This window comes from Mchenga conophoros, linkage group LG19 (assembly GCF_057382185.1).
Source record: "Mchenga conophoros isolate Kocher_MC1m ecotype Shallow Benthic linkage group LG19, M_conophoros_male_GT1.1, whole genome shotgun sequence".
Lineage (NCBI taxonomy): Eukaryota > Metazoa > Chordata > Actinopteri > Cichliformes > Cichlidae > Mchenga > Mchenga conophoros.
In genome coordinates this window covers 27495579-27567667 of record NC_140544.1, presented here as the reverse complement: position 1 = coordinate 27567667, position 72089 = coordinate 27495579, and the positions used below count along the sequence as shown (strand labels likewise).

The window sequence follows — 72089 nt, the reverse complement described above, 5'->3', positions numbered from 1 at the left end:
CAGGCATTGATATTTAGTAAATGTAGAATCAAGGGACTGAAGATGCTACACACAGAGGAGTATATTTTATATATGTACAGTGTGCACTGTGATTTGGCCAGTGCAGCGACATATTTAGTGTTTCTGAACTTTCAGCTGTTTTTCAGACATACCAACAGCTGTTGTTTATGCTGATATATTTATATATATTTTTTTTATTTTGAATAATAATGTTTTGTACATTATAGGTCTACGTAGATAGCAATGAATCACTTTATTACACACTTCACTGGGCAGGCATACTGAATTTTACTCTGTAACATCTTGTATTTATAGGTGCTTTTGGTCACGTGGTAGTTTTAAATCAGAATCAGAATCGTGTTTATTGGCCAAGTATATGTGCAGACACATACAGGGAATTAGGTTCCGGTAGATGGTGGCTCTCAAGCACAGCAATGTAAATCACACACACACACACACACACACACACACGTGTCTATATATACACATTACACATACATACACAAAGCTGTGTAAACCAACTATAAATAACGAATCTAAACTTATATACATAAAATACAGAAATGAATGAGGTGGAATGAATACTACAAAATGTACATAAGGTGCAGCTGCAGTGTGGCAGTGGGAGCAGTGTGACAGGTCAACTGTTAAGAAGGGAGATGGCGAGGGGAAAGAAACTGTTCCTGTGTCGGGTGGTCCTGGTCTGCAGGCTTCTGTACCGTCTGCCAGAGGGCAGCAGATCAAAAAGTCTGTGTCCAGGGTGTGAGGGGTCTGTGATGATTTTCCCTGCCCGTTTCCTGGTTCTTGAGAGGTACAGATCCTGGATGGAGGGCAGGGGGGTGCCGATGACCCTTTCTGCTGCCCGTGCAGTCCGCTGCAGTCTGTTCCTGTCCTGTTTAGTGGCTGCTCCATACCAGACTGTGATGGAGGACCACAGGACAGACTCAATGACCGCAGTGTAGAACTGGATCAGCAGCTCCTGTGGGAGACTGTACTTCCCCAGTTGTCTCAGGAAGTACATCCTCTGCTGGGTCTTTTTGAGGATGGAGTTGATGTTGGTCTCCCACTTCAGGTCCTGGGAGATGGTGGTACCCAGGAACTTGAAGGTCTTCACAGTTGACACAGGGCTGTCTGATATGGTGAGGGGGAGCAGAGTTGAGGGATGTCTCCTGAAGTCCACTGTCATCTCTACAGTCTTAAGAGTGTTCAGCTCCAGATTGTGCTGACTGCACCAGATTCCAAATGCCACAGTTAGACGAAAGTCTGTCAGTCAATGTTACAGATCAAAAACCATAACAGGCTTGGTGGGTAAAGCACTTATCATATATAACACAGCAGCTGTGTCCATGCACTGTGCCATGATAGAAACGAGAAACTGGTAAGGTGGGACATGAAGCATGGACAGTAACCATTTGAATAAAATGGCAAAATAAAGGCTTTCTTAGAATGAACATTTGGGTAATTCAGAAAGCATTTTTTACTGCGCTGTAACATCTGTACTAGGGCTGCCACGATTTGTCGACTAGTCACGATTACGTCGACTATCAAAATCGTCGACGACTGATTTAATAGTCGACGCGTCGTTTGAAGCTTTGTAAGATCGCAAAAGACGCAGGAATAATAGCAGGATTTAAGAGTGTAATAACGGACTGAAACAGAAGATGGCAGCACAGCATGTACAAGGATGCCAGCTGCCGTTAAACCCCGAAGAAGAAGAAGCAGCTGTGTCCCAGAATTCATAGCGCGGCCCAGCTTAGTTTCCAACAATGGCGGTAGTTAGTTAGTTTTAATATTACTCTTATTATTCTTTCTGGGTCACAAAATAAACGTTTAACATATTTTCAGGCGAGAATGTAGCTGTGTAAACCTCAAATATCTGCTCAGTTTATCAGGACACCACATATTTTCAAAAGCGCTCCGACGTTTTCGGAGACGTCTGTTACCCACTAGCTCGATAGCTAGCCGGGGGCTAGGTCACTAGCGCCGTGAGAACACCGGACTCCCGGCAAATTGTTTTCAAACCCACCGCCGTCTTTCGCGACTCAGGTTAAATATATATGAGTCACTTAGATAAATTAAAAATGTTATTGTTTGGCTTTTTTTTAGTATTTTATTTGTTCCTGAGTAAATCGGTTTGGCTGAGATTAAAGTTATAGTTTTTACACAGCTGAATAAACGTCAAGCAGACAGCTGATTATCAGAAGTGTGAGATGCTGGAGAATATACTCCGGTGTCCTGTTATATTTTAGATAGCAAGGAGTTTATTAAACTTTACCGAAACAATCTGCAAATTTCATTAAAATTGAATAAACTATCATCTTGTCTTTATTTTTAGTTAGCACCTTAAAAGCTTAAAGCTGTAAGCTAATGATAGTTATATAAGAGCAGATGCTGCTGGTGCAATAAGCTGTAGTTTTACGTCCAGTGGATGATGATCTGATTAGTCGACTAATCGCATAAATAATCGGTGACTAGTCGACTATCAAAATAATCGTTTGTGGCAGCCCTAATCTGTACTAAATCCTTTTGTCAGGATTTGGATCATCCCTGCTGTCATATGACTCAGACGCATACAATTAAAATCATGGGAAAGTCAGGACTTGCTCATATATTGTGTCCTTGCAGCTTTGCCACACAGTGACACCACGTCCCCGTTTACTGAGTGACATCTGTCACTCATTTAAAAAAAATCTTCACTCTTTCAGAAAGAATGACGTTTTTAAATATATGCATTGCTTTGATTTGAGAACGCCTTGTCACACGAAAGGGTTCAGAAAATATTACAACTCTGCAAAGCCGAAAGTTTTTTGCCAAACTTTCTTGCACCTCTGTGGATCGTGTAGCGTCTGGGTGTGAGGGGAGCCCTTAGTAATGAGCAGACAACAGAACATGGTGAGGTATGGAGCAGTGCAGGTGAGGAGAGGGGAGGTAAAAAGCTGACAACGTTAATATGGAACGAAAAGGAGAGTGCAACCTGGCAGTCACTCAAATCCTGCACCTGCACCTTTATAAAACAAGCTCTCCGGTGTGTCTCTCTGGCTCCCTCTCTCTGTTTTTGTTTCCCTCATTTCTCTCTTTCTCCCTCCCTCTCTCTCTCCCTTTCCTTTCCATGTGCTGTGGCTTGGGGCGTTGTCATTTTCGGCATGTTTTCTCTACACTGTGCACTCTGTGTGTGTGTTAATTGCAGCCATCCTTGGGGAAAGGGGGAACGATGAGTAGGACCTGTTTGAGAACTGCCGTGCCAGGTTCTGTGGTACGACTCAGCGTGGAGCTGTAGACACCTGGTCTGCCTGAAGGGCACGAGGAAGGCACGCTTGCTCTCTCTCTCTTCTCCCTCCTTCTGCCCTCCCTTCACTTTCTATTCGACCTCTCTCTCTTTCTTTCCTCTCTCTCACTTTCGCACATACTCTCTCTGTCTTCGCTCTCCTCGAACTCAGAGAAAACAGCTGCTCTACAGCCTGCACACAGGCATCCCCCCTTACCAGCCCAATCTATCCCATCAATCATGGCACACTGCTTACCCCTGCTTGTATGAATGCAAGTGTGCTAGAAAGGGAGAAACTTGGAACTTTGTGGGTCAATAACTCTGAAAGAACTTATCCAGGAGGCCTAAGGCCGCTGTTCCAGCTTTAAATGTTTCAGAAATCACGACAATACTTCCCTGACCATCCTCAGCATCTCTTGGTTGAAGCGAACTACTCAAATAAGGCACAGTGATTATTAATAATTATACATATATTAATATGAACAAGATCATGAAGGTTTATAACAAGATGTGGTTTACTTTGACAATTTAGGCCATTGTTTCTTTTAGTAATGAACAAAATGTAGTTACTAAAGTAACTGCAGAGATCTGAAAACATGCCTGCTCCCATTCCTGAACCAAAGTTACTGACAACAGTGGTGAGCTGATCAAGCAGCATTTCAACTGCATTTCTTAAAATGTTGGGATTTCAGGTCCCAACAAGTTCTGTCATGGGACTTTGTGCAGACCTCAAGTTAAAGTACACCTCATGATTCAATAGGTTGTTGAAGCATCTTTAATAGCAGTAACTTGAAGTAATAAGTTTTTTGCCAGATTTTATTAGTCTCTCACATCATTGTGTAGATATTTAGGAACGCTCTTCATTACCACATTGCTTTAGTTCATTGAGGTTTGCAGGCATTTGTTCATATTTATGGTCTCATTACAGCATTTCAACCAGTTAAGGTCTGAAAACCTTGATTCTTTTCTTTTTCAGACTTTCAGCCGTAGAGATGTTGCAGTGCTTGGGATCATTGTCCTGTTGCATGGCACAGTTTCAGTCAAGTTTTAGCTGTCACACAGCTGGCCTCACATCTGACTCTAGAATACTTTGGTATATAGATCCTGGTCCTCTGGCTGCAAAACAAGCCCAAATCATCATCCCTCTACCACCTTGCTCGACAGTTGGTATGAGGTGTTGTGTTTGGGTTTCTTTTAGACGTGGCACTGTGCAGTATGTCTGTCACATTCTTCATAGAGAAAAGAAGCATTTTCCTGGCATCCCTTGCAAACAAGCCACACTTGTTCAGCCTTCTTCTAAGTGCACTGTCAGGAATTTTAACATTTAATATGATAACTGAATCTGAGAGGGGTTAGACATTGGAGTGAAATAGCTGGGACATCAACTCCTGGAAATATTGCGGCATTGTGTGTGGCACCTGAACGTTCCAGAGCAACAAACTGCCAAAGAAATCTATTTTTATAGAGGTGCTCACACTTCCTAATGAGCAGTTGATCAATGCTTTTGATTAGCAGCACCTGGCTGCAACGTACCCTTTCAATTCCTATGGAAACAGTAAGATTGTACTTCTGTGAAAACTATTTTTCACATATGGCTGCAGTGTTACAGTTTGAGCTAAAACACATCATTTAGGTCAACTCGCCTCAGGTGAGTTAACCTGAAAAATGAGTTTTTAAATGGGGAAAATGCATTGTTGCTTCCATAGAACTCAGTAATTTAAGGATTAGTTCTTTGCTTTGTTACAGAGAGTTACAAGTTCATATACATACACACTTCTCATATGAAGCAGCTTGTACTTGTTACTTGTACTTGCAATACCCACTGGCAGATTTTTTGCCGTCATTACATCTGTGAATTGATCTCCTTTAACATTAGACTGATTATTGGAGTGGCCAAACCTAGACTGTGATCTGTGTCTATCACCAGAGTACAGCATGTATTTATAGTCTGTGGTGCTTTGTCACTGGTCCTTGGCCTTTCCGCTCAACTTTGACATTCACCATTAGCGTTGTGGCCTTATGTGCACATGGTGGGTGAGTGATGAAAAAGTTGCCCATTTTCATATTCAAGTCTGACATATTGAGCAATGGAAAGATGCTCGTGGAGTGCTTGTGGGCAAAGACAGTGACATACGGACTCTCTCTCACTCTCTCTGATACACATGCGCACACAACTCTTGGTCAGCAGCACAGATGAGTTCTGGGAAAACAAGCAGCTGCAGGAGGAGGAAAGGACCATAAGGCTGGACTGCTTGCCAAATTTCATCATCTATTATGGATTGCCTGAGATGCACACTCTACTGCAACCAGGGGCATGTCTCAGATTCACGTGCACTAACAAATTTCTGTGCACACTCATGCACACTCACATGTGCAACTTGAGATCCGCTTTGGTGGTGCATGTCAAACCTCTAAAGTCTATCTAAACAGAACCTAAAAGGTTAAACTGCACCTTCAGTACTACCTATGATACAGGACGCCACATCATTGATAAAAATCTACTTCTGTTACCAAAACAATTGGCATTCGTGTTTTCTTTATTGCGTACATGTACAGTATGTGGCTTGAATATTAATCCTTAACTTATCATGAGTAAGATGTGCCAACGTCAGAAAGTTTCAACTTCCAGACAGAACCTTAAGGTGAAATGAATTGTTGCATTTTTCAACACAGAAATGTGTCCACGCAAACAATGATTCTTTAAGTGCAACTAAACAGCTGAAAGAACCACTTCACATATAAAAACCAGAAAAAAAACCACCCACATTAGCATTCGTGCCAGATGTTAGGCAATCAAGACAATTTAACTGTAAGTGGGCGACTGCTGGATTAACTTGGTGTATTAGTATTGTGACAGCGAGCCATGAAGACATAAATAAAAATGTATATAGGTGTGACTTCTTGATTCACAAAGGATTAGAGTCTAGAAAATATATTGTCCTTGTTGATAGGCTGCTGAAAAATCTCAGAAGTTATCTCTAAGGGTGCAAAGTTTTGCTGATTTGCACCTCAATTCAGGTAAATATGTGAAGGCTTTATGTCATAATTAGTTAAATGTATCAAGCTGCTATCTTCTTATTTAAGCTCCTGCAGCTCAGATTCATGTTTTTAGTTAATCCATCCCAATTCCCTAGATCTTAGATTCCCTGCCATGGTTACTGCTGCTTTTTTGCCAAACGGCAGAACAATTGCTACAGTCAGCCGTTACTTAGAAAATGATAGATGCTATATTCCCTTCATACTTTATGTTAATAATGCACGATACAAGCTTACTCCATGTAAAAAAATAAAAATAAAAAAAGCCCTGACAAAAGCCAAAAATTGTCTTAAGGTATTGGGTCACTATGTTCTGCCAGAAAACTTTCAATATCACGCTTTCTGCAAGTCTTTTGAGTTGTTTTAAAGGGATGGACCACCATTCTTCTAAAATATGTTTCCGCATTTGAACATCTGAAATATTCAAGTTCTGGGTTGTGATCTTGAAAACGTTGAAGGCCACAGTATCGTCTTTTTTTATAATTGTCAAACCAAGGCCTTCTCAGACCGTTTTATCATTTATTCACTCGTAATAACTCTCAGAGAACAAATGGGCCCAAACCATGCCTGCACAATGCATAAAAGAGAACTCAGTATCATGGGTTCAGATTTTTCCTTTTTAAATATGTCCTGTTCAAGAACATTCCATATCTTTGCCTTGAGAAACTCTTGGGTTGCTGTTGCAGTATACTTTGGGTTATTTTCCATCTGCACTGTGAAATGCTGTCTGATCAGTTTCACAGCATTAGCCCAGTACACTTCATAATTCATCCTGCTACTTTTATCAGCAGTCACATCATCAATAAACACCAGTGGTCCTCTAACAGACTGACGGCCATGCATGCCCATGCCATAACAATGCTGCCACCATGCTTGAAAGATGAGCTTGAGATCATAAGCTGTTTCATTCCTTCTCCATTCTTTTCAATTCTCATCATTATGACACAAGTTGATCTTGCTTTCATCATCCAAATAATTTATTATTCTAGAAATGGGCAAGCCTTTTTGTTTTTAGATACTTTGTGTCAAAGTGTAATGGGGTTTCATATTCTTGAGTGTAACTAGTGGCTTGCACCTTGTTGTAAACCAATAGTATCCAACTCCAGGTCTCAAGGGCCGGTGTCCTGGAGGTTTTAGATATCACCCTGGGTTAACACACCTGAATCAAATGATTAGTTCATTACCAGGCCAACTTCAAGACATGTTGAGGAGGTAATTTAGCCATTTAAATCAACTGTGTTGGATCAAACACATCTAAAACCTGCAGGACACCCTCCCTTGAGGCCTGGAGTTGGACACCCTTGTTGTAAACCCTGTATTTCCATTCAAGGCGTCTCTTGATTATGGACTTTGACAATGATGTGCCGACATCCTTGAAAGTGTCCTTGACTTTGGTTAGATGTTGTGAAGTTGTTTTTCATCACCACAGGAAGAATTTTGAAATCTTTATGGTCTTTTAGTGTTGATGAGCTGGTCGGTGCATTGAGTCTTTTTAATACTTAATCACATTCTTTGCCTGCTCCTGAAGTGTTTTTGTTCTCTGATAGATTTATTTACATTTTTAATATCTTTGGACCTCATATTAAGAGTCCAAGTGAAAAGCTCCCAAAGATGAGTTCAGACCTTGAAATCAACACAAAATATTTTTTCTGCTTAGTCATGGAAGAAAAAGGGGACGGGGCTCATTTGTCCATGAATATCCTTTTAAGTCAGTTATTACTTTTAGCCTAGAAAATGGGAGACTACGTATAACAATGACTGTAATACCTAAAAAGTTGATTTCTTTCTTTCATTAAACCCTTTAAATTAAAGCTGAAACCCTGCAGATTGTTTGATTTAAAATCCACAGTGGCTGTGGATTAGGGCAAAATTTTAAAATGTGTCACTGTCCAAAACAATTATGGACATAAATACACTATATGCAGTTTATAGAAAAAAAAAAAGGATCAAATTAAACTTATTTTTACTTTGCTTCATGCAATCTTTTGCTACTTGCAAGTAGGTCTTCCTAAGCATCAAACTTACCCAACCCACCAACCTGCAGGCTTCATCTGTACATCTCTGACATTTGTGTATACTAGGAATTCCCTCCACCCAGACTGTTCACATACTGGAATTACTTACACTCACTTTTTGCTGTTATTTTCCAGGTGAGTAGAGCTTAAAAGCAAGGTTTAGGTTCTAGGTTTTGTGTTTATAACTAAATGCCAAATAAATGCCTTCATTAAGACACTCTCTGAAAATGGTGCAGTTGTCCGCTCTCTGCGATGGGACACTGCTCACCCCAACTGTGATTGCAGCCGTGTGAAGCTGCTATAAAACAGGTTGGCCCTCTAATGTGGTCTAAGTTCATTACCCTCCTCCTCAAATCCTGATCTTTGTGTTTGCTGGTGCTGATTGGCAAGTCTTGACACCGAAGACACGATGTTACTTCTTTTTTTGTTTAGTGCAGCTTTTTAGCAAATTTATCACTTACCTTTTTGTCTTACTGACACTTAGGACACTCATCCAGATTTTTTCCCCCTAAAATAAACAAATCCATAACCCTAAAATGAAGTTTAGTAATTTAGTATTGGACTCCTCGGCGAGGGGAGCGTTGAAATGTGTTGCGCAGTACATGCCTTGTGGCCCTCGACAACACGCACGTTCTTCCTGTGGTTACATTTTACAGAGTGGTCTTGGCATTCTTGGTCCCATCTTCAGGCAAGGAAATGGGATAACTTGTTGTTGTGCATGTTTGTGTATCTTTTCAGAGGGAACACTTTGGCAGGCACCATTACAGCCCAGCAGTAAATTGCCTTGTAAATTACAGTGCCGGGGTAATAAAGCCAGATTTGTATATCACCGGGAGTGGAGACTGTGTCTGTCTTGTAAATTTAATTAAACAGCAGGTGCAAAATCAGGTCATATGGCTTTGATGTGCCCCATGTGAGAATGACAACCAGACAAAGATTCTAATACGAGCGGCATTTACATATTTTTGCATGTGGCGTGCGGCTTGTACGGAGGTAGGGGGAGCCTCGCCTATCACCTTGTAGTGTATTAAATTTCCCCCAAATTAAAGAGGATTTTAAATTAGCTGTCACCTTCAATTTTAATAGATCTACAACTAAATAAATGCTTAATCTCTTTAAAGAAAAACATCCCCTTGTTTGTTTAGTGTGCATATAAATGCTGCTATTACCTATAGCTAGTGAAGACTGAAACACTTTTGGACTAATTGGCTCTTATTGCCTGTCTCCTGTACATTGCACCTCATCACTAACCTATTAGAGTGCAATTAAAGAACTTCTAAAACTTCTCAACTTAAGTTAAAAAAAAACAAAAAACAATGCATGCTGGATGATATTGAGAAAAACTGCAGTTTTTCTGGCCAACTGGAGTTGTGTTTTAATATAGATCTCCTTCAGGCTGATGTGCACTGAAGCCAAAAATCATCCTCTTATGGCTATGCTTGACCTCTGACACTGTCAACGCGCTGTCTGGGCTCCAGAAGGCCCTTTCCTGTACATGTCTTTGAGCTCTCTGCCAGAGAGCCTACAAATGTGTCAGCGGCATCAGTTGACCTGTCTGCAACACCTTCGCTTGTTTCTTCTACATTTTTTTTCTCTTCTTCTTTTTTTTTTCTTGTTGGGAGGAAGTGGTTGATAATTACCACCTAGGATGTAGCCATCTGTGCCGCCCTTTCACGGCCTGTTAAGCTCGCTTTTCAGAAAGTTTACTGTTGACAGAGGGCACGTGAGAGGAGTGAACACCGGGGCATGCTAAAAAGATTGCACACTCAAGCAGTATTAGAAGCAGCGCTAAGGAGCTGATTTACAGGCTGAGGAGGAGGAGGCGGCAAAGGAGTAGGTGCTAAAGAAGGGTTGGGTATGCTCATTAATGTGCTTGCATCCAGAATAGTAATACTGGAAATTTACATCTAGTCAACATCAAACCATTTAATCTGATCATTACTACTAAGCGAGTTTAAAAGTGACCACAGAAGTTCACCATCTCCAGCTTGTTTTCATCCCAGCGCGCACGCTCTGCTCGTGTTCCGGCTCTGTAACTTTTCATCAAACCTGCCCATCACTCAGAGCTGCCTATTGTCGTCAGACGTGAGGGACACCTGTGTTTCTGCAATAAAGCACCAGTTATCGTCAAGCTGTCGGATATCTGTCACTATGGCAGGCTCGATGTGGAAGCCTTCACTGTCAAAACCTGTCACTTCACTGAGTCTTTAATGAGAAAAAGCCAAGTTGGAACCACAGGCACAGACGTGTGCGTCTGAGTGAGTGAGAGATGGAGCAGGCTGAGGGAACAGGTGCATGGCTGGAAGCTGTGGTGGTGGTCGGAGCAGTAGGGGCTCGGTAGAGTACGTCATTCCTGATAGCTGATGATTCCAGTCCCACTAATCAAACGCACATCAACTGCCAGTGACTAAAAGACACATGACTGACATTTCATAAAGAGCAGCGGGATGGAAATCGATCCAGCTCCGTTTTACAAACTTCCTCTTAAACTCGCAAAGGAAAATATTTTTTCCCCCACTCTAGCCTCGGGTATTATAAAAAAAATCAATTTGTGAGCTTCAGATAATTTTCTTCCTAAACCAAATATAAACTGAACTGGAGCATCCTTCCATGATTGATTTCCCTGCAGTTCATTTTCCACCTGGCAATATCCTCATTAACTTGAGTGCGTTTGTATTTGCCTTTGCGTTCATGGCAAACCCGACTCCGTAAGATCCTCACCAGTGCGTCATCTTGACAGAAAACAGAATTTGTTAAGATTTCTTCCGGCAACCGGCAACTGTTATCCTCACCAGGCAGGCCTGCTGTCCCGGCAGGCTTTTCAGAGGCCAGGTGAGGAGGCTCAGGTGAATGCCCCAAGGCAAACTTCTCGCAGATAAAAATCGAGAGAAAGGAGGGATGTTGGGGAATGAGACAGGAGGCAAGTGGAGTTGGAAAAAACAGGAATAGTTTAGAGAAAGAAATGGGTTTAGGCGATGAGGCAATGAGGTGCAATCGCAGGAGGCTAAGTCAAACAAAACTCGGTGCAAAGGGAGAGGATGCCGATGACACATGAAATCAACAAAAATGCGGAATACACATTTTTTTTCATCATGGATTAGTCCAGGAAAATACATATTCTTATTTTAACTTCACATAAAAGTGATTTTTCTTCACCAAACTCTGCTGTGTTTGAATGAATTCCAGTACTTTTATTCACTTTCTTGTCCAATTTGAATGGGAATACTCATCTGAGTGTTTAACTAATCTAAAAAACAGCTATGCAGTTGGAATAAATGTGAAACTACAGTCAGCAGCTTAGCTTAGCATAAAGAATGGAAGCTAGGGAAAACAGCTGTCCTGGATCTGTCCAGAGGAGAGAAGCAAGTGAACCCTGTGAGGGGAACAAGTTTTTAAAAAGAAACTACAGACTATTTTTTGCACATAACTGTGATGTCCTGAAGTTTCTTCTATGCCAAAACCTTGTAGTTTTCTGCAGGCTAAGAAAAACATGTTGGTCGGTAAGATGTTCAGCAGTATCAGTCTTCTTATCCAACTTTCAGCATTGATATTTTGCGACATCCACTTAAAAAAATTATTTTAAGACTATCCATTCTTTTTTTGAGCCCATCTTGCTGAACCACAGGAATCTAATGAGAGCTAATAGGTGTCACAGCCTTGAGGGACAATGAGCAGTACAGCTCCACGCTGGGATAAAATAGATCAGAGGCGGAACCCTGTCACCGTATGTCAATCACCAGCTGATGTACAATGGCCCCTGGTCACAATTAGAGCCCTCTGTGCAAGTATGAGCAAATACACATGCCTAATATTAAACCTTAACCTCCATTGGGAGCTAGCAGGGAGCTCTTAGCTCATAATGTCAATGTGTGTTTACGGCATTCTTTCCTTAGTGGAAGTCTCCATCAGAGTGACACGTGAGAGTGAAAGAAAGGAAAGTCAGAATGGGTGTGAAAGCTCAGTGGGACAGAAAATACTGAACGGTTGTATTGTTGTATTCTGCACCTACCAGTGTTTCCTAAGTGACACATGTGCAAACAAATAGGTGAACAGAATGAATGTGTGGTTTATTTATCCCCAGCTAATTTGAAAAAATGTGTTGCAGGATCGAAAAATAGGTGGAAAAAGAAAAAAAAACATCTTAACCATTCTGCACTGAACACATCACTTAATATTTGATATATTTAAAGCCACTGTGTGCCACTACTCACAAACACAATGGGATGTTTTTCATAGCACTCTAGTTCCCTCTTCTGGCAAATGGATTTATGGTTAATTTCGAGTGAATGGTGAATATTGCTTTCAGCACTATCGATTACGTCCCACTGGCGCACCTTATGGACTGGATGGCTCATATGGATGTTTCTACTGATTTCTGGTCACTCAAAGAAAATCTAAAGAAAACATTTATAGCTGCAAACATTTAACTGAAACCTTTTGAGACTGAGAGAAGTGAATATCTACATAAACACATTGACCAAAATCAGACAGGCATTTTTAAGTACTCTCTAATTCAGTGTGTATGTTTTACTGCGGTCTTTAAATCTGTCTTTTCTGCTCTCACATGAGTGGTTCCCAATTTGTCAATAGCTCTACATGAGGTCATGACATAAATCATGCAAAAATAAAGCTGTTTGATAAGGTAAAATCTGCTGAAGTGTTAGTGGTTTAAAGACTTGAACTGTTGCTTCAGTGACTGGGAATCGAAGTCCAGAAGATTTTGAGTCCCTGCTCTGAATATTCAACTACTAACAGGTCGAGCAGACAGATCATGCAAAGCACCGTTAAGATAGTTCAATTTGTATTTCATGCATTAGACACACTAGGTTCACATGCATTGTATATTCAGTTTAAATTAAAAAGTAAATAAAAGGCTTCTGACTATTTTAAGACTTTCAATTCTCACTTCTCAATTTTGAAAGCTTAAAGCTTAAGAGCATTGTTGATATTGTAAGTACAGAGCAGCAGATGAGGGGGGTGTTGATGGGGAGCAGGATGACGACTTGGCAGCAGAGTGTTGGAAGGTAAAGCCAGAACAGACCAGCCTGATGGGCTGGCAGCCAACACACGTGTGATAGCAGAATCTTGTGTTCTGTAACAGAGCAGGTGCAAAGGCCTCGTCTCTTCCCTTCCCATCCAGCCCCTCTTTCAGTGCCGGGGCTTGGCTCTCGGTTTCCAGTTTCTCTGAGGTTCAGCTCTTTGTCTCGCAGGTGATACACTCATCTCTGTCTCTCCGTCCATCCCCGCACCTCCTGGCACTCTCTCCCTGCATCATACTTCATTTGCTCCAGATAACACATCAGCTTCAGCGCCCATCCACAAACCTTGTCACCATGGTGCCCACAGATGGCAACTTCCTGTGGTCCTGCCTAGTGATTGGTGGAGCGACTTCCAAACAGAGAACAGCTGGTGAGGGATGATATATCACCGAGCGTTTGCACTTTCATTTTCAGGGTTGTCTTGTTAATGCTCCCGATCCAGCATCTGGCAGGAAATAGAAACAAAGGAAGAGAGAAGGAGAGAACAACCTGTTCTTTGGCAGACCTTAACAAAAGGCCGATACATCTTTGATGAACACAAAGAGATGCAGTGGAACAGAAAGAGCCGCAGTGAATAAGAAGGAAAGATGCTTGGTGCAAGTTAAATAAGGACTAATCGAAATATTATTGTCTATATGATTCAGTCATTTTTTTATACAAGTTATTAAATGAACCAGACAGGAGGGTTAGAATAAATTAAAGAAAAGAAAATAAACCTGTGAAAGGTGACAAAATTAGCTTTTTGTCAGATCTGTTACTCTCTTCTCTCTTTAAGTCACTTTGGACTTCAGGTATCTCTTAATAGAAAATTACACATTTGGAACACTAGAGGAAGCTATTTGACAGCCAAAAGGCGTCTTTGAGACATGTTAAGAGATTTATGGAAGCCTGTTTCTGCCACTAAAAAAACCAAAAACAAAAAACAAGTATCCATAACTCGAAATTTCTAAACATAACGTGAAATTACAAGAAACTTTTCTCAAATTAATAACTTGAAATTTCGAGTTAGCTCTGCCAATCAGTAATGAGGTCACTTTCTTGTTACCCGGAAGCATATGGCGCAGAGTAACGCGCACTCAAAAACGGATCGCAACAAATTGGCGATTTCGCGAGTACGTTTGCTGATAGTAACGCCATGTGATTCAGCTAATAACACAAGGATTTCATCATTTTTGAAGTCACGCTGAAAATACTCTGCAATCTGTGCATTCATGACTGGATGTAATGCCGGTAGCTTAGCTGTAGCATTTGTACCTGAGGGCTTCAGCTTCCGGGTAACAAGGAAATGACGGCATTCACGTAGATTACTGATCGGCACTGCTAACTCGAAATTTCAACTTATTAACTCAAAATTTCGAGAAAATAACTCAAAATTTCAAGTTATGGATCCTTTTTTTTTTTTTTTTTTTTTAAGTGGCGGAAATGGGCTTCCATAGAGATTCATTTCCCCTGCATGCCACACTTAAATACGAACTGAAATTAATCACAACTGTAAAAGACGTCTCTAGGTTACATTTTTCACCTATTTGTAAGCAGCTCCAGTTTGAGAACCACTGGCATCAGTGAAAGAAGAGGACACAATCACGAAAACAACAACCTTTAATACCTGGTGTCACAGTGTTAGTGGAACTGTAGATATATTAAGATGCCAATTCTAAAGTTGTACAGAATGGATTTAATGCAATTTTACAATGGTCATAGCTTTGTTATCATTTAACCTTTAATTACTCAGTGAACTAGAGACATTGTTTTCTCATAGTCCTGTGTATGCAAAGCAGTTTCTTTGAAAATAACCCACCTACGGGAGTGACCGATAATTGTAACTCATTATAATTAATATACGACCAATAAAGGGGCGAAAAATCCCTCTATATAAACGGATAATACAAATACACAAACTGATGTAACAAGTGTACAAAACATAAAAAAAGAAAAAAGTAACAGACACATGAAGGCCATCTACTAAATATAGGAAGGCTGACCAACATATTTTATGGCTGAACATCAAAGTGCATTTTCTAAACGAAAGAAGAAGAAGAAGAAAAAAAAAAAAAAAAAAAAAACCCAAAACAGGATGACGACTTTATCAGTGCCACCATATGAAAGCTCTTTAGCGGCTACAATATTATATTTACCATGTAGAAGTCAAAGAAAACTCATGCAGCTTCATCTCTTGACACAACAAGTTATAAAATATAGACTGCTGCTCGTAACCAAACTTGATCTGATAGTTACAAAGTTGATTTTGAGCCTTTGTAAAATACTCTTTCCATTCAGGGCCCCAAGTAATGACAAGCAAGCCCTTACTCAGGTCATCCTATTCTCCAGCACCTGTGCTGATGAATCATCTGCGTGAAGTGGTTGTACTCTGTAGGCCTTTATGTCGAGCCCTGAAAAAACAAGTAATTATGCTGCCCTTATGTTTGTTGCATAATACAGTATCTACCTGTTTATTAATGCCAGCAGACATTGGTAAAGAAGAATGTTGAGTTTGAAAAAGAAAAGAAACAAAGTGTCCATGATTTGTTACTTTGTGCCTTTCAAGAATTTGATGGACTTTTAGTTTTTGAACTTAAATGTTTACTAGTGGTATCAGCCCCCTCCTGCTGTTCCTCAAACTGTTAAAACCCCTAAAAAACAAATTTAACAAACCAAACAAACATTTGTGATCATCTGCATCGACTTTTCCATAGAGTTCATTTTAGCTGCTAAACTCTTCCAGTAAAACACAGCAGGCACCATATCACGCACGTCACAGATCATAGCAAGAAGTAAAACGATAAAATCCATATTATACAGTGCAGCGCTTACATAAAGAAGCAATCATTTCAACCCTGTAAAAACTGTTAATACATTACAAAGACGTGATCAAAATGCACACACAGCTCAGCTTCCTTTTGCCTTCTGGGAAATCTGCTTGGCACGATTGTCATTAAAACAATGAGAGTTTCAGCAATTTAAATGATTTGCAGCGAAGAAATGTTGCTTTGAAAGGTAGTAAATTTAACCGAATTCAGTGTCAAATGATCATGCTCCTACAGAAGGCAAGGCCAATGAAAGCAACCCAAGCTACAGGTAACGCATTCAAACCTGAAGGCTACTAATAATAACAATGTTTTTTCTAAAATTTTATATAAGAGTTAAAAACAGGTGAAAACTGGTGGGAGGTGCAGGTGATCAGCTACTGTTTAGCTTATACAGTATTAGCTACTCTTGTTAACCCCTTTATTGGCAACTGTAGCCACACTTTTAATGAAATGCTACATGAACACTGATGAATTGCACCAGAAGGGAAGCGAGAAACCGAATGGCTTATTAAAACACTGGAATGGCTATGACAGGTTGGCACAGTGGTTAGCACTGTCGCCTCAAAGCTCGAACCTGATGTTCAACTCTGGTCTTTTCTGTGTGGAGTTCACATGTTTTTCCTTCTGCGCCTGTGTGGTTTTTCTTCAGGTGCTCTGGTTTCCTGCCACACTCCGAAGACATGCAGGTGCTATGAGAGTATAAATTAAATGTCTCCATTTTAAACTGAAAGGTTTCTACTTTTTTCCTAAACTGACTTACAGTTTTGGTAAAGAAACAAACAAACAAACAAACAAACAAAAAAAAGCACAATCTCTTTCAATTGCAGGCTTTACGTGTTGGGACATAATAAAAGAAAATCAGTTGGTCTTTAGAAGGTCTTAAATTGGGTAAATACCACCTCAGATGATTAACAAAACATGATGTGTCACACTGCTTCAATATTTATTTAACAAAAACTGAGATAAAATGCAGAAACCGTGGGTGAAAAACTTCAGTGCAGACTTACTGCTTCCATAGGAAATAAGAGGGGACAATAGCAGCCAGATGCTGCTAATCAAATGCACTTGTTTAACTGATCATGTGCTAGTGTGACCAGCTCTATAAAAGCAGGCGTCAGTTTGCTGGTCTGGAGCACTCAGGTGGCTTTTAATGAGGGAAGACCTCGGCAATGATCTTAAAGAGCGACCGCTGCTGCCCATCAATCGTGGAAGGCCTTCTCCAAACTATTTTACAGTGAAAGATTTTTCACATCCATCCAATCATTCTCTTCTACTCTCTTCTATCCTTACTGGGGTTGTGGGGGGCTGGAGAATATCCCAGCTATCATAGGGTGAGAGGCGGGGTACACACTGGATAGGTCGTCAGTCTGTCGTAGGGCTAACGCAGAGAGACAGACAACCACTACTCACATTAACACCTATGGGCAATTTAGACTCACCAGTTAACCTAACTCCTCTAACTGCAGGTCTTTGGACTGTGGGAGGAAGCTGGAGTACTCTGAGAGAACCCACGCAGACACAGGAAGAACATGCAAACTCCCTGGAGAAAGGGAGATGGTTAAGGCTAGATGGTGGAGTCGAACTCAGCACCTTCTTGCTGTTAGGCAACCGCTGTGAGGGAACAGTGCTAACTGCAAAAACCCATTAACTACATCTCAAGACTCTCCAGGCCTCAGTTAGGATATTAAATGTTAAAGATGACAGTACAATTAGAAAAAAGAGAAAAACAAACAAGTATGGCTTGTTTGGAAGTGTTACCAGGACAACGTCTCTTCTCTCTATAAAGGACTCCTTAGGTTTGCAAAGCTGAATCTGAACAACTTGCAAGGCTTCTGGAACAACATAGATGAGACCAAAGTGGAGACGTTAGGCTATAAAGCCTAATGCCACTTATGCTGTGTTTGGTTTTCACCAAGTCAACACAGACCCCTCAGACCAACTATCAAGCACAGTGATAGAGGGGTGATGATTGGGGCTTGATTTCGAGCCACAGGACAACTTGCAATCTTTGAGTTGACCATGCACTCATCTGTAAGCCAAAGTATTCTAGAGTTAAATGTGAGAACACCTGTCCATAGCTGACCAGGACAATTATCCAAAACACACCAGCAAATCTACAACAGAATGGCTGAAAAGAGGGGGAAAAAAGGGTGGGGTGGGACGGCAAATCAAGGTGTTGCAATGACACAGTCAAAATCCAGACATCAACCCAACTGAAATACCGTGATGAGACACTAAGAGAGCTGTGCATAGATAATTGCACAAAAACCTAAATAAATTAAAGCAACACTGAAAAATAAGCATGCCAATATTCCTCCACTGGACCCAGAGGACCAAATATTTTCTTTTATTATGTCCTGGTCTGAAAAACCTCCGAACTGACAGTTGGCGTACCGTGATTATAACCAGGTAAGATTGTTTTTGTAAAAAGGTCATTTCATTTTTCTGAAGACTGCAACTTCAGGTTTCCAGAGAAGACAAATTTCTTCTCTGGAAACCTTAAAACTAGCCTAAGGACAAAAAAACCAAACAAAAAAACCCAATGCACTGTATATAATGATCATAAAATGGATATTTTCCAGATGATTCCCTGATTAAATTAAAGCGACGATATGCTGACATTCTGCAGCTCTCATTACACAATACTTCCATACAATTAATCATGGCCAATCAATAACCTTATCATTACGGTAATGCACAAACTTGCATAGATAAAGTGATATAGTATAGAGCAGCTTGATATTCATGTGCCCAAAGAGTTAACATGCTTTTTAAATTTATTCTATAGGCTTTTCTGACATTCCTGCAAGGAATAGCTGCTTTTTGTTGGAGGTCTAACTACCAACAAAACAAAACAGACACTCGGACCACTAACATATGCAAGTTTGCAGTTTGAGCCAGCGGGTATTTGTTAAGACTCAAAAAGTGGGAGATCTGAGTTGATCTTGAGATCATTCACAACCATAGCTGGATTGATCGCTCTCCTGCTTAAAGAGGCTCAGAAAATACAGGGCCTAGATCACAAAGAACACCATTTGAGAACAATTGTTTATATTATATGTAGAGAGAGATATCCTCGGTTTTTTTGTTTTTCTTTTTTTAACAGTATGGCTATTAACAGAGTGGCATATGAATGACATCATAGAATCGTCTGGATATAAAGGGCTTCACTGACTAGTCCTTAAAACATGCTTTCCCTGGGATCATTTGGATCTGACTTGTTCTTTTAGTGCATGGGGGGCTTGCCTGATTTTCACTACTTTTAATTTAAGGCCATTCATTTCTATTTGGCTAGACTGCCGCCTAGGGACTGAGAAATACAGGAGTGACATCTCTTTTAGTGAATTAAATTAAAACAACTCCACAGCACGTGGATACGAGGTCCTTTGATAGAGTTTAATTTAATGCTAAAGGGGAGTGCCGCTCAATTTGTGACATTTGTGAATTTAATGTAGAATGCAAAGACAGTAAAAGAAAGTAAGGTGATAGTTAACCAAAACAAGACGCGATTATCATTTTATCACAGGAAAAACTGTTTTTTTTTTTCCTTTTAATGTAGTTGAGAGGCAGTCCCCTTTAATATGTTTGCCTAACAGTTGGAAAAACACTGTAAAGTACAACACATAGACACTACTTTGAGCACAGTTCTATTAAAAGCGCAGGATTATAAAACATTGACATCATCAAGAGGACGTGCTATACACTGAGCTGAGAGTGACGCTAGCCTCCCATCTCTACCTCAGTCGCAGACATGACAAAGAAATCATGTTCTGTGCGCAAATCGAGTGAACACCAAACATCTGTGGTGTAACTCTATTATGCTACTGACTGAATCTGTAGAGCTACATCGAGTGTGGTGGTGAGGGAAAAGCTTTTGTTGCGCATAACAAACCGACAAAACAGAGCGATGAAGTAAGAGTTCTTTCTAAGGTGGCTCCTGCATGACATGGTCCATACAAGAATAATAATAAAGAAAAAAAAATCGTTTCTTAATGTTGATTTTTTTTCCCCCTCCTTCACTTGCAATTACCCACCAAAGTGCAACAACAAATTAACCCACACCTCAGGAGAGGAGAGGGGGGAGGGGGGGGGGGGGGGGGGGCAGCTGAAGTGGTGCAGTCATCCTCCATGTCCCCAGTCTGGCAACTTCTCATACATTTGGACACAGTAGTCCCTCAACGAGTCTCATGTCCACTAACCTTTGACCCCTGCACCTCTCTCCCTTGAGATAAACATGTAGGGTCGCTTTTCTGCCATGCCTCCCTCATGCAGAGCAATGGATCCCCAAGCGGCTTGGGCTGGTGCAGGTTGAGCCCAAAAAAGAAGAAAGCTTTCAAAGCTGGTGGGATGGGGAAAAAAAATGTAAAAGGGGTGAAAAAGGACAAAAATAGATAGGCCCATCCTTGAAGCGGCTCCCTGTGCCAACTCAGATGGTGTTTTTTAGGTTGGCAATGGGTCATCATCGCCTTTGCTGCACTTGCACTTGCAGCAGAGTACGATGGGAGTGGCCAGGAGGAGGAAGGGAGAGGCAACCAGCAGGAGAAGGCCAAAGCCAGCAAAGATTCCCACAACCTGCAGGGACACAGCAGCGAGACATTAAATAAAACAACAACAACAACAAAAAAAACATTATTTAAATAAATGCAGCACTCTTTTAAACATACAAGCAGCCATGCATTTAATCTATTAATCCTGCAATTCAAGTAGCGTTAACAGCTTTCAAGGTCATTTCTGAAAGTTTTATTGCTGATTTTCTCTTCAGTATGTGTCATATAAGTTACCGATATTTTTTTGAGCAACTGTGCATATACTGTTTCCCAAGTGTCCCAAACTATGAGCACGATTTCTGCAGTAACACATGTTCACCAGTGGATGTCACCAAGTGCTTTAAAATTATCTTTTTTTTTTCTCAACATGTTAAGAATGATCGGTTTTATTCCAGTTTTACAATCTATATTTTCATAATTGGGCAAGCCCTTCACTTCACTTCTTTTCTTTTTTTTTTTTTTTACTCAGAGGGAAAAAAAGGATATCAAACAGTGGAGATGCCATTTTATATCATTAAAATAAGTTCTATACTGCAGTACATAAAGACAGAAAGCCTTTAGTAAAATGTTCTTACTCCCACAAAAAAATAAAAATCTAAGGACATCATGATTTTGTCACATAGTGAGACTGTACATAGCAAAGTCACACATTCAGTTACATAATTATGTACTTCTCCAATCAAGTGGCACAAAGGATGCTTATTTTCCAGCAGAACCATTTTGTGTGGAAGTTATGCAAGTGTTCTACTAAGGAGATGGTTTTTAGGAGTTACCAACACAGTTCTAGATTTAAGAACTGCGGAGTTACATGTTGGTAAAATCCAGCTTTGTTTTGTTGGTAGCCAGGCAACTTAAGTAATCCACCACATGGGGGAGCCAAACTCCAGGAAATTCACACAGCATGATAGAATACATAATCGGCTGTCACATGCAACAGTGACTTATAATAGCACAATGGGTTTTTTCTTCCACCAGTTTATTTGGGAAAATATATTTTGCAAGATTGCTTACATGCAGGGTTCTTTTAAAATAAATAACAACAACAAAAAAAAAAACCCCTGCATTAACTGAGCGTTGGCTAATGCATTAACTGTTATTTTTTCAGCGAAAAGGCCTTGTGTAGTGAAAAACAAACAAAAAGTATCAAGTACAGGGTCTTCTTATTAACAGATCGTTGTGGCACTTTGAAGCATAGCATGTGACATTGCTTCAGAACGATGGTACGTGGCTACAACAGAAGATGCTTTGCTCTGATACACCTTGGCTTTATAAAGCAAGCGAAAGGGAGGCTTGCATATATGTGAAAGCCCAAACGGGTGTGAAATGAGGAGAGCGAGACAGAGAAAAGAGACACATACAACACTGAAGCTATAGCTGGCCTCCACCAGCTGAACTGTAATCATATGACTCAGCCTGCCCTACTAGGCAACAGATGCCAATGTGTATGCTAATACTGGGAAAATAGCAAATATGCTGGACAAAGGGATGTGCTAAGCTATGAATAGATTTTTTGGCTAATAAGTGATACTGAGAGGGCATTTGGGAGCTCAGTCTATGAATTAAGCACTTCAATATGTTGTATCATGAGGAAATCTAATCCTTTATATGCAATGTGTAGCTTTATTGGATTATCGCCAGGTAAAGAGAGACCTTGGTTATGTAAACTTTTTTTTTTTTTTTAAAGCCTTAAACAGCAGGACACTGACCACTAGACACTTGTCGCTGCATGTGGATTGAGTTGTTCTTTTGCTTTTGTGCTGTTACCATAATACGAGCCCATCACTGTATGTGAATGTGTGCACCGAAGGAGAGACAGAAGCAGAGCCAGGGAGCACGTGTGAGGCCACATGCTGCAGCGTGGCAAAGAGAGGGGGAGGCAGAGGGGGAGGGGTGGGTTGCCGAGTGTGACTTGCGGATGGGGAGGTGGGTGTTCTCACCTGTGTTCTGTGCCAGATAACGGACGCCCTGGAGTGCCCCAGTTTGTTTCGACAGGGCCCTTTGTCATAGTGGATCAGGAGAAAGTCATCCTAGCACATGACACACATACAGATAAAGACTTGACCATCAGCTATCTGAATGATACGGGTGGGCGTTCAGAGAAAATTGCTTTTTAAGTGACCTGCGGAGCACGGTCGCCTGTATGCTCACACAATTAGGATTATATAAGGGCACCACAGCTCATTAATCACCAAAATTATATGAGTTCAGCTGAGGCTGTCGCTTTGAACAGTCAAAATAATGAAAATTGCAAATACTCTTAATGTAAAGCTACAATTTTCTGATAATTAGAGATATTGTTGTTCCATGGAGTCAAATAATTAGCAGTGTGAAAATACGTTACAGGATGAGGAATAAAGATGCCACTCACATCCAGGGACTCCAGACAGTACCAGCAGAAGGCATGCTTGCAGTTCTTGCACATCATCTGTGCACAGCCCTCGTCCCTCTCAATGTAAACTTTACATTTAGGACAGCGCTTGATTGGTGCATCATCCTCTTCGTTTTTATAAAAAGAGCTGAGGAGAAGAGACGCAAGTTAAGTGTTCAATTCAATATTCATACTATGTGGCATAACAGGATTTTATGTAGTTCTAAATCAGATTCATCTAAATAAATACATATGTAGGTGTCACCAGTCACTAAAATGACCTTGAACTCAACCCCAGACTAACATTCTCCTGTCCTCTCGGTGTCAGGTTATCTGTATCCATTTCTCCCATTATTTCTAAACAGCTGACTCCGACAACCTGTGCATGAACAGCGCTCTGTCATTTTGCGAATTATCCGAAGACAGCAAACAGGCCCATTGATTTTTCAGGCCGGTCTCCATGAATCTGTCATACTGTTCGTTTGAGTGAAACACAATACAGTCTCAACACCTCCACCACTTTAGCTAGAAACTAGAAAACACTGAACTGTATTTAGAACATGACTTGTTTTTGCCTCTCCCAAGTTTAGCAAATTCTACTGTGTTAAAAAAAAAAATTCTTCTGCATCATGAAAGAAAAACACTTGTACGACTTGTAGAAACCATAATCTTGTGACAGGCAGAGAGATTAATGTTTAACATAAGCGTAGCCAAAATGAACAAAAAAAAAAAACAAAAAAAAACAAAACAAACAAACACAGGGAAAATGATGCTTTTAGAGATATCTTTATGGTGAACAAGTGTAATTCAAACACCAAGGCTCTTTACAACTATGAACCCTCTTCTCCAGTGTGGCCTCTGAGCTCTTGCGCAGACAGCAGAAGGTTCTGCAGAGCTAATGGCATTTCCAGGGTAAGAGGATAAGACAAAGAAATGGGTCAGCTGCATGCATCTCTGAGCAAGTCTGTTCTACCTTAGGAGACAGATGCTGCACCCTTAAAATTAATGATTAATCTATTTCAGCCAGCCTTACTGCAGGTTAGTTGAAGCAGATTGTTTTATCTCTACCTACAAAATATGTGCTTGAGTGTTGGCTGATGCTCAAGCAAAAAGTGGCAGCAAAAAGACACACTGACTGAATCCTGCCAGGTTTTTCTCACCTTCACTCAGATGGGCTAAGACGGCAACATAGCATTGACAAAACTAGTATTTCTAGCAGGCCTTATACCTGCTGCACTATCACATGCCAAAATGTTATTACTTTACTGAAGTGCTCATGTTTAAATGATTGCCTGTTATAATTTGAGCAAAAATTAAAAATTAATTATAATTAATGACTTAATAATTATGGATTTCATTAAGGACGCTGCTTAAGGACAAGGACAGGTTTCAGAATTCATTTCATGTCTCATAGCCTGTAAGTATTTTTTGGATTATTGTCCATGAAATGTTAAAAGTGTGAAAGCTAGTGAGTGGATACAAGTAGAAAGCAGCACCTGTTTTCTCCTGGTAGGAAGGACGTAATGGGCAGGTTGTTCTCCTGGCAGGCCTGCCCGGGGTGCCAGTTGGCCTTGCAGGCTGAGCAGAACTCGAGGGCACATACAGCACATTGGACCAGCTGGGGCAGGGCTGGAGAATCCGCTTCCTTTAGCTGGCACACCGCCTGGCAGGTCGACGAAGGGCACCATGTTCGGCACGGGTCCAGCAATACCTCTGACGACACAAAAAAGGTCCAGGTCATGAACACCGGCTCTCTTATTAGCTCATTTGAGCCAAAATATTTAATGAGTTTCAGATGCAGATTTCTGAAGATGTAGCGCAGTAGACTAGAACCTTCTCTGGCTGCTTGGTGATTTTTTAATGCCCCGGGATTTCCTGTTACGTGTGAAATAATGATACATGTATTCAAGAATAATGTTTCTCTCTGCAAACTTCTTATAATTTGATATCATGCTCTCTGCACTTTATCTTTATGCAACAAAAAAAACCAACCAAACAAACAAAAAAACATCAGTACTGGAAGAGAAACAAAACCATTTTCACTCATTTTCATTTTCAATTCTTATACAAATAGCAGATGAGTCATGTTAGACATATGAATTTCCCTCTGGGATCAATAAAGTTCTTATTCTTATATACTGAAATGTTTCTTTTGTTTTTAAAAAAAAAAAAATGTTATTTCTTGTGTTACTGCATCTATTATTTGGTAACTTGTTTCCATGGCTTCCAAAAATTCTTTCGAATATTTTTAAAAGTGGTAAAAACAGATTCTGCCAATTCTAAGTACATAGCATGATGCACTTGCCCTTGTATCCCGTCCTTACATCTCCTTGCCTCTCTGCCAAGAACTATGAGCACACATTCCACTTGCACTTTTGGCTCAGCCTGAGAAATATGGAACGGTTACAGAAACTGTTCTGCCTGACTAGACTGGGACATTGATGAGACGGCTCACTGCTTTTATCCAGAATCAACAGCTCTTTCTGAGGATTTTTATTAATTTACAGGGTCCCTTCTGTGTTAATGAATGTGTGTTTGTCTTTATGGATATGCATTTATTCCTGCAAGCGTGATCTGCATGTTCTGTGTATAGTTTGTGCCTCTGTGTAGGCGGAGAACCTGCAGAGTGAGTACCATCAAAGAGTGATAGCACAGCATGGTCACTGCTGTCTCTTGTAGGGATGGAACTAAAATATTGCTGATTAGCATGTCTACACTGACAGTGTGAAGCAAAGCGACACAGACCTGCCATCATGTTTTCAGCTCTGAGATCCAAGCTATTTATTAGAAAATGAACTGCTGACACTAAAAGTACACGGGGGAAAGAGACAATGGGAATTTAACAAAAATACAAGGGATCAAATGGTGATGATCCCTAAGGCTAAAGAGGCCAATTAACTGTAGTTCCTGCAGTGGCCAGTTGAAGCTGGCTGCAAAAGTGGGTCAATCCCTTAATGCACATTACCTGTTAGTTTCATCCAGCCATGCAGTTTGTATCGATGCCCCCTGCTAACCAAGCTAGCTAGCCTTAGCTAATAGCTTAGTACACTGCCCTCTCTTGTACACTACTGTACACTACTAAGTCACCCTTCAATTCTTTAGACTTCGCTTCTAAGCAGCCAGATTTTCATGTAATCTTTAAAGAGGTCTTTAACAATAGCTCCCCAGGTTTTCTGAAGGTCTGAGCAGTGAATGTCTACAGCTGTGAAACACAATCGAGGTTCTTCATTTGATTTGGGGCTGCATTTAAGCCAGTGGTGTTCGGGAGCTTGTCAAAATTGCTTTTTGCTTACTGTATTTCCATGTATTTTTGCACATTTCAATAAACTAATGACTATTTGTAGTGAAATTCAATTTAATTGAATCAAGAATGAAATCCAATTGTTCTTCATTTTGTACATAACAAAATGTATGCAAAGAAAACTTGAAAACACCTGTCAGTGTTGAAGAGTGAAATTTATGGGGCTAAGAAGGATTTTCCAAATCTATTCTAGCAGTTTTCCACAGACACCCCCTGGTGTAACTCAATAGTGAAAATGTCCACAGGGGTAAAATGATTAAGTCTAGATAGAGCAAGCAACAGTTTAGCTCCACATGCAAAATGAGACTGTCATCCTTTTGTGTGTAGTATCTCTGCAGGACAGACGGGTCCATGTGACTCCGTTTGATAGTCATCGCCCATACTGCGCCTACTGGTGAACTCTGAAGTGATCACTGACGTACTGAAGCTGCCTTGTACTGACTCACCCCTTTCAAACTGAAGTTTCTTGTATCTCTGCATCATCTCTGTGGCCACCATGCACTCAATCTGCAGGAAGTGAGGAGAAGAGAAGTGGGAGTGAAATGAGCAGGTCAGTGTGGACATTTGTAGACAGAAACTGCAAGAAGCAATTATAAATTCTCCACGCGAGTTTCATTTCCAGAACAATGTCATAATCAAAATTCCACAAAACCTGAACTTGCCATTTGTTTGGGCCTTAAATCTCATCCCCACAGTAAAATAGAAATTGATTGCCAAGTGCAGCCAAGGTGCGTACGCAGGCCCACACATGGTTACTCATTTAATGGGCATTGAAAAACATTCAGGCTTTGAGAATTACAAGAATGGAAAGGGATGATGCATGCTGTGCCTGACTGGCTAAAGTGGCTTTGGTTCTATTAAGGGCCAGGGACGCTAATTAGAAACTGAATGCTGCTGTGTGCTAAACTATGCTGCGTCCTATGGTAAACTGCCTGAAGAAGGAGCAGTTTGACCTCAATGTGACACCTGCTACGGAAAAAGACATGCAGGATTGCTCATTGTAATTGAATACACACATGAAAGTGAAGTGAAATGCACGTCTTAGTTAAGGATGGTGCTTTAAATTGACAATGTTGTTTTAGAAATATAGGTTTAACCGATATACTCAATAGTTGCACAAAGTGCATTAACTCTGCTACATCTGCACATACAGTGCTGCGCCTGTGTAGAAATTTAAAAAATGACTACTGCTAAATGGAAAACGAGTGACTGAGTGGTCCCATGTCCAATGCAGAACTAAGACGTTCTAATAATGGAAACGCACCTCATTTTCTTGCAAGTGTCCTCTTTTAGGACAGGCAGAGTCCGGACAGCTAATTGCAGTTTCAAGGCCATCTTTAATCAGGAGTTCCACATACTGCTTCAGGCACTGAGGAAAAAAAAAAAAAAAACAGACAAGTATAACATAAATCCAGTAAAATCTCAAGTTAATCAGCAAGATGAAACAAAAATGAAAGCATAACCAGCGGCAACAGATAAGGCAAACAAACAGTGGCCAGTCTTGGGATCACTATGAATGTTAGATGTACACCAAATGGTGGCACTTTTTTCTGAAAGGCTGACAGCTGCACTAATCAATTGTTTTACACTACCAAGTGATCTGTCTGTGAAAAGCATGTCTGTGATGCTTTTCAGCTTCTTTTGACTCACCATTCTGGTTTTTTAATGATTAATCAAATGGATAGTGCTGTAAAAAAAAAACAAACAAACAAAAAAAACCCAACCCAAAAACAAATTCTATTCACCTAAAACCTGTAACATGCCCATCCTTCACTCCCTGGTCAAGATATATGCAGACTATGCAAAAGCCAAAACAAAGCTAAAGACAAGTAATTATCAGACTGAATGATAGCCACAACTATTTTTCTAATGGTACAACAGTAATAGAGATGCCCTGCTTTAGCATGTTATAACATTTCTTGGCGCAAACACATGAATTATGCTTTTCATGTGAAACTTCTATGAGTCATTTAAGGGAAGCCAGTAAGTTTCACAAAGCTGAGTGTTACCAAAGACACACACCGACATAAACCTTCTATGTGCCACGGCTGGCTATTTTCTAGTTGTTGTTTTTTTTAAACTGTTCATTTTATGTCAGCCAAAAAAAAAGGGAAAAAAAAAAAAAAAAAAAAAAAAAAGGAAATGGTGAGTTATTAGTTACAGACTGCAGTACGCTTGCACTCTGGAATAAAGTGTGCTAAAGAAAGTTTGGCAATTACGGCTGCACCCCAGACTGAGTTCTAGGAAATGGCAGCTATTTTTAAGTTGTCATTCATGAGCATTGTTTCCTCATCCCTGGAAAAGATTGGTTTACATCTGCTAACCAATTGAGGGGGGGGGGGGTTATCGTTTCTTAGCCTCAGCTGTTACACTGGAGGGATGTGAGACTGATACTGCAGCCATTTCGGTGTATGACTTTTACTGGGTCTAAATTTAACACAGAAGTTACATTTACTGTACTTCAACGCAGAGGCAGATCTTACTTAATCTTACTATTATTAGATAATTGTAGCCTGTTTAATAATAGTAAGATTTATGTTGTTTGAATTGGAGTTTTAGGAAAAAAAAGAAATTAAAATGTATTTTAATCAACAATATTCAACATTTGGACACCACGGCTCCAGCTGCAGGCCCAAGGCTGGAGCCCACCAAAACAACTCCCTGATAACGACTGTGTGATGACTATTCTTCCCGCCCCATGAAGGACACCTGGATTGGCTGGAGGACTGTTTACTTAGCCTGATAGGCCGAAGGACACTGTCTCAGCTAAACTATGGACACGCACACACACACACTTACACTGATAAGCACTTACTCATCCCCCTCCCTTTCCAACGCCTTCGATGCTTGTGCCCTACCGGGGATGATAGCAGTCAACTGGACCAGCACAGATGCTGCAAGACCGGATGCGCTGTCTACGCCGGCTCTCTCTTACCCTTTACCCGCCCTGTTGCTTGTCTCGTGTTTCTATGGTGTATTGATAGTCATGTGCTTTTGTGCTGAGGTGTTTTTTTCTTTTATCAAACTGTTCTCCCACTAGGAGCTCAGTCTGAGTGGAGTTTTTTTTTCTCCTCCTCTTACCTCATGTAGTGTATTTTCGTTGTTTTTTTCCTATCAGCCTACCTTCTGACATGTCTGCCCAATGTGATGTTTGTGTAAAGTTGGTCAGGAGGTTCCTTTGTGAGTGCGCATGCGCCATTAGCGTGCTGCCTGCTGTAACCCCTAATTTCCCTCGGGATGAATAAAGTATTCTGATTCTGATTCATATAGCGCTAGTTCACAACAGTAGAACCCCATTGATTGCAACATCCCTTATGAACAAAAGCTTTGCGGGGGCAGGAAGGAAGAACGCTCCTTTTAAAGTTAGAAACTTTTGGCAGAATGTGATTTAGAGAGGGACAGCTGGTACCCAGAGCATAGAGAAGCAACAAACAGGACGAAAACACAAACTACGAGAGAGTGTAGTCAAAAGTTAATGACATATATTAGTGGTATATAAATACACAACTGAAGTTCAGCTGAGTGGAGGAGAAGTGCTAAGTGCAATATGGAAAGAGCCCTAGCAGGACAACTAAAGCTGGGCAAACACTGTGCGATTTTTCCAGTCGCGTTATTCAGCTTCAGCTCAAACTGTACGACTGACTCGCAGGGGTTAGAGGTTTGTAGGTCATGATGCAGGGTCTCACACAATACGGCCCGATGCTCTGATGCGACCTGAGTGCTCACACTGTGCGTCCATAACATGAAGATGATAACACAAAATCTGTCTCTCCCTCTTACACACACACACACACACACACACACACACACACACACACACACCATCAACTTTGCTAAATTGCTAATGAAAAACATTGATCAGGCAGCTGTGATAGAGCAGCAATGTCCATGGTTGTTGTAGTCGTGATAATTTTGTGAGGTGACATCGAAAAGGCTCAGATGAGCATGCCAAAGTTCTACAAGTTGTGCCTCCATCGCTTGTGTCCAGATGACATGCTGCACTGCCGTGCTGCTCCGTCTTTTCACTTTCATTTCTTTGTTTGCGTGTGCGCAGTGTGAGAGGCTGCGGTGACACCCTCATGACGGCCGACAGGTTTTCAAACAGGTTTGATCTTCTTACGACCAAACGATTGATGATCGCGAGCTGGTCGTGAGGTGTTAATCGCTTCTCGTTACCCCATATATACTACACTATGCACGACACACGATTAAGGCGAAACTCGGGCCGATCCCCAAAACGGTCTCACGACTGAAAAATCGGCTCAAAATTGGGCCAAAATTGCACAGTGTATGCCCAGCATAAGTGTAAGGTTTATCAAAAAGGAACATTTTAAACCTAGCCTTAAAAACAGAGAGGATGCTTGCAAATAGCTGATGTTCTGCTTCTCATTGTACTTTTGGGAACTCAAGAAACTGCAAGTAAGCCTGCAGTAAATGCTCTATTGGGATCATAAGGTACTACAAGTTGTTAAAGATTATAGAATCTTATCGCTCAGGACTTTATATAGAAGAAAGAAGGGTTTAAATTCAATTTTGGATTAAGCTGGGTGTCAGTGAATAATATCTTCTGTGGTATTAACTTCATCTCCTTTTCTGGTTCAAAAAGGACTCCAGGGTTCCTTAAAGTAGTACCTGAGGCCACAGCAATGCCACAAGAAAAGGGAAAAAAAATCCCCAAAACTTACCAGTGTACAAAAGACACATTGGCACTGTGTGATGGTGGTCATCTGCTCCAGAGGGAACTCTCCAAGGCACAGCTTACATGAGACCAGAGGGTCCACGGCCAGCTCCCACGTGGGACGGTACCGCGCCGTGGTCATCTTCACCGCCACGGAGCTGAAACATCAAAAGACACAGCAGGGAAGAGGAGAGAAAGCAATTAGTTAAGCTCAGTGTTTCCTGGAAGATAGTGAAACAAATACTGCTGGTGACAGAATAAATAAGAAAAAAAGAAAAGAAAAGAAAAAAAAAAAAAAAAAGAGTCTGTGTAGCTTCGAATTGTTTTTTTTGTCTGTTCACTTAATAAATCCCCCGTCCAAGATTTGCTCTGACTCAATGCTTTACGAATTGTGTCCAGCGAGATTGTGCACACACAAATGGGCTCGCTGTATGCACAATGACACTAGCTCGCCGCCTAAATGGCCGTTGTCAGTTCTGTTCATTTTTATTTCAGGCCTCATGCTTTCTGGCATTAAAGAAAACACGGTTCAAAAAGCTTCTGAAGCTCCTGTAGTTATCTTCAACAGCTTTCACAGCTCCCTGTGAAATTTTCACTTGGTATGAAGTTACACTTTTTTTCCTTCACTGCGCGTCATTCCATGTCTCTTATGAGAGTCAGAAAGGGTTATTTTAGGCCATCTCTTCTCACTCTCTCTTTCTCTCTACAGCTGAGAGCAAAGAGCACCCACTCGGCTGTTTACAGGAAGTGCTCCCGCACATACACAGCATCAACACTGTCAAGCTCTCCCCGTGCTGCTTAGCAACTGGCTAAAGGAGGATTTTGAAGGTGGAGGGTGAGCTGATAGGAGGGGGAGAAACGTGGCAGAGGGAAAGAGACATGGAGAGTTCGCAGTCTGCTTCAATGTGCAGCTGCCTGTTTGCAGAAGAGGGAAGCAAGTGGGACGAGATGGGTTGAAGAGTTCATATCCATGGACTCTTGTGCTGTCTAAATGTGCTAGTCAGCGATGAGAGAGACACACATCCCATCCTCCTCCTTAACAACACATTACACATTCTAAGTAGATTGGGAAATGCAGGTCATTGCATCCACCACTGACTGACTTCATTAAGCTGTAAATTAAGCGCTAAAGTCAATCCACAGATGATGTGTGCTAGGATATTAAAATAATAAGAGTTACAATCTGCTAATGTGGCAAATATCTCTTTGTAGGATTGTGTCTGGTTTCTTCTTTTAGTTCACTGGCCACTTTGAGGTGCTGGAAACATTCAGCGATTTTGATCCATATTGACATGATGGCATCACACAGCTGTGTTCTCCTACTGGAAGCAGCCATCAAAGAATAGGGAAGCAGTGAGGTCAGAAAGAGGTGGACATGGTCAGCAACAATACTCATCAGCAGATCGGCATTTTCTAAAATACTCAGACAAACCCATCTTGCACGACAACCATGCCATAGTTCAACAAGTCATTTAAATCACCTTTCTTCACCAACCACATGGCAGCAACCTAATGCATTTAGGCTTGTAGACATGGTAAAGACAATTTGCTAACATTCAAACCAAGCAACAGAATGGGGGTCAAATATAGAGGAACTGAACAAGTGTTCCAATTAAAGGGTGTAAGTATATTTGGATTGTTGGTACAAATGGTTCTCTTTAGATAGAATGGGTTGATAAATGATAAAGGGAATAATTTCAGTGTTTTCACTATAAATATTTCCAAACATTGTGAGACAGCCTCCTCATCCTCAAGTTAGTAGAAGTAGGAGGAAGAAGAGTCATGATTAAATGTACATTAAGATGGAAAACTGCTCATCTGAAAGTACAGGTTTAAGCAATAATACATAAAATGTGTCACTACTCTCGTTTGTGTAAACAAAAACTCAAACTCTCAAGCTGGGAAACTGTTATTAGTAATTGATGCTAATTCATTTGCTGCTTGACTGGGGGCAAATGTCTCATTTGTTACAATTGGACTGCTTTAGTTGTTCCTGTTTTGCATCTCTGTCGTGTTTTAAGTAGGAGGGCCAAGGAGGAAATTGCAAAGTGAGAAAAACTGAGAAGATAAATTAGAAAAATGAGATGCAGCTCATGTCTGACTCACTCAAAATGCCTGGCATCCATCCATCCATCTATCCACCATCCATCACGCTCACCAGAAAGCACTGAGTGGTGAAGAAGCTCCTTTATGTAGCTGCTGAACTCATAGAAAAGCTTAAATGGCAATTTGTTATCAGGGTGTTGCCAACTCATAAAAATGACCCTCGGGGGAGTGCGTGGAGGTGTGTGCTTTGGAGGCCAAAAGGAGAAAAAAGAAAAAAGAAAAGTCAAAAGAGAAACCAATTACTATATTAATGATGTCACAACTGCAAATGCAGCCAGACAATTTAGTGTAATGGTGTGTAATAGCCCTTTTTGTTAGCTTAGGAAAAAAAAAAAAATATAAACATGTTAAGACAGCCTGGATGATCACCATGCAAAAATGAATAATAAAGTAAATGTGTGGGAACTTCTATAAAAACAGAAGCAGCTTAGCCACTGTTTCATTCAATCAACAAACTGCATCACTAAAAATGATTTGAATACGAGTTGAACCCCACCAGCAGGAGTGGACTGACACTTCACAGGATAGATGCTTAACACTACAAAGCTAAAAGCTTTGCTGATGACTAGAATGATAAGATATTCCAGGGTGACTGAAATTAAGGGGCGAGGGGGTGGGGGTTGACTCTTTGTCTAAATTACTAATTAATATACATTTACATTCCACGAGCAGGATCTCCTAATACAGTGGGTACTTTAATACTTGAACCTTTTCCTCTAATCCCAGGTTTTATATCGGCTGTGCAAACACTGACAGACTGGGTCGATATGGACAAATGAAATGGTTTTGTAAAGCCCTGACATGGCCTGAGGAAAGGGGGAGTGAGCGAGATAGAATGGCAAATGGAAAATGAGTTTTCACGAGAAAAGGTGGTGCAGTGCGATCCCTCTGCTGCATTATTAACTAGATGGTCCATTATCACTGAGAAAAACACGCGCGCGCACACACAGGTACACAGGATATTCAAAGCAATGGACTACTTGGTGCTATCTTTTCAAATATAGCCTTCCTGAGTACGATAAGTCTGAAAAGGTCAGGTCAGAGAGTTAAAGATTAATAAAGTGTGACTCAGAAATCAAACATCTTTCCTGTGCAGTGTCCACCATGTGTCAGTCAACAGTCTAAAATAGCCCTCACTCACAGCTTAACCGGCTACAGCACCATACATGCCATAATGACTCCATATCCAGGAGACAAACAGACACACACGCATTAACAATCCATTGCATAACAGGGTTGGAACAAGTCACAGAGGAGTGACTGACTTCTCCAGGGAACAACAAGTAAATGGGATTTCTTGCCGCAGTAGAAGGCATATGATGCCACCCATTAAAGTTTTTTTTCCACCTACATCATGTTATGTAAAGCAAAGGTCAGCCACAGTACACAAACCCAAGCACAGTCAAACAAACACACACAAGCCATGCAAGTAACAGCAGAACCTTAACCAAAAAGCATACTGCCCGAAGCCTCACATCACAAGCTGACCTCGCTTCAACGATTTCAAGGTTTTCATGGTACATATGAGGACTATGATACAAGACCAGACACAGACTCACTCATCACCAGCATATAAACATTATGCCTCTTTATTATTGGGGAATTCATGTATATTGTCTTACAGATAAACCTGTTGAACTGCTTGTTAACACAAATATCACCAGAACTCAATCCAATGGAGCAGCTTGGAAACAGAAAATCTGCAGCAGCTGGGCGATGCCATCATCACCATGACAGGTGGGTACAAATATGGAGAGCATAAAGAGCAACGGTGAATAACTACATGTCAACATGTGTTTTTAATGAGTAGCAGTACTCTAAATTCCTTTCTTGGAAATGTTTGTACAAATCCGCAACAGTTACAGTGTTTTTCCAGTCAAAGTCCTCCTGAATTGTGAACATTGCTTTCTTTCTACTTACTTATTAAAACCAAACAACCTACTTTAATGCATCAGAAAGTGTGTCATTTATGAGTAAACAATTACAAATGAGTCTACTTAAAAAAAAAAAAAAAAAAAAAAAAAAAAAGCTAGACCGATATTAATACACTGCTCCCAGTGTTATCTTCTGATCAGAGTGTGCATTCATATAAATGCTGCTTCCTAGCTTGTAAAGAAAATCCTAAAATGCTAATTCTCACCTGAACCCCCTCAGAGAGACTTTAGAAGTGAGAGCACATTTTCACATGCTTCAAAAAGCAGCCTCACGCTGAATAACAATGCAAGCCTTTACATTCACTAGGAATCAGCCTCAAATAACAGGTTATAATGCACCAGTGTGTACGATCTGTACTGTGTCATTTGCTTTGATGCAGATGGGCAAGCACGGAAAGAATCAGTATTTCAGCTCTTTGTTTTCAACTGAGCACAGTTTCACGTTGCATCCTATCTGAAATTAAAAGAAAGACAGCAACCATCAGCTGCTTTGCAAGTTTGAGCAACCCAATTTTTTCTTTTTCTTCTCACAAATGTGGACACGCACAAAAATGTCTTTCGCCTGATTCAGAAAGAAACTGCTCTCACCCAATGAGACGAGCCAGAGACAGTGTGATGAAGGACACGCAGTAAATACCGAATTGTGTTCAGCTGCAGTAAACAGCTCATATTGTCCTACGTAAATTATGAGAACGGCCCAGTGCAGTAGATGCTCGCCCGTGTGATTATTTGCCACAGCCAAATGAATATTGTTAGAGGAATGATATAACACCAGCTGTCACGAACAGTTTTCGTTCTGACTTGCTTTATCGGTGAAAACAGACCTTTCTCAACTTTTCTGAGCAACATTTCTGTCTGGCACACAGCTACAATCATTTCCTTGTCGTCTCATTGGACTCGGTCCTTTAATTGCATTTCGCTGGAATGCATCACTCTTCACAGAAGCATGATTCATTGCAACTCAAGAATCCATGCTCAGACAAATAGTTATTGAATCTTCTGAAATTTCGATACAGTTAACAGAAACTGGAATTTGTTTGTTTTTAAAGAATTATTAACAAAAAGTAAAAGAAAAAAAAATACTCCAGGCTGAGCTGTGTGCACACTGATCGTCAGTTTGAAATAACCACATCGTGATCCTGCTCTCTGCTGCCCCTGACCCCCGCCCCCCATTTACTTCCTTCCTTCCCTCCCTCAAAAGCCCAGCCCAGCTCATTGTGGCCAATTAGTGCAGCCTTTAAGTTTATGCCATATTAACTCTGCGAGGAAGAAGACGCAGTGGAGAGAGAGAGAGCAACAGGCAATCTGCCAACTTTGCCTTTTTTTCCCAGCCTCCCTTGGCTTACCTTTACTGCCTGATATTTCTACTTGTCACCTCATGGTGCAAGCTTGTGGCTTTTACTCGCTGTCCTAGGCAACCACACAAACAGGCATACCACGGGCTTTATTTATAACCACAGCCTACGCACAAATCTGAGCAGATAAGATAAGTACAACAATACAAACTTCTTGAGGATGAGCATCCTGTAAAGCAGCTGTGCTCCATGGGGGGGGGGGGGGTGTCAACACAGATGCTTCAAAGTAAGTTTTATAATAAATCATCTCAAGTTTAACTTGTGAATTTGCAGAAAAACAGTATTACACTGGACTTGAGCTTCACGTGAATAATTTCTTAAAAGATGCAAGCAAACACACCATTTACATATCTTACTCTTAATTCAAAATACTGAGCATCTGGCTCATTACCATGTTCCCAAACCCTCTGTGCTGTGAGGTTTCTGTCAGTTGACTCTTATTTAAGCACAACTCCATAAGTATCTGTAGAAGGTATGCTTTTAAAATCCTACGAGCTTGTTCATCAGTGCTTTTGTTGCTTTCTGAAAAGTCAAACTGCTTTGTTGGGGTCAGCACACACTCTGCTTGAGAATTGCATTGTGTTGGCATCATAGACTGTGTATAAAAGAGGTAAGCATGTAAGCTTCTGCAGGTACTTGATATTGATATTGATATTGTGTTTGCTCCTGTTCTTAGCAGTTTCACTGTCGCACACTGGTTCCCTTTTGCAATAGGTCATTTAAACCCTCAAAAAGAAAGCTGTTCACAGTTACAATTTAAGAGAAGTGATGTAACAACAGCAATACACTATTGTGCAACTGCACATCCAAAGACAACATCATGCAGATAGTACAGAAACCTATGTAGCAAAAGTAATGGCATAATTGATGAGCTGTAATGTGATTGCTGAAGCTATAACCGTAATGCACTACCGTGTATATAATGACAGCGTAGGTTATTCTTTAGAGCAGCTAACCTACATTTTATACGTCAAAGTGCACACAGAGTATTTTTGGGTGGCTCTATTGCTAAAAGTGAAAGGTGACTTGCTCTTTTTGACAGGCAGCGGTTGGATGGGGTGGGGGGAGGGGAGCCAAGAGTTGTGATAGGCCTAGTTTTTATATGCCCCAGTGAGTTACACAGTCACCCAAATGTATTTTGGCATTGTGAATGCTGTGTGTGTGTGTGTGTGTGTGTGTGTGTGTGTGTGTGTGTGTGTCAGTGGGCTTAGCAAGTCAAAGTCCATCTTGCAGTGTGGGCCAGACGGACAGTGAAATGGTGATTAAAAAATACCCAACTAAATATAATATAAACTCAGTGCACGCAAGCATGTCGATACGGTTAATACGGCCTGCTGAATTTCAGTCTGAGTATCGAAATGGTAATTTAAGCAGCTTTGAACATGTCTTGGTTGTTGGTGCCTGATCTGAGTATTTCAGTAACTGCAGATCCACTGGGAAAAATCCCAGTGGATCTTTCCCAGTTTTACAGAGAATGTTCTGAAAAAGAGAAACTATGTTCTCTGGGTGAAAATGTCTTGTTTATCTCAGAAGTCAGGAGAATGGTCAGACTGCTTCACGCTGACAGAAAGACAACAGTAAAATGATGTCACAACCGGGGTATGCAGAAAAGCAGCTCTGAATGCTGAATAAATCTCACAGCAGCAGAAGACCACACTGGGTGCCACTCCTGCCAGCTAAGAACATGAAACTTCGCCAACAATTTGCACGAACAGAAGCCGTAAAAGTAAAAATGTTGCTGGCCTGACGAGTTTCGTTTTCTGCTGTGACATTCAGATGGTAGGGTCAGAATTTGGCGTCTGCCTTGTATCAATAGTTCAGGCTACTGCTGCAAGTTTAAAAGTTTCAGATATTTTCTTGGCAAACTGTAGGTCCCCTTAATACCAGCTGAACACCATTTAAATGCCACAGCCTGTCCGTTTATGCTGTTTTCTGTGGTTTATTTTCCAGTTCAATTATTGATATAGGTAGGGCTGCTCAATTAATCGAATTTTAATCACGATTACGATCTGGGCTTTCAACGATCATTAAAAATGACTGAGCCGATTATTAGCCCCTCCCTCATTTATCCGCGACACCTTAAAGGCCGGTCCGTGAAAATATTGTCGGGCATAAACCGGTCCGTGGCGCAAAAAAGGTTGGAGACCGCTGATTAAGAGGACCCGAGGGAAGCTCGGAAAGCTAAGCAGAAGTTATTTGGAGAGGAGAGTGACTGCTGTTGGTTGAAAAGAGAGGTAAAAAAACTTCAGTGGTGTTGCACACTATTTTATATTATTTTTTAAAGTCATTGTTAACCCTTTAAATCCGGTCAGAGCAGCACGCTCCGTGTTGTGTAACTATTTTTAAATCCCTGTAGAACCTGAACCACGTAAGCTAGCGCAATAATTTGTTTTGCATATGAAACCGGAGGAGTTGTACTTACATCTGATGCCATCAGCTTGTCCTCGGTCACGGTTTCCTTCCACATAAAGCTTTGCAAAAACTGCATAAAAAGCGCTTGCAGGAACAAAAACATAATATTCCAGAAACACGCTTTGCCGATCCATCAGCTGTTCGTAACACTTCCCACAGTGAAATGATGCACCTGCTGTTTTCTTTGCAAATTTGCATCATAGGATTGTTTTTTGTTTTTCCTGCAGTATATAAAAACTGTATCTCCAAAATAAAACTATGAAGACACTCAAAATAAATTTCCTGTTGTTGTAAACTATTTTTTGCAACTTTATTGTATTTAAAGTTTTGAGGGATAAACCTCTTAAATTTCTCCAAGTAGAAATATATGTAAACAAAACAAAAGCGATTTTCAATATTTTTTGTAGTTTATTGCACTTTTTTGCAATTTATGTAATTACTATGGACTTAATGTATACATATTATTAAAATATGGGCTATAACAGTTGTATTGATGTATAGCAACTTGAAATGCTCCCACAAATGGCACTACAGCATGTAAAAAAAATAATATAAGCTCTGGTGGACTTGGTTCTATAGTACCCGTTGCCTACTGGTGGTGGTCAGAGGGCCCGGTGGCGCCAGTGTCAGGCAGCCTCGCCTCTGTCAGTGCGCCCCAGGGTGGCTGTGGCTACAATGTAGCTTGCCATCACCAGTGTGTGAATGTGTGTGTGAATGGGTGGATGACTGGATATGTAAAGCGCTTTGGGGTCCTTAGGGACTAGTAAAGCGCTATATAAATACAGGCCATTTACCATTTAGGTCTTAAAGGGTTAAATAAATATCGTCAAATAATCGTGATCTCAATTTCAGTGAAAATAATCGTGATTATCATTTTTGCCATAATCGAGCAGCCCTAGATATAGGTAATAACTATGACCAGATGGAAGAACAGGAGGGTAGGGTCTTGTTTTCCCCAATAATTTTCAATTTAACAAGAATGACAAAAAGGAAAGATTGCAGCCCATTCAGGGGTGACAGTGGCTTAACTGCCATTATCTTTGTCACCTACCATTAATGTGTCAACAGCTAGAGGAAATTTGGGGGAACACAGCAAAGCTATATTACATTCAGTGTTAATGCCACCTGCTGGAGCTGCCTTCAGAGAAAAGAGAGAAATAAACTAGAATGACGCAGACTAGCAAGACGGGAAACAAAAAAGAAAAGGGGAAGGAAAGAAGATGTAGATGAAAGCATGAGTGAGCATGAAAAAGAGGGAAATGGGTAAAAACAGACTGAAAGAGTGACATTAAAAAAAAAAAAAAAAAAAAAAAAAAAAAGACTGGAGGAAATACAAGAAAATAGCTGGAATAAAAAGGGCTCTTTTCTTTTATGCCTCCTAACGAGACCATTAGGCAAACAAGCTGAAGCTTTGGCAGTACTTAATGACTGAGTGTAAATATTCATGAGATTTTTGTAGCATTTTGTTTTTTCCTTCAAGTTGTAAAGAGCCTACATTGAAGAAAGTCGACTCGATGTTGGGCCACACTCATCGATAAAGTTCACAAAGCTCTTTTTTTGTTAATATTTGATCTCCCCCACCCCATTTTCCTTTATACAAAAAAAAGAAAGAAAGTACGACTGAATACTGAATGACATGATGGTGAACAGCAGACACAGAGCAAAACAGTCAGATGGGGGCTAAAGCAAGGGGGCCAGTTCTTGCCTACAGAGTCTTATTGTCAGTGGTAACAACACTTACAGTTCTCTACAGCACAAAGAATAAACAAGATATGGACGTTATTGTGGAGACAGTAACAGGAGATACTTGTTTCTTACCAAATCAGTATGCAATAAAAAAGAAAAAATTTAAAAATGAGGCTGTAACCAGAGACGGCGAGCTAGTTCTCACCTCCAAAAAAACCCATGCTGCCACACATTATTGTCTCGCAAGCTGAGTGAAGATGACAGGCATGCCACACTGAGCCCATTTCTATTGACAGATGGAGAGAGCCTGGGCGAAGGGTCGACTTTGCTGGGTATCTCTTGTCACTCACCGCGTTGCATCTTCAGTCTTTATGTTTACATGTAGGGTTTGACTAAATTACAGCAGACAATAACAGGTAAAGTCCAAGGTCATTATTGTGGACGATTTTGACTTATTTATATATCTGTAATCATGCAGAAAAACTTCTCCCGGCTTTAGCTGACAAAGAACACTTATCTAATACCGTAACACTGCTCAGCTGGGTATGAAATTGTGTGAACTGCTTTGTCTAATGAAGGAAAGTTAGTTTTAGTTTGTTATGCAAATGCGTCCAGAATTCACTTTGTACTTCTGTCCAAAACAGAATCCAACAAATATCAGCTGGCAGGAATTTTTCTCTTTCCAGACTCTGTTTAGTTGATCAGCGCTTTTGGCTTTCATCTTGTAAAAGTTCTTTATGGGTTTTTTTTTTCTCCCTACCAGGTTGTTCTTTATTTATTTATTTATTTATTTATTATAATTTAACTCTGAAATCAGACTCATTAGAATCTCTTGTGAATTTTAATACAAATCAAAATGCTAGAAAATACTAATAGCTGCTGAAGAGATGGACTAAATGGACAAAATCTTGACTGTTACGCACACAGCCGACAAACGCCAGGACACATCCACTGAGAGCAGCAGCTGACAACAAATAAGGCCCGTATTCGCACGCTGATAGAACGTTCCTGAACTACACATATTAGGCTGCGTTTCTGAATAAAGAAAAAGGCAAGAAGATGTCTGTAATGTTTGCATTTTCTAATATTGAACAGTTCCTGATTTATTTGGACTTATAATGGAGGTGATGCCACTCTGTCTTCACCCCATCAGTTTGACGATTTAAGGCAAATAAACCGTAACAGGTCTTGTGTTCATATCATGAAGTGACAATGGAGCTATGTGACAAGGAAAATAGGATTTATTATTTCTTAAATTTTGCTTTTGAAAAAATGAGAAAATTTACTATGTCAAACACACGTCTCATATTCTTTAAACTGGTGAAAGAGTGTTAACACAGAAATTAGCACATAGCATTGATTCCCTTTACATGTCAGGCTGAACACTCAGTGTGTGTGTTATGCCAATCACACACACACACACACACACACACACGAGGCATAGTCTACATGTCCCTCATTAGAAAAAAATGCCCTGGGGACAAATTCCTTATGCCACTGCACTGTGCTAAATGAACTGAGAAGGTTATGTCAAGATCTGGCAAAAAAGCTAATTGATGACATGAAGTAAGAAATAATAAAAAGAACTGCGTGTCCTTTTTCACCACAGCTTTAAGCCACTAAATAGTACTGATCGAGACACTTAAGTGGAGTCGGGTCGTGTCAGCCATTTTAGTCTTTCACTGAAGTTATTTTAATGAGGAAAATACACAACAAGGGCTAAAATAACAAGCGTGACTCTTGCATGCTGAGTACTGCCGTCACTCCACTGGACAATAGTGTTTTCATGGACAAAACAGGAGTGAGAAGCACTCCAACAGAGAGGCACTCAGAGTCTAATCTGTGGGATACAGTGGCACTCTCACCAAGCAGTGGGCTAAACAATTCACAAGCAATTTTGCTAATCGCTGAGTCTGCAAAGCAGACAAAACAGAAGAGTGGATAGAGTCAGATCCCCCAAGAGCTCATGCCCCAGTCTGACCCTCCATACTCCCTGTAGTCCTGCCATGACATCACAGCTTATCATCTTGTACAGAGTGCTTTCTTGTATCACGTAAAAATCACCACCACAGCATATTATTTTCTCTTTGCCTCCCAGCTCTTTCCTTCCTTGCTGTTGTGGGATGCTACCCTGTACAGAAAACCCAGTCTACAGGTCTCCCGTAGAAATGGGAAGGAGGAAGCCCCAAACCCATGCTAGGAAATGTTCTGGCATCCTGTTGTTGGGTTTGTTGTAGAAACACAGAGGATACTATCTCACTAAAGGTAAGCAAGGCCCTCAAAGTATCTACATGGGGGAAAATATTACAACACCCTGGTGACAAAAGAAAGCCCCATTGGACTTTTTTGATACTTTGATATATTCTCTATCAATCCTTATCGGGTTGGGCTTCACCTATTTGTAGTTTGGACATGTGTCAGGCATTAGATGTATATAACATATTGGTCATAACCGATCCAGATACTTTTGTTACACTGGAGATTAGAAAGAAAGGGAAGAAATTGATCAGAGTTACTGACAAACTCTGACTTTCACATTATTTTTGCAGAGAATGAAAAAAAAATGGAAAGCTGGAAACAGAAAACCCCTCTGCAATGTTCTTGATTAAAACTTACTCATAAAAACACTTGCATTGACCACAGCTTCCCAAACATGTTCACGCCACTTAAAGTTAGGATCTTTAGGATTTAATTAAATAAGCCTGCCTTTCCAATATCATTCTGGATTACTGAAAAAGTAGCCCGATTAAACAGGCCTAAATTTTAAAGGCCTTGTATCCAAACAAGTCTGAACACTAAATTGGAAAGTTGGAATCATTAAAGCTGCAGTAACCACTTGGTGTTGTTATTGCTTAGTGCTTAATGCTACTAAGGACACGGCTGCAAAGTCTTATTCACTCCAAAACAAGAATGGTGCAGGAAAAAACCTTCGATATCTGCCCAACAGGCCAAGTTGTAATGTGATCACATCTCCTCTAACAAGGGGATTTTCACATTGTCAATGTAATTTTTCCCTCTTTCAATCCCCAGTGGCACTAATCTATGCTTTACAAAATGCCAGGCTGCACCACATTTCGCTTCAGTGGTGTCGAGATCCCAGCCTACCACTTGGCTCATCTACTTCACTTAGCGGTTTTCATCATTTCTGCGAATGATTCTCAGCTGAGCGCGAGCCCGAACGTGTTCCATTTGCCGCTTTTATCTGTAGGTGGAGAGCGTCAGTGATGGAGACAGACATAGTAGGACCAAAGGGCTGGCTTAATCCCAGTAGCTGAAGTGTGAGCTGTACCCCTTTAATGAACAGAAAACATAATTTGTTGTTGAACTATAGTCTACTGAGAGTACTGTAGGAGGAAAAACTTCCATCTCCTCCTACAAAATGTTTCTTCCTGACTCTTTTCCAAATTATTAACCAACACGTGGTGTGTGAATGCGAGACACCAAATTCTCCTCTTTATAAAAGCTTTACAAAGATGTGCTGGAAATACTAAAATATAATGATAATAAATTATCAGTATTCAAACTTTTCTGCACAAGTCAGTAAAATGCATGACAAAATTAAAAAAAATGGACCTAGAACTGCAGTGAAAGTCAAATATTTTATCCCTGGATGGTGCAAATAAATCTGCTGGAACACGGGAAACTTTAATATGCAAGAAACAGATGTTTAGCTGGCGTTCACTTCTCCCTCACCTAAAATTCTTTGTTCTTAATCTTTGTATGTGAAACTATCCTGAGCCTTTAGGACTAACTGAAATGAAAAGAGGAAGACCACAGAGAAGATTCATGGATGTAACGAAAGAGGTCACGCAGAGGGTTGGTGTGACAGAGGATGGAAGGGATAGGATGAGATGGAGCCAGATGATCCACTACGGCGATCTTAAAGGGAGCAGGCGAAAGAAGCAGAAGATGAAGAAGACTGAAATACTCCGTCGTATAAAGTGTCCCGGTCAGCAGATAATGCGTTACATAACAGCGTCTCAATTTGCAAAGCCCTACCTGTCTGAGAAAAATAGGGCGTGTGAGACCAGTTCAAAATGCCAAGTGGCTGTCTGGAAGAAGCACGGCGCACAAGCACCAAATAATACTCTCATAACAATCCCTGTCTCATCCAAACATAATCCTAACTGGCTGGATACAAGCCATAACACACAGAGCTGAAGTGCTCTCGGAGCAGAGAACATCATTTTCGGGAGCTATTTAGGGCTCAACTGACAGCAGTATTGCCTGTTTAATGTGTACACTATCCACTCCATCCCCAGCCACGCACGCGCGCACACACACACACACGGAAACCACCACCACCACCCAGAATACTCACTCCAAGCAACACCCTGCTGAAATGGCATTTAAGCTGTTGCATAATCTTTGGAGGACTCGCAGCACAAAGGCAGAACACGACCCCTGAAATCAGATTACTCTAAAATGACTTTTTCTCTGGAAGTGTAAATGTTACCAGAATAAAGGAGTAATTTAACAAAGCTGGACTGCAGTAATGAAGTGTATACCTGAGACAGCTAAGGCTTTAGAAAGTCCAGCACAGTCATTTGACATTCAGTGTCAGTCCCCCTAAATTTAGCCTTACTTCTCTAACAAGGCTTTACTGCCATTGGAGGACTGACGGTAATTGAGATCTGATCGCTGGTTAGGGGTATTTAAACTGAAAGCCTCACTTCTACACCAAGTCCAACTCAAGGTAATTAATCTTCTTAACATTAGGTGCTTTTGTAGTGACCTAAAGATGGACAGAGCACTGACAAACAGCCTCTCCAGGATGTCGATTACAGCATAGCACTGTTTCACCAAAAAACAAAACAAAACAAAAAAACCCAAGGCCCTGCCTAGGTTTATTTCCCAGAGACCCTTCTGTTATTAAACCAGAAGGTCCAACCTACAGATCACACTGGAATCACTACCCTTAGTATATGATTGCCTTCAATATAGCTCAAATAATCAGCCATGAGTCGTTGCGGACATGCTCTTTAAAGAATGCATAAATGCCCAACCCAGGGCTTTCCCAAGTCTCCCAGATTGCCTTATTTGCAGCACAGCAATGATGTATCCTGCTAAGATCGCTGCATATTTTTTAGTACGTAGCAAATGCCAAGGTCAAACAGACCACTGCAAAGCTTGGATAAACACGAAACCGTTTCTAAGAAAGTGTCTGCCCTGTGTGAAGCCCTTGTAGCACAACAGGACAATCATAACACCTCCTTGTCTATATAAAAAGACATGTATGAAGTGCCCTTCATACATGTCTGTTACGTATAGGTTTCCATGTGCATTCATGGGTGTGTTGTTTGTGACAGTCTGTTGACTTCAATAGCAGGCTGGGTTCTCGACATCATGACCTCATTCCTTCTGGCTCTTAAGTCAACTCAGCACCCCACTTTCCTCTGGGAGTGGGCTGAAAGCTGCCGGTCATTCCAAGGAGCGTGTTGTACAAAGCAAGCTACAGTATAGCTCGCTTTGGACAAATTTGCTGCAGAAGAGAGGAATAGCAGCTTGATGTATTTTATTCCCTGATGGGAGCAAGCTGTATCCGAGAATAATGGAGAAAGTGAGCAAATTATTATTTTTTTCTCCAGCACATTGATAGGGCACCTAAAAGCCTGTTTATGACAGGATTGGTGTCAAAAATGGAATTTGATTTCACAAAACAATGCTGAAGTAAAACAATTTCTCTTCACATTGATGTGTCAGATAATGTTAATAAAACACAGGCAATACTAACTTCCGTTACTAAAAATGGTTGTTTAAGAAAAAAAAGATTTTCCCCAGATTTACTGACAGCCCTCAGAGGGGAGATGACACCATGTGAGAGGTGTACAGGTAGCAAAGAAATTAGCAAAGGAGTATTTTAGCACTTCAGAGCCTTGATTACAACATAAATCCTTTGATTACCTAGCAGCCTGGTTTCACAGCAATGCATGTAATCCAGCTGCACCCTGAAAGGACTGCTTTACGTGTATATAGCAAGCGCTGAGTGACCTTTTCAGGGCTCAGTGGAGCAATCATCTCCGAGCATGTTATGCACCCTGCAGCTGTGGCATAGGAGACGAATATGACAGAAGGATGTGGGAAACAACCCAATTACACAAACTCCAAGCAAGTGCCAGCAACAGCTACTTAGGACCACTGCTCTGCCAACTAACTACAACTCTTTATGTCAGAATTCGCTAACACAGAGGGGAGCTATCTCGTCAGGCATCGGCATCAGTCAGCTGGCTGCAAGCCAGGTAGCTACAGCATATCTTGCAGTAACAAAAAAAAAAAAAAAAAAAAAAGAGAGAGGGAGAATGTCGGAAATATGCGACAGCCGTGTGCTGACAGTGACAGCTCAAGCAGCTCTCTCACACTGAGTAAAAGCGCAAAACCTTACCTGGCTTTCTGAGATAACGCCGTCTTGATAGTGTAACCTCAGGAAGGGCTGAAGAGATGATCTCTTGAATTGGATTAACGAACAGGCGGCCAACCAGTCAGGCGGAGGAGGTGGCGGTGGTAGAGGAGGAGGAGGAGGATGATACCTCTGAAGGGGTGATGCCCATATTCAATATGTAGCCCTGAAACGTCGGGGCGGACACATTTGACCTGCTACTGTCGCCTACAGCGCCTGAGTTCGAGCTCTGGTCAAACACTGACACCAAAAAACCTCGAGTCAAATCATAAAAAAGCCTAAGCGCAGATAAAATAAGCAAACGGCGGGAAGCACGAGCCGCAGCTGACACTCTTCTTTTTGTTTTGCTTGACAGGAGGATTGTTTGTACACCGGAACAGCGGTTTACTCTCGATTACAGAACAATGCGCAACATCCAGTCGTCACCCTGCCACACGAATCGTACAAAAAAAAACAGTACACAACCTTGCTGAGAAGAGATCCGGTGGCGCCCTGTTTATCTTTCCGCCGTTCCTCCTGCCTTGCTCGGTAGGAAATCAGCTGCTTCGCACTGGAGGGACGCCATTTGTTTGTGAGAGGTTTTCCGTCTGCTGTCCTACAGTGCCCCTTAGAGGAGAGCTCAGCACCTGCCACCTATCCAAATAACAGCTCCCCCTGCTGTCAAAACACTGCAATCGCCTTTAAGCGTTTTCTCATTTGCCTTTACAGCCTACATTGCATACACATTGCCTAACAAATGTCTTTTATGTACTCATTTATCTGGGTAAAAAATGAGAAAATACGGTTTGTCAAGAACTTTTTAAAACTAACAATTGATTTAATCAGTTGTTACGGAATTCACGTTTTTTATACAAGCATATTGGACTATTAGTGTGAATCACTATTTTTCAGCTTTTTGTGAAACAGTAAATTTGACAACATTTTAACAACAGTAATTATATTTTAGCTTTAAAAATGTCATTTTGATTAAATGCATTAAATGTGTATACTGGTTCATTAGCCATTACAGTAACATAAAAAGTGATTTTAATAATTGACAAGGCTGTTAATTTAGAAAAGCTGTGGCTTAAAATGGCATTTTTTTAAATGAAATTTTTTTTAATTTCAACTAGTATACATGCTTGTTTCCATTAATCTTTTGTCTGCCAGTCAAAATTTTATTTATTTGCCTAAATTTAAGACCTAAAAATGAAAAGAATTACAAATAGAAAAACGTGTTTTCATACACAAGCTTTTATACAATCTAAATTGTGACCTACATCTCAGTACTCAGTCAGCTGCAGTGAACTGCAATAACATTAGTTTCAGTTCAGCTATGTGTGAGTGTTGCAAAACATAAATCAGACATTGTAAAGTATGTGTTTGACAAAAAAAACAACTAAACCATATCCAGATAGAGGCAGTGACAGAAATATTGAAACCATTCAAGCTATTTGAACTTCTATACAACATTTTCAGTAAATTGAAAGTAGAAAAGTATTGCTGATCTTGTTGGAACCAGCTACAGTCTGCTAGGTTTATACAACAGATAAGATCAGTGTACTTAATTTTCCAAGGCCTGGAAGGTCCACACAATGGTGTGGCTTTGTTGTTGTTAGCCTCGTGGTCTGGCCTCTTGCTCTGAGAGGAGACCACCGTTCTTTCATATCAGCGCTATCCATGTTTATCTTACTTTGCATAAAAGTGTGTTCTTATTTCTGTTCTACCTTAAGAGGAAAACAAATTATAGTATCAAAAAAAGTTTAAAATGTACAGTGACAAATAGTTACAGTGGCATGCAAAAGTATTCGGCCCCCTTGAACTTTCCCACATTTTGTCACATTACAGCCACAACCATGAATCAATTTTTTTGGAATTCCACGTGAAAGACCAACACAAAGTGGTGTACACGTGAGAAGTGGAACGAAAATCATACATGATTCCAAACATTTTTTACAAATAAATAACTGCAAAGTGGGGTGTGCGTAATTATTCAGCCCCCTGAGTCAATACTTTGTAGAACCACCTTTTGCTGCAATTACAGCTGCCAGTCTTTTAGGGTCTGTCTCTACCAGCTTTGCACATCTAGAGACTGAAATTCTTGCCCATTCTTCTTTGCAAAACAGCTCCAGCTCAGTCAGATTAGATGGACAGCGTTTGTGAACAGCAGTTTTCAGATCTTGCCACAGATTCTCGATTGGATTTAGATCTGGACTTTGACTGGGCCATTCTAACACATGGATATGTTTTGTTTTAAACCATCCCATTGTTGCCCGGGCTTTATGTTTAGGGTCGTTGTCCTGCTGGAAGGTGAACCTCCACCCCAGTCTCAAGTCTTTTGCAGACTCCAAGAGGTTTTCTTCCAAGACTGCCCTGTATTTGGCTCCATCCATCTTCCCATCAACTCTGACCAGCTTCCCTGTCCCTGCTGAAGAGAAGCACCCCAGAGCATGATGCTGCCACCACCATATTTGACAGTGGGGATGGTGTGTTCAGAGTGATGTGCAGTGTTAGTTTTCCGCCACACATTTTGCATTTTGGCCAAGAAGTTCCATTTTGGTCTCATCTGACCAGAGCACCTTCTTCACATGTTTGCTGTGTCCCCCACATGGCTTGTGGCAAACTGCAAACGGGACTTCTTATGGTTTTCTGTTAACAATGGCTTTCTTCTTGCCACTCCTCCATAAAGGCCAACTTTGTGCAGTGCACGACTAATAGCTGTCCTATGGACAGATTCCCCCACCTGAGCTGTAGATCTCTGCAGCTGGTCCAGAGTCACCATGGGCCTCTTGGCTGCATTTCTGATCAGCGAATTCCAATAAAATGGATTCATGTTTGTGGCTGTAATGTGACAAAATGTGGGAAAGTTCAAGGGGGGCCAAATACTTTTGCAAGCCACTGTATTGTGGAAAAAATGACTTTATTTTGCCTTGTTACTTAACCACATAAAAAATAAATTATGACAACATCATTGACAAGTTGTCCTTCAATCTAAATTTGTTGTGTAAAATTATAATTTGAATATAACACTCAATGTTACTTTGTTCAACAATCATAAACAGTACAATATATTTCCAATACAATACAATACATCTTTATTTATAGAGAATATTTAAAAACCAGCGGTATACCAAAGTGCTTAACATAAAAGACAGATATTTAGATATTTAATAAAAAATAAAGAAGAACAATACTTCTGGATCACCTTCTATTTGGTGACCGTAACCTTCAAATAACCCCCCCAGAACACACACACACACGCCTAGATATATCTGAATATTTACATTCCTAGTGCAAAATGATCATACTGTAGAGCATATCAATGCAAACACTTAGCAAAGGAGCATCAAACACAAGCTGAAGAAGCGTTTTACCACTCTAGCTTCATATCAGCTTTGCTCCACACATACTTTCCCCCTCTTTTTAGAAACATTTTTTCATCGAAGCCGCTGAAGAGAATCGCCTCCTTTACTCCAACATCAAGGATGGATTTGGAAGGATCCTTCCGTCCCTCTCGACAGTCCAGGAAACGCATCTGTAACAAAAAAAAGGAAGAAAATCAACATATGAAGTAAGTTTCCTTCAGCTAAAATGCCTAGCAAGTTACTAATTTAAACAATTATACCAAATTCAAGCCTTTTTAATTAATTTGAGCAATCCACATTCATATAACTCAAACATACAGTTCATTTTTTTACTTAAACATCTGATAAAATGGCTCAGCCGCACTACCAGTTAGTAATAATCTGAAGTACTTACATATTCATCCAGGATCAGATAGGAGTTCCTCATCTATTAAAACAAAAAAGACCACAAATTTTAATTTTTGTGTATCCTAACGTTGGATTTTCAACCATTAATTACAGCACAACAAAGAATTATTTTAGGCAGGATGACCTGAGCTCATGTTTCAACCTAATATATATGTTTAGTTCCTACTTTTCATGCCATAGTGCTGCAAAATTGAGGAGTAATGCAGAATGAGCACAACACAGATATGAAACATGGATATTCTAGAAGTTATCATAGCATTATAAACGATACCAAAAGTCTATACCAAAATATCCCCTTATATTTGGTGGCCATCTATACAACAACAAGAAAACAACATCAAAATTCCTAACTGACAGTGGTGTTCAAAAGTCAACTTTTGTATAGTTTGTTTGTTTAACTGTGCATTGTGTGTGTTTACTATAATAATATTCACATTTTATTCACTCTAGGCATACCAAGCTCTAATTGTACGCCCTTACTTAAATCAAAAAATTTAAAAAAAGGATGAAAAACATGTTTCCCACAGAATACATTATGGTTATTGCATTAAACATATTTGCCATACTTGCTGCACATGTCTGAGAATTATACCTTCTCATTAGACTCAGGAACAAGGCAAGAGACGCTGCTGTGTCTGTCCAGAAACTCCTGAAACTGCTGATCACTGATGACAAACCTCTCTGCCTCTCTCAGGGCTGTCTCGCCTGCGTTTTCCCCGTCAATCAGCAGGCACTGAAAGACCTGAAAACAAGAACGAGACGTTCAGTACATCCATGATTACCCCGTACAAACATATTTATTTACTTATTTTTTCATTTTTACCTTCCAGCGGACAGGATTAATCAAATTGATTTGCTGTGTCATGTCTTCGTCATAGTTGAAGATGTTGATGACGGAGTTGATTTTCAGTGCCACTTTATACTCCTTGCACCAGCTGCAGATCTTGAAGAGGTTGTCAAGGTGGCTCTTCCTGCCTTGAGTTCTGCCAATCAGCTGGTTGGTTGCTTCATCAAAGCTGTCACAGGAGATAGCTAGAATGTCCAGATAGATACCTAGAAGAGGAAATTAAAATGAAAGAGATCATAAATGTAAATTATTTTATGGTATATGGCACAGCTGGAATGTACCCATAAAAAAAGAAGCTGTTAATAACTTAGCTACATTACCATATTTCTGGAACCATTCTTCTTTGATCATGCTTCCATTGCTGACAATGCTGACACTTGGGAGCTGAAGGTCCTGTTTGCAGTACTGGACCAATTTCCCAACAAACTCTCCCTTATTATGCAGGAAGGGCTCTCCGCCAGAGAAGTTGATCTTTTCCATCCCTTAAAAAAAGACATAAATTTAATAGCATGCACAGCAATTTGACAAAAAAAAAAAAAAAGCTTATTGTTATTAATTTGTCAAATCACCTGATTCCTTTAGAAGTTTAAGCCCCGTCTTAGCTTCCTCCAGGGGTAGGACGAAGGACGTTTTTGCAGTGTGGAAACAAAATCCACATCTATAATTACATTTGCGCGTAAAGTGGTAGTTGACGCTCGTTGGGATCGTTGGATTTTGGTCTTTGTTTTGGTCCAGTTTATCACCAGCAACGAATGAGTTTGTTCCCTTGCAGGCTCCTGTTGTCCAGTAAGTGAGTTTTGAAAAGGCGATCTCAAAAATGCAGTAGATGGTGCTGATGAAGCGCCGCAGAAGCAGCCTGGGAGACGAGACAGCAGGAGAAAAATCCATTTTTTAAATGACGAGTTGTGCTGTCAGACTTGCTGCTGGCGCGTCATAAGCCGAAACCCGCAGGGCTCATGTTATATAGAGGGTGAGGGGAGTCGGTCAGCTGAGCGACTCAAAAGTTTCTGTTTACAAACAACGAAAACGAAACCTAGCCTGGTTCCATCCTGCTGAGATGCAAGAAATAATTTACGCGCGTCATGACAACGCATTCTTTGCATTTCTTCACAGTGTCATTCGTCCATTAAACCTTCATTAGAGACCTTTATGTACAGTAGTGATATGCCATTAAATAGTGCAGGACTTATAGATCTTTAGCTCTAATGGTCAAACTTTCAGTGATAAATGCTTCTTTGTTAAAACAGTTTCTGTTTCGAGTCTGGGTGCATTCAGTTGTTTTCACAGCCTCGCTACTTGTCCAGTCTCTTGGTGTCTTTCATTTTCATTAAACACGTTCAAGAAACACAACTTGGATTCCTGGAAAGAATGAGCTGCCCCTGCGAGGCGTTGGCTTCAATAATAAACGCGTTTCACAGTAAACGAAAAGTTTCGTTTTCTCCGTTTGGCGCCGTTACTATCGTTTTCCCTTCAGCTCACACGATGCGTCTCGGGACATATTTTGGAAACAGATAAGGGCATTTGGTGTACAAGATGTCAAAACACGCAATGTCTCTTCTTCCACGGTGGTGCTCTCGTGTTTTTTCAGTGGAGTTAAATGGAGCGCCTTTTTATTTTGCTGTTAAGGAAAAGCACCTGGGAGAAGACGTGCCGAGGGTGTTCAGAGAAGTTCAAAACCGTGACAAGTGCTACTCTGTCCTTGTTTACTGCAGCAGAGACAGAATCAAAACGGCGAAGTTTTACGGGGAGCTGAAAGACAAACTGCTGAGGGACTTGCCTCCGGAATGTCGCTTGTCTCCCATGTCTTCATTTCTACCAAAAGTCAGGGATTCTCTCGTTAAAGGTTACTTTTTAAAAGGGAATTCTGACACTTCCTCCCCGATAGAGCGGCTTTTGAGTGATTTAATACAACATGACCCAGTGTTAGTTTGTTCGTACTCTCCAGCTGAAGACGGCCAACAGTGGACGCAGCACATGTGGTCAGAGACAGCAAGCCAGGTGATGGATGTGGCAAAGGGATACTATGTGGTACCCTCAGAAGCGCCAGAATATCACCCATCTACTCTCAACATTATCAATTCAGATGTATTCTACAGCTTTGATGAGGCCTATGACGTGATGAAAAAAGTACGTATTTTCTCATTTTAATGTTTTCAAGACTGTTTTATGTTTATTTTAGTATACCGCATAAGATTTTGGCAAACGGGCGCACTCTTGTGGAGGATGTAGGGATAGCAGTTTATACCAAGAGACCCAGAGCTCTTGCTTCTAACGTTTATCTATCAGGGAGGGCCAGGTGGCCCACAGCACTGTGTGCGCTCATTGACAGCACAGTCTATGACTCACTCCTGCCTGCTTAACTGATTTGTCTGTTCTGCAGTGTGGTGACATCATCCCAGAAGCTAAGGCTGTGCTGGAGCTGCTGCCCAGCAGGGTGGAGGCCAGAAATAAACCAGACTTCCCTGTTATTGTCATAGAGGGCCTGGATGCCACAGGTTAATGCCATTACCTCATAAATAAATATGTGATCAGTCTGATGCATAGATGTCATCCTAAAGTGGTGGCTGGTTGTTCTCCGCTAAAGCCATTATCTGCCAGGGAGCTTCAGTTAATGGAATATCATGTATCATGACCTCAGAAAAGTTACATCACTTTGAAATGGTTTACTGTGCAGCTCGCTCCTCTAATACTATTTTCAAACCTTCATGAAACCTCAACTGTGTGGTTCAAGAGGGAGTTTTAGTTGAACTTTTCAAGGGCCACCGCAGTTTCTTTTAATATGAACAAAAAGGATGAATTCCTCCTTTTGTGATTCGAAAATGTTCAGACCTTTGTTTTCTTTGGTTTTGAGGTGAATCTATTTCCTGTCCTTCTCTGTATCACAGGTAAGACCACTCTGACTGAGTCTCTGAAGGATACACTGGGGGCCACTCTTCTGCCATCCCCACCAGAGTGCCTTTCCCCCTGGAGAGCCCGCTTTGATCAGGAGCCACCCCTCATCCGCAGGGCCTTCTATGCTCTGGGGAACTACATCTCAGCAGATCAAATAGGCCTAAAGGGCGCGAAGACACCTGTCATTGTTGACAGGTAAAGACAGCTGAGATGTTGCAGGTGGAGTGAGGTCTGCCTGTTTTGTGACCTTTTTTTTTTTTTTTGTAAGAACTTGTAGGTCCCGCTGAGATCCAGATCTATACAACTCAATATTCAGTGGCTACCAAGTCACCTGATGCGACTTCCACCTGTCATTCACCTTTCAATTCACCATTGATTACCTGTCCCCAGATTTTGGCACAGCACAGCGGCCTATGCCATCGCCACAGCGGTGAGTGGTCCAGTGTGCAACCTTCCAGGAGAAGGTTCAGAGGTGTACTGTTGGCCTAGCGACCTGTTTCAGCCCAGCTTGGTGGTCTTACTCACACTTGACCCCGAGGAAAGGAAGAGGAGACTGAGAAACAGAGGCCAAGGAAAGACTGATGAAGAGGAAGAGCTGGATCATAACCAGCTGTTCAGACTCAGGTAGTTGGAGTGCTTATGCATAATGTATTATTTACTCAGTTAGCATTATACTTGCATTAGAACACTCATCAAGCAAGTGAGAATGCCCATTTAGACTGAAAGCGTAAATAATTGGTTGTGAACTTGTGATAACATTAATATGGATCTTTTAAAGTAGTTCTCTGTGCATATTGCTGGCACTCTTAATCTGATTGAGGACAAGTATGATGATTCTAGGTACCCAGACTTGGTGATGTCAGGCACGTCAGACAAAAATGAAAGGCTCCGCTATGTTATACTTATATTAAAGAAAAAGAAGAAAAAGTATGAGTGTTAGAGCATGAAAGCGAAGATCAGTACAAACCCGACTGTGGATTCACAGTCAAGTCAGCTCAGTCTTCGTCTGATCCATCAAACACTTAACAATCAATTACGGTCCCATGGGAGAGGCAGCTGATGAGAAAGAGCAGGTGATTAGTTGCTGAGCTGCTGTGCTCCATTAAGCTGGTCAAAACTGGCAGGCACTGCCGGCCTAGTTAGTTGCTACACAGACAGGTCGATGGCTACTTTCATTCGTCTTCTGTCCTGACATAATGGCCTTTCCACACGGGACAGCCAGATGTTGGGCCTGCAGAATTAGAAAATGGAGGGAGTTGACAGTCAGCCTGTGAATGAGTGAGGGATTCTGCAGACTTGGCCCGCCACTATCAAAAGGACAATTCTTCACTGGTAACAGGAATAGCAGAACTCTGAGCCATCTGTGTTGTTTCTCAAAAATGTACTGTATTGTATACCTTACTGTGCAGCAAAGCTGTAAGCAATCACAATACTAAAATTTGTCTTGTGCTGCACGCCTCCTTCACTCCTTGACCAATGTTTGCGTGTGTGTGTGCGCAGAGTGGAGGAGGCTTATCGGAGGATCAGCGGCCCAGCTTGTGTTACTGTGGATGCTAGTCCTTCTGCAGACCGAGTGCTCCAACAAGTACTGCTTTTAATTAGGGGCAAATGCCACTTGTAAACAACTCTCCATCTCCCCTGCTGGCAGTCAAGCATCAAGTGTATGCAGTGCATCCCGTCACCACTAGGTGCCAGTAAGGCATCGTAAATGTGATTGCAGACAGACTAGTGGGCAGATTGGAGTGTGGAGAAGAGATTCTATTCATAACGTGTAAAGGTTGAATGCCAGGGGCCAGAATTGCATGCTACAATCAGAAATACATATTCATGTAGACACACACACACGCACACATACTCACACTAATGTATTGTCAGGAAGAAGTGTACATCTAACGACTGTTGTGACCTCTCAGAAATTAGACACTGTGTAGCCTCCAGATACCTTGTAGCAGCACTTTTTTTTTTTTTGCAGACTGACGCTCGCAAAGTGGATAGGAACATTTATATAAGGGCGACGAGTTACTGCAGATTGAATCAAAATGCACAAATAAGAAAAAACAAATCTTAAAATGTACGTTGAATGTTAGCTTGTTAAAATAAATGCAGAACCCAGTCTATCTTCGGATAACATATCTTCACTTGTTAAAAAAAGTTTTTGAATTAAAAGAAAATGACACTAAACATCTGTTTGTGTTTTCTCTTCTACAAACTGTGTATAGCTGCATGTTTGTGTTGCTTATATAACTGGCTATGAACATGAGCACAATGTCCTGCTCTGTTTGCAAGAACATGAACTCAGCTGTGTGATACTGACACAAGTGATGCACTAAGATCACATGGCACTATCTGTACTTGATGCTCTCATAAGCACTGGCATTTTCAAGTTGACACACGTAAATGTACACACGCCTACTTTTGTAAAACACACACACACAATCATGCACATCTACTAAGAGCATATACTGTAACTCATTTATATAGGGAGGAAGTGTATATTTGGCCTATGTGATGGGAAGATTAATTGGGGGTTTTAGTAATTATGAGCTTGGCAAAGCTGCAGGGTGGAGAAGACAGAGTGACCCATCTCTTTTACTGCGATGCATCAGCAGAGTGCCAAGCAATGCAGACCCTATTCATATGGCAATTAATGGAGCGCTGTATATCAATGTCATTTCATTGGTCCCCCACATAAGTGCATGGAATCACTCTTTCTACCAGTTATAGCAATTCAGTGTTTTACTGAATGCAGAGGTGCTGTGGATGCAAATCTTACCATCGCATGCCGTCACACAGACTAAAATTAAGTCATTATGTTTATAGAGTATGGTTTCCTACATGAGGCAGCTGTGTACAGTTTGCTGAATTCATAAGCTCCTTAGCTCCCCCGTGCCTCAGTGGATGTTCTGTATGGCACAGAATGAATGTAGTATAGACCATGTGGAATTTTGATTACCATTAACACAGAGAGTCCAAAATGTATGAAGTTGGGAGAGCAAGCCAATTAGGCCTCCTGCCATATTTCATACCTGAATGCAAAGCTGTGTGCGCTAGCAGTGTCAGCCACATTTCCCCGTCAGATGTTGTTAAGCACTGATATTTTTGGCAACAAAAAGTTAGCGGTGATATCATGCCATTACTGCTCCTCAACACAGCCGTAATACAACATTTATGGCCCATAATCACATCGCATTACACATGCAGCGAAATAATTCTGTTCACATTTGTCGTAGCATTTTCTTTTTCCTTTTGGAAACATTTGTGGCTATTTCTTTTGTCAGATAGCCAGAATATACTCTGGAGTCTTAACAACAACAAGAACTCACATATTCACCCACTGAAAATATTTCAAAGCTGAATTGCAGTTCGAGGAAGAAGTTAATAACTAACGCAATCTGCTTCCAATCTGTGACTTCACTACTTAAAGTTTCAAGATAAAAGTCGGAGCCTCATATAATTGTAACCCTGGTTAACATAGCTAACAACAAATAAAAGCCTGTTAGTAAAAACAGTCATAAGAAATATATTACAGGTGATAAATAGTCAATAAATAGATCATAATGGTTAGAAAATTCATTAAAAACATCAGCAATGATATAATTCATGGTATAGGATTTCATTTGTGTTTAAAAACATGTTAAAAGGGTACAGAACTTGCTAATTCATGGTGTTTTATGTTAATTCAGGTAAAATGGCTAAAATATGTGTTGAGACTCTTATTGTGAAAGGGCACGCTGCAGCGTGACTCCTGTGATTAGCCACACCCAATCGGGTTGTTCCTTTTTTTTTGATGCTTGAGAGGGAGAAATGCAGACAGTCCTTGCAGAGCTGCTGCTTAAATGAGTGAAAAAATAGTAAAAATAAGCCAAAAATCTACTTAAAGCCATTTTTGTACTCTGGAGAATGTATTTTTGTTTTTCCGACCTGTCCTTGCCTTGGTGACGTTGTGAACATAACCGAACGTGACTTGGCCATTAACGTTTGGATCGGGAAATGCTGAGCTAGAATCGGAGTTTGATCCGCTGAGCGAGAAACAAGATGGCGAGCCACCCACGGACCCATTGAACTGTACCGAGCAGGAAAAAGGAAAACGCCCCCTGCTGGACGTTGAGCTCTTTCGCTGAAAAAACTGGTAGGATTAATCCATACACCTCTGCAAAAGAACAGCGGACTTTTCAAAGCACTGGATAATCATTCGGAGTAATTCCAGGATTAATAGTTAAAGGACACAGAGACAACTTTCTTTTGTTTATTTGTTTGTTTAAGGGATTTATTCAGCCTTTTGCTGAATTGTTTTCAGTTTTACATTTATTTATTTATTTTTGTAATTTATTTTGGTCAACCTTACATTTAATGCTGTAATGGTGTTAATGGAAATGTAAATAATTTTGTTGGGTTAAAACAAAATAAGAACTGGTTGAGAATTTAAAGGTGAACCTAGACCAAGATTAAATTAAATCTTGGGCCTAAAGAACTGAACTTGATTTAAAATAACACAGTGTTAATGCAAATAGATCAAAGGATAAACTTGAACTTAGAACTTGAAATAAATAAAACAATAACCTAGGTTGAAAATAACATCCTTCTAAAGCCAAATAAAAGGTTTTGAGATAAATAGGATGAACTGACAGAACATACTGAACTAAAAGGGGGGAAAGAAAAACCTTGTTTTCTTAAATGTGTGATGTTGAATGTTTTATGTAATGTGTCTATAACTGTCTATTCCCTGTCTTCACAAAATAATAAGCCGGCAATTTAAACGTATTTACTGGTCTGTGGTCTTTATTACATGCTACGCTCATTACTGCTCTAGTAGTCGAACCTAACTGGTCCTAGTATACTGTAATGACTCCAGAAGTGTTACAGAAGTGGCGAGCCAGCCAGGAGTAGTAATTGATCCCTCAAGCTTTTTTCCTGACCCAGACCTCAAAAATAGGCCAAGTCCGGCAAAATGGAAATAGTTGACAGAGAAAATGTTAAAATCCCAAACTCAGTTATTGTTAGTGGGATTACAGGCACAGACGCTGATGAAGCTTTAAAAGACTTTTTAAGCAGATATGGTCGAACAGCAAGAACCCTTAAGATAGATGACCCTAAGTCTTCTTACCACAAAAATGCTATTGTAGAGTATGAGAGTGGATCTGCTCTATCGACACTTGAACCCTTACTACCCTACACACTTGAATGTCCGAATGAAGTCACTTATCAGATACGAGCCCTGTCACCTGAGTACATCGCAGCTGTTACCAACGTCGCCACCAACAGTTTTTTCAATGAACTGCAAAACATTGCTAGACTTAGTGGCAAATCTTTTGAAGCTGTTCTGCATGAACACCTTTCCCAATGTGCTCAGTCAGTCACACACAGCACAGAAGCTCCTACCCCAGATGCACATAGTGAACTAACAACCCAAGTACAAGCAAATGACCAACCTATCCAAAGTGAAACTGCAGAACTGATCAAAGCTAACATATGCATCAGCGATTCTGAGTCAGACAACCAGACACAGCCAGATCTACAAACTACCATTCCACAGAGCTTTATAACACACCCTGATGTGCAAAAGGTTGTAGTAGAGCACATAGTGCGAAGTGAAGCTCTTGTCTCACCAGTGAGCGCCTCCTTCCGCCTCAGAAATTTTTCAGGCAAACTGCCCTGTCCTAGTCATGAGGTGGACTTTGATACATGGCGCCACAGTGTAGAGCTCATACTTCAAGATCCCAATCTGTCTGACTTGCAACGCTCGCGGAAAATCGTAGACAGTCTTGTACCGCCTGCTGCCAACGTGGTGAAACCTCTGGGCCCTGAAGCCTTGCCCTCAGCTTATCTTGAACTACTCCATTCAGCTTTTGGCACTGTGGAGGATGGCGACGAGCTTTTCGCCAAATTCCTCAACACATTACAAGATGCAGGTGAAAAGCCTTCACACTACCTCCATCGCTTGCAAACAGCTCTCTCAAAAGCTCTGAAAAGAGGCGGTGTCGTAGCTAGTGAAGCAGACCGACACCTTCTGCGTCAATTCTGTCGGGGGTGTTGGGATAATGCCTTGTTAACAGATCTTCAGCTCGAAAAGAAAAAAGATAAACCCCCCTCATTCACCGAGCTGCTGCTACAGTTGAGAGTGGAAGAGGACAAGCATACTGCAAAAGAAAGCCGAATGAAAAAACATTTTGCTGCCACCAGACCAAAAGTAGCCTCTCACTCTATTGCTGCAAATGCTGACTTTCCTGTGCTCACCATGCAAGACGATCTCACTGAAATGCGAACACAAATAACTGCGCTGCAGAGTGAACTGACGAGATTGAAACCCCAGAAAGTAGACCCACCAGTAGATGCTCAAAAGGATCTGGTCACAGAATTAAAGGCACAAATCAGTCAGCTTCAAAGCCATCTCGCAACATTAACCCCGAACCCTCCTAGGAAAAAGTCTAACCCTCCAAAAGCTACTGCTAAGACCAACTCTCAAGTACCCGAACGAACCCTTTTGACATCCCAAGCTGCGAAGAGTAGGCCCAGGCCTGGTTACTGCTTCCAGTGCGGCGAAGACGGCCATATTGCCTCTGTGTGCCCAAATGACCCAAACCCGTCTTTAGTCACTGACAAAAGGAAACAGTTGAAAGAAAAACAGTTGCTGTGGGATAGACAAAACAAGCAAACACAGCCTTTAAACTAAAGGGAGCCCTCATTGCGGGACAAATGGGTGCTACGGACAAAACTAGTCCCACCGAGCCTTCACATAAACCCAAAAAACGATTCTCAAACAATAAATCAGCCACTGTGAAACTACCCAAGGGTCTAATTGGAGCTAAGTACACTGCTCAAGTGAAAATCAATGATCAAGCTTGCAACTGCCTTCTTGATACCGGATCGCAAGTGACCACAGTGTCCCGATCGTTCTATGAAAACAATCTTGCAGACCTTGAAATCCATCCAATACAGGACCTGCTAGAAGTCGAAGCTGCAAATGGTCAGAATGTTCCATATTCAGGCTATATTTGTGTCGACATTACCTTTCCAAAGAACTGTTTTGGTACTGAACTTACTGTGTCTTCTCTTGCATTAATTGTTCCAGACACACGCTCTAGTGTTCAGTCTTCTCTCTTAATTGGCACTAACACTCTTGACCTTGTCTTTGAAAGCCTCTCCTTGGCTAATACAGACCTCAGTATCCTGCCTTATGGTTATAGAGTAGTGCTGAGCGTGTTACAACAAAGACACAAGCAAAAAGAGGACGACAGCCTTGGTCTTGTCACTCTGTCAGGGAAAGAGCCTGAAGTCATTCCTGCAGGCCAAACTCGAGTGTTAGAAGGTTTAGTCCACGCAAAAACTGAACACTCAGGCGGGTGGGTAGTAGTTGAGACCCCCTCTACATCCTCCTTGCCAGGTGGTGTCTTGGTCACCAACTGTCTACTTACCCTTGCTGAGAAACCCTCACAAAAGCTTCCAGTGGTCCTGCGAAATGAAAGTAAGCATGACATAGTTATCCCTGCGAAAAGTGTCATAGCTGAAATGCATGCTATTCAAGAGATCATACCAAACAGTCAGATCACAGAGCAGTCCAAACAGACTCCCAGCTCAAACCCTGCTGAGCTTAATCTTAACTTTGCTGATTCTCCAGTCCCTGCTGAATGGAAAGAACGAATCACACAAAAGTTAAGTGCTATGTCGGAGGTTTTTGCACTACACGATACAGACTTTGGTTGCACTAACAAAGTAAAACACCAAATCAAACTGAGCGATGAAACCCCCTTTAAGCACAGACCCCGTCCTGTACGACCACAAGATCTTGACGCCGTACGGAGGCATTTGCAGGAGCTAAGCGATGCAGGTGTCATTCGCGAATCCGAGTCGCCATTTTCCTCACCGATAGTGGTGGTAAGGAAGAAGAATGGAGACGTAAGACTCTTGTGTAGATTACCGTAAGTTGAATCTGAACACCATCAAAGACGCCTACGCGCTTCCTAACTTGGAAGAAGCGTTCTCCGCCTTGACAGGATCGAAGTGGTTCTCGGTCCTTGACCTCAAAAGTGGGTACTACCAGATTGAGGTTGATGAGGCAGATAAGCACAAAACAGCCTTCGTATGTCCAATGGGGTTCTTTGAGTTCAACCGGATGCCTCAAGGCATAACAAACGCTCCCAGCACATTTCAAAGGCTGATGGAGAAATGTATGGGTGACATCAACCTTAAGGAAGTCCTGGTCTATCAAGACGACCTTATAGTTTACTCCGAAACCCTCGAACAACACGAGACCCGCCTTCTCCATGTGCTTAATCGTCTCAAAGAATACGGTCTGAAGCTATCGCCTGAAAAATGTATGTTTTTTCAGACGTCAGTTCGGTACTTGGGGCACATTGTCTCCCAAAACGGTGTAGAAACAGACCCCGAGAAAGTAGCAGCGTTAAAAACATGGCCAAGTCCCAAGAACTTGAAAGAACTCCGCTCCTTCTTAGGGTTTGCGGGGTATTATAGGCGGTTTATTAAGGACTTTTCTAAGATCGTAAAACCCCTTACCAACCTAACTGCTGGATACCCCCCACTGCGAAAAAACAATAGCTCTAAGTCCAACTACGTCCAATACTTTCAGCCAAAAGCTCCTTTCGGGGAGAGATGGACAGAGAGTTGTCAGAAAGCGTTTGAGACTATTATAGACAAACTGACTTCTGCCCCAATTCTAGGCTTTGCCGATCCCAAGTTGCCTTATGTATTACATACAGATGCAAGCACAATCGGGTTAGGGGCAGCTCTTTATCAAGAGCAGGAGGGAGAGTTGCGAGTAATTGCATACGCAAGCAGAGGACTATCAAAAAGCGAAAGCCGTTATCCTGCTCATAAGCTTGAGTTTCTTGCCCTCAAATGGGCTGTAATGGAAAAGTTTTGTGATTACTTATATGGCAGTCCTTTCACAGTAATAACTGACAGTAACCCTCTAACTTACATTTTGACCACCGCTAAGTTAGACGCGACGAGCTATCGCTGGTTGTCCGCCCTGTCCTCTTTCGAGTTCCAGCTTAGGTACAGAGCAGGCAAACAAAACATGGACGCAGATGGCCTATCTCGTCGTCCGCATCTCGAGCCATTAAATGACCTTGTCTCCCTGAAGGAACAGGAGCGGATCCGTCAGTTTGTGCAACACCACTTGCCTGGCACCGATCCTTTCACTCACGTTCCCACTCAAGCTGTCAGTGCAATATGTGAGAAACATCTAGTCCAGTCTCTTGACACAGACCATTCTCTCGCCTGCCCACTCGTAACTTCACTGTCTACGTCTGTTGATGCTGTTCCCGACAGTTTCGACCAGTGTGATGCTTTTCCTGTCATTCCAAGCTTGTCAGAAGAAGAGATAAGACAAAGTCAAACAAACGATCCTGCTATCAGTGAAATCATACACCAGCTTGAAACAGGTGAAACATCTCCTCCTACTGTACGCAACGAGATCCCACAACTTAGCATCCTTCTGCGTGAGTTAAACAAACTTGAGTTGCAGAACAGGATTTTGTACAGAAAAAGACAAGTAGGTGAAGAGACACAGTACCAGCTGGTTCTTCCTGAAAGTCTAAGATCTATGGTTTTCAAAAGCCTTCACGATGACATGGGTCATTTTGGTCTTGACCGGACCCTTGATTTAACCAGAACCAGATTTTTCTGGCCAAAAATGGCCTCAGACATAGAGCAAAAGATCAAAAGCTGTAGCAGGTGTGTTTGCAGAAAGACCCTGCCAGAGAGGGCGGCGCCCCTAGTAAACATTCAAGTCACCAGACCTCTAGAGTTGGTGTGTATTGATTTCTTGACAATTGAACCAGATCGCAGCAACACTAAAGATGTCTTAGTTATTACAGATTTCTTTACGAAGTATGCTGTAGCAATGACAACTCCCAACCAAAAGGCTAAAACTGTAGCCAAGGCCCTGTGGGAAAACTTTATAATCCACTACGGTTTTCCCGAGAAGTTGCATAGCGATCAGGGAGCAGACTTTGAGTCAAAAACTATCAAAGAGTTATGCGACCTAGCTGGGATTCAGAAGGTCAGAACTTCACCCTACCATCCCAGGGGAAACCCTGTGGAGAGGTTTAATAGAACCCTGCTAAACATGTTGGGTACACTCAAAGACGAAGACAAGAAACATTGGCGTGACTTTGTTAAGCCACTCGTTCACGCGTATAACTGCACCAAACATGAAAGTACAGGGTTTACGCCGTACGAGTTAATGTTTGGCAGACAGCCTAGGTTACCCATTGATCTTGCCTTCAATGTCCCCCTGAACCATCGCCAGCAGCAATCTCACTCACAGTATGTTAAAGCCCTCAAATCTCACCTTCAGGAGAGCTACCAACTGGCTACCAAAAATGTAAGCAAAGTTGCTGAACGTAACAAAACTAGATATGACAAACATGTAACCGAATCTGTCTTAGGTGTCAGAGATCGCGTGCTTGTAAGGAATGTTCGGATTAGGGGAAAAAACAAATTGGCTGATAAGTGGGAGTCCGTCGTCCATGTGGTTGTAAGCCAAAAAGACAACCTCCCAGTATACACAGTCAAACCCGAGCATCACCAAGGTTCCACTAGAACTCTCCACAGAGACCTTTTGTTACCTTGTGGGTTTTTGCCAACTGCCCCTGAAAATCCTCCAGCAGTCCAAGTAAAGCCTCATCGGCCAAGCACACGTCAACACCCAACAACTGATCCTGATGAACCTGAACTTGAATACCACTCTGAGGAGGATAACTACCCTCTGTATTACCCTCCACTTCCTCCCAAGGAGATCTCAAGGTCGATTGAGGAATACGAGGTAGTTTTTCCTCCCAAGGCTAAGTCAAATCATGCTAATGAGCAACCCAAATCAGACAATTCTCAAATCTCAGAAAACGTGACAGTGCCTGATATTGCTCAAGAGCACATGGATATGACGGAAACTGTAAATTTACCTGATTGTGGAAACCTACCGGATATGGAAAACTTACCTGAAAATGACAAAATACCTGAAATGGAGAAACCACCTGAAATGGAAAACTTGCCTGAACCTGCAAAGGAAGGAGCTCAGATAACTCAACAAAATGAAAAGGACAATGCATCGGATTCAACGAAAACTAATGATGAGGAAGCAACTCAAACTCACGTGAATGAAACTGAACCTGTAAACAATGAAACTGAAAGAAATGACCCCGAAGCAGAGCAATCAGTCAGAAGATCATCCCGAGAGAGAACAAAGCCCAAGCACTTAACATACCCTCAATTAGGCAACCCTCTTGTTGGCATAGTACGGTCTTTGTTCCAAAGCTTAAGTGAAGCTGTCACAGGCTCTATTGAAATCCATGATATCCAGGTAGTCTGAGTATGCATTATGCAAAGGGGCTTGCATACATTTAAGAGGGGAGGGTGTAACCCTGGTTAACATAGCTAACAACAAATAAAAGCCTGTTAGTAAAAACAGTCATAAGAAATATATTACAGGTGATAAATAGTCAATATATAGATCATAATGGTTAGAAAATTCATTAAAAACATCAGCAATGATATAATTCATGGTATAGGATTTCATTTGTGTTTAAAAACATGTTAAAAGGGTACAGAACTTGCTAATTCATGGTGTTTTATGTTAATTCAGGTAAAATGGCTAAAATATGTGTTGAGACTCTTATTGTGAAAGGGCACGCTGCAGCGTGACTCCTGTGATTAGCCACACCCAATCGGGTTGTTCCTTTTTTTTTGATGCTTGAGAGGGAGAAATGCAGACAGTCCTTGCAGAGCTGCTGCTTAAATGAGTGAAAAAATAGTAAAAATAAGCCGAAAATCTACTTAAAGCCATTTTTGTACTCTGGAGAATGTATTTTTGTTTTTCCGACCTGTCCTTGCCTTGGTGACGTTGTGAACATAACCGAACGGGACTTGGCCATTAAGGTTTGGATCGGGAAATGCTGAGCTAGAATCGGAGTTTGATCCGCTGAGCGAGAAACAAGATGGCGAGCCACCCACGGACCCATTGAACTGTACCGAGCAGGAAAAAGGAAAACGCCCCCTGCTGGACGTTGAGCTCTTTCGCTGAAAAAACTGGTAGGATTAATCCATACACCTCTGCAAAAGAACAGCGGACTTTTCAAAGCACTGGATAATCATTCGGAGTAATTCCAGGATTAATAGTTAAAGGACACAGAGACAACTTTCTTTTGTTTATTTGTTTGTTTAAGGGATTTATTCAGCCTTTTGCTGAATTGTTTTCAGTTTTACATTTATTTATTTATTTTTGTAATTTATTTTGGTCAACCTTACATTTTAATGCTGTAATGGTGTTAATGGAAATGTAAACAATTTTGTTGGGTTAAAACAAAATAAGAACTGGTTGAGAATTTAAAGGTGAACCTAGACCAAGATTAAATTAAATCTTGGGCCTAAAGAACTGAACTTGATTTAAAATAACACAGTGTTAATGCAAATAGATCAAAGGATAAACTTGAACTTAGAACTTGAAATAAATAAAACAATAACTTAGGTTGAAAATAACATCCTTCTAAAGCCAAATAAAAGGTTTTGAGATAAATAGGATGAACTGACAGAACATACTGAACTAAAAGGGGGGAAAGAAAAACCTTGTTTTCTTAAATGTGTGATGTTGAATGTTTTATGTAATGTGTCTATAACTGTCTATTCCCTGTCTTCACAAAATAATAAGCCGGCAATTTAAACGTATTTACTGGTCTGTGGTCTTTATTACATGCTACGCTCATTACTGCTCTAGTAGTCGAACCTAACTGGTCCTAGTATACTGTAACGACTCCAGAAGTGTTACATAATGAAAAACTAAGATCCATCTGAGAGCGGCAGAAACTCGGCCTTACAGATATATGTCTGTGCACACAAATGCACTGTACACTTACAAAAGCAGAGGAGACACGCACACAGACGCACACCTTACTCTGTATGGGGCCACTTTGCACTACACTCCTCAACTTCAATATTTCATCTGCACAACAGAGAAGGAGCAGCGGAGAGGAGGAAAGCCCTCCATGAAATAATTAAAGATCCAGCAGGGATGCAGCAGCACAGCAGCCGCCGTCCCGTCCTAAGTAATAGATCAAATAAAAGCTGTCCCTTAGATCATTAATAATGAGTGTGGTATGGAGACTGAAGGCATAGGCAGGAGGGGAGTGGGAGGGCATAGGGCTGGTACAGGTTGGGAGAGGGAAAGAGGGCACTGAGGAAGCACAGGTTTTCATATTGTGTGTGGGTGTGTGTGCATGTTAGGAGTGTGGCTTGTTGGGGTGTGTGTGTGTGTGTGTGTGTGTGGGGGGGGGGGGTGTTGAATAATAGTCTAGGTCCCTTGACAAAAACCAGAGTGAACCTCATTTGGCAGCCACATGAAGCGGCATGGCAAGAGGAGTCATGCATATGATTTGGCACCAAGTGTCTGCCAAACTCTAAAGACCCTCTATAGCAATATCTGTATGCATCCACTGTCAAATAAGCAACATTTTCCACAGTGGATGGGCAGGATAGCGGGAGGTAATAATGCTCCTTTCAATCAGTGAGACCTCAGAGCAGCAACCGGATGGAGTGGTGGTGGATTTTGGGAGAGCTAAGTCTGGCAGGGATGGGCTGTCTACAGTGGGGGGAGGGGAGGGATAAAAGAAGGAAGAGAAGCCTAGGGGAAGACTGGAAAGAGGAGAGGATGCAGGAAAAGGGGGTGGAAGTGTTGAGAGTGATGGGAGATGTCGCGTACGCTGCCATCTGTGGGCTCAGGTCCCTCCAGATTCCCCTTGCTACTGCTCGCACCTCCAAATACAGCACACGAGCGGCTTCAAATACCAACTAAAGTCTCCTATTTTACATTTGTGATAAAAAAAATCCAAATTATATTTATAAGGAAATTTAAATCAGAGTACAGCCTCATAAACTCATATTTTAGAGCTATTTAAACACCTTTAAGGACAAGTATTTTGATTTCATCACCCAGTTTATGTCATCAGACCAAGTTAGATGATTAACAAAACAAACAGATTGATTTTTAGTCTTTTTTGACCCTAAATCTTAATACAATTATTTGTCCATCCAGACCAATCTCCTCAACAGTCACTCACCCTAACATAACATGCCCTTCAGACACTTCCACTATTGTACACACAAACACCGCGTATGCAAGCACACCATCGAAACGTCTCTCTGAACACAGCAGGTGGTGGCAGACACCCCAGCACCATTCTCTGTGACTGACGGGCGGTGGGATGTAAAAACATGAAGAGTGTAGGAGTTGAACTGATCGCTGGTGAAATGTTTCTCAGAAACATACAGAAAAAGCTCAAAATGGGGATTACTTTGTTGGGTGGGGGGGAGGAAAGAAAAGTTTTGAAAATATCCCATCAAAAAACAGATGTATAATTCAACAGCTTTTCATCATCACGCTCACCCTTTGTCATGTTGCTTATTTGCAGAGGCAAAGACGGCATGTCTGTCGATAGGTGCAGGTATTAGGCACAGCAGGCTGTGTATTCATAATGCCATTATGTATTCAGGTTGTGCTTATTTTCTGATGTTTTCGGGGGATAGGTTCAGTATAGTTTGTGATGATTGCATGAAACCTCACCAGTTTTGCCTGGCGGCTGTTGGGGAGGCTTCACCAGGAACGGTTAAATATTTAAACACTGCTGTGAGATCTCATTAAAAACGACACATCAGCCCCCATAAGGCCCCTACAGCACTCCCTCACACACTCCCAAAAACCCAGTTAGAACTCGGTGGAGTGTGACAAAACAGTTATTGTCTATTTACTGCGGAGAACTTGTGATAAATCATCATATCCTGTCAAATAAGGCAGCTGGCAGATGTGTTGACAAGTGGTAAGTCGGGGAAGAAAATGATTGAGATTCAGTTCTGTTTGACAGCTCCAGACAAGCAGAAATATACCAAAACAAAATAACATGACAACTAGACCAGACTAATATTTCCATAACACACATTTGAAAACAAGACGGAGAACAAACTTTGGCTCTCTTGAGTCTTCTTGCCTTCTCACAAAAATCTGGGCAATTAATTCCAACACTATTGTTTTGGGGCTTCCCTATTTTTAGCCCGGCTGCCCTCTCAAATAAATTGATTTCCTGTGGCAAACTTGGAATGTTCCTTGTGTGCCATGTTTTTTTTCTTTCCCTCCCCTTTTCATACAAACAACGTCCTTCTTCCCCAGAGGAATAAATGAAAGGCAGCACTGCCAAGTTCTACGCAGCTTTGTATGCGCATCTCTCTTTATACATGAAAATGGTTTATTTTTGTTTTAGTTCCATTAATGTTTAGGCATGTCTTCTGCTTCGTCGGGCATCAGCAAACAGCAGAGAAGCTGCTTGCTTGACAGGCAAGTGGATGACTAACTCTCAAAATACCTAAACTGACTGGCTGTCTCTCTCCCTTCCTCCACATCTCTGGTCTTACTTTTTGATTCAGTCTCTCATGAGGCATGCAGGTCTGTTTTTCTTTTTTTTTCTTTTTGTGGTCCCCGCCACAGAAGTAATGGCTGGGTCAAAACAGACCGAGCTCTCACATCGCAGGAAGATATTTAAACTCCCGGCACTACACATAAATAAAAGTAGAGCAACTTGATCCTGGTTTCTTGTAACAGTATCTGGAGAGTCACCGGTCTTTGATGAACACTACCACAGACAGATCCAGGGTGGTTGGGGGAAGCTGCACTCGCGGAGAAGTGAGGAATTACAAACGCACAGACTGACAAAGAAAATCAGAATAATTCTGAAGGATATGAATCATTAAGCAGAGCAAATGTTTGCTAAACTCTGCAAAAGTACACCAAACTGTGCAATTTACATAACAATTTGCCTTTAATTTATAATGGTTTTAAGTCAGTGTATTTTTTAAAATGAAATAACTGAGATTTTGGTGAGGCTTATGTTTTAACCTGTGCTGTTGTCACAGACTGCAGCGTGAGAAGCAAAGGATTGCAAATAAGGCCTTTGGGGTGAGAAAGCACAGTGATAAAAAGAGAGAGAAAAGCAGGGAGAGAGGCAGAGACACAAATAAGAGAAACATACCACTAGATCCCAGTTCCTATCCCGACTAAGCCATCTGAATCCCTCTACACCCATTTAGCTTGCTCACTCTCTGGCTCGCCCGTGTGAGAGGGAGAGTGTGTTTGCTTGCTTTACAGTCTTCTCACTTCAGCACGGAAAATATTGAGTTTATGGCTCTCATCTCCATAATCAACACCATATACCTCGCAGCCAGCTGAAGGGACAGTGAGCTAACAGGAAAAAAGGGATTTACTCTGGATTCACCTCCCAACTCTTCCCACAACTCAATCCTTCTGACTTCTAAACAGAGTCTAATGAGTTGTCCTCGGGGGTATGGTTTAACAGTAGACATGATTTTATAAATCTAAGACCTACTCACTTTTAAAGCTGTCCATCTCTGAAAAGAAAACTTTAGCGAGTAAGTTCTGAAGTCAAGCATACGTATAATAAGATATGGAGAAAGGACGTTGTGATGAAATAGCCAAGGCCTCATCCTGCTTTGTGTTTTCTACGACTTTATAAGTAGACATTCACAGGTACAACAGAAAGTGGATTCCTCGTGCCTGAGATGAAATATGTGCCATAACAGAAAAGCCAAGAAACACTGAAACAAGAAACAAGGTAAAGCACACTATAAAGAAGTAAACTTAAAAAAAAAAAAAAAAAACAGTAGATAGAAAAAGAAAAAAAAGAGAAACTTTTGCTTTCCTAACTACCTCTACAGAGCCAAGTGATGATGTAGCTGGCTAAAACCCGACTCGAGCAGTTATCCATCTCGCCCTGTGCTGCCAGCTGTCAGAGTACACAGCTCCAGCTAGCCGCTGGTGGCAGGTGTAATCAATATAGACTCCACAGAGAGTTGCACTACCAGAGGCCAGTCTCTACTCTCTAACCCATCTCTGTCTCTCCAGGGGAAACAGTAGGCAGGCGGGCAGGGGGAGTACGTTTGATGTCTCCTGCAGGCCAAGATGGAGCAGCTCAGCTCTGTTGCAGGGAGATGATTAATCCTGCCTATTCGATGCAGCATCATGTTTGACATAAAGTGGCCAGTTTTTATCTGACTGAGGTGGGTATGATGCTCCTGCGAGAAGTTTCCTTGCCAGAGATTTAATGTAGTGCCTAAAAAGACAACTGCAGGACTTTATGAACTTCTTAGAAAATTCATTTCGGTATTAAAAATCCGAATCGCTCAGAATATAAAGCAAAATCAGCAAAATTTAGCTGAAATTTTTTTTTCTTTGTCAGTATTTTTTAGGTATTAAAAAATACTTAAATAAACCAGCATGAAAAGCCTGAAAACATCATTGTTAAACAACAGTTTTGACGTGACATTTATATCAGCAGTTATATGGAGTGGATTACATCCTTTTTGTTAAACGCCATGGATTTTCTATTAAACATTTTACAGGTTTCGCATTTCTGTATAATCTTTCTATTAAATGTATCCCTAAGAGTCATTAGTAAAAATGCCAATGTATAGTTACAACTCAACACTATACACGTATTAAAATTCCCTATACTGTTAAGTTGTGGAGTAGTTTTGACTGATGTATCATTAACGCTCATTTGAGCAAAAGACTGGCAGTCTTGCAACACACACGCACGCGATAGTGCACCCAAAGGTATCCGCTTCTCCGGCTAATTT

General features: G+C 41.2%; 3 protein-coding genes across 4 annotated transcripts; 1 reads left to right on the top strand and 2 right to left on the bottom strand.

Moving 5' to 3' along the window:
• Nucleotides 1-14936: 14936 nt before the first annotated feature.
• rnf144aa (ring finger protein 144aa) lies at nt 14937-47533 on the bottom strand. Of its 2 annotated transcripts, none has more exons than XM_085256820.1 (8): nt 46932-47533; nt 31064-31214; nt 27643-27747; nt 26825-26885; nt 24574-24790; nt 23078-23225; nt 22647-22736; nt 14937-20734 (listed from the first exon to the last, which is right to left on the bottom strand). In XM_085256820.1, exons 2-8 carry the CDS (start codon nt 31196-31198, stop codon nt 20603-20605), a joined length of 888 nt encoding a protein of 295 aa, XP_085112946.1. In that variant the 5' UTR covers nt 31199-31214; nt 46932-47533; the 3' UTR covers nt 14937-20602. The 2 variants fall into 2 exon arrangements, with proteins under 2 accessions (XP_085112946.1, XP_085112947.1); XM_085256821.1 differs by having other exon boundaries at nt 47412-47485.
• A 2291-nt stretch (nt 47534-49824) lies between these two features.
• On the bottom strand, nt 49825-52509 carry rsad2 (radical S-adenosyl methionine domain containing 2). The gene is made up of 6 exons (XM_085256916.1): nt 52115-52509; nt 51866-52027; nt 51522-51751; nt 51291-51440; nt 50685-50717; nt 49825-50460 (listed from the first exon to the last, which is right to left on the bottom strand). Exons 1-6 carry the CDS (start codon nt 52431-52433, stop codon nt 50296-50298), a joined length of 1059 nt encoding a protein of 352 aa, XP_085113042.1. The 5' UTR covers nt 52434-52509; the 3' UTR covers nt 49825-50295.
• Nucleotides 52210-56618, top strand: cmpk2 (cytidine monophosphate (UMP-CMP) kinase 2, mitochondrial). Its single transcript, XM_085256915.1, has 5 exons — nt 52210-53672; nt 53926-54040; nt 54431-54632; nt 54828-55061; nt 55938-56618. Exons 1-5 carry the CDS (start codon nt 53079-53081, stop codon nt 56056-56058), a joined length of 1266 nt encoding a protein of 421 aa, XP_085113041.1. The 5' UTR covers nt 52210-53078; the 3' UTR covers nt 56059-56618.
• Nucleotides 56619-72089: the final 15471 nt, after the last annotated feature.

Coding starts and splice junctions, on each gene's coding strand:
- rnf144aa (XM_085256820.1), bottom strand. CDS start 31,198: ATGACCACGGCGCGGTACCGTCCCACGTGGGAGCTGGCCGTGGACCCT. Junction 23,226..24,573: donor TTCCTACCAGGAGAAAACAG/GTGCTGCTTTCT, acceptor TCTTCTCCTCAG/CTCTTTTTATAAAAACGAAG. Junction 22,737..23,077: donor ACTGTCTGGAGTCCCTGGAT/GTGAGTGGCATC, acceptor GTCATGTGCTAG/GATGACTTTCTCCTGATCCA.
- cmpk2 (XM_085256915.1), top strand. CDS start 53,079: ATGTCAAAACACGCAATGTCTCTTCTTCCACGGTGGTGCTCTCGTGTT. Junction 54,041..54,430: donor AGAGGGCCTGGATGCCACAG/GTTAATGCCATT, acceptor TCTGTATCACAG/GTAAGACCACTCTGACTGAG. Junction 54,633..54,827: donor ACACCTGTCATTGTTGACAG/GTAAAGACAGCT, acceptor ACCTGTCCCCAG/ATTTTGGCACAGCACAGCGG.
- rsad2 (XM_085256916.1), bottom strand. CDS start 52,433: ATGGATTTTTCTCCTGCTGTCTCGTCTCCCAGGCTGCTTCTGCGGCGC. Junction 52,028..52,114: donor TAAACTTCTAAAGGAATCAG/GTGATTTGACAA, acceptor TCTTTTTTTAAG/GGATGGAAAAGATCAACTTC. Junction 51,441..51,521: donor TTAATCCTGTCCGCTGGAAG/GTAAAAATGAAA, acceptor TCTTGTTTTCAG/GTCTTTCAGTGCCTGCTGAT.